Source organism: Cyprinodon tularosa, unplaced genomic scaffold (assembly GCF_016077235.1).
Source record: "Cyprinodon tularosa strain WSP-4 unplaced genomic scaffold, ASM1607723v1 ctg360, whole genome shotgun sequence".
Taxonomy (NCBI): Eukaryota; Metazoa; Chordata; class Actinopteri; order Cyprinodontiformes; family Cyprinodontidae; genus Cyprinodon; species Cyprinodon tularosa.
Genome location: NW_024039075.1, coordinates 287,721 through 359,809, shown reverse-complemented (window position 1 = coordinate 359,809; position 72,089 = coordinate 287,721). Strand labels below are relative to the sequence as shown.

The 72,089-nt window shown below is 38.3% G+C and overlaps 2 protein-coding genes across 2 annotated transcripts; one reads left to right on the top strand and one right to left on the bottom strand.

Annotated features, from left to right (window-relative positions):
* Positions 1–12,017: 12,017 nt before the first annotated feature.
* znf281a (zinc finger protein 281a) lies at positions 12,018–29,989 on the bottom strand. The gene is made up of 7 exons (XM_038295837.1): positions 29,855–29,989; positions 25,027–25,462; positions 21,007–21,108; positions 19,642–19,765; positions 17,664–17,747; positions 17,460–17,578; positions 12,018–17,377 (listed from the first exon to the last, which is right to left on the bottom strand). Exons 2-7 carry the CDS (start codon positions 25,411–25,413, stop codon positions 15,821–15,823), a joined length of 2,373 nt encoding a protein of 790 aa, XP_038151765.1. The 5' UTR covers positions 25,414–25,462; positions 29,855–29,989; the 3' UTR covers positions 12,018–15,820.
* Positions 29,990–38,925: 8,936 nt separating this feature from the next.
* On the top strand, positions 38,926–64,087 carry kcnj19a (potassium inwardly rectifying channel subfamily J member 19a). Its single transcript, XM_038295848.1, has 3 exons — positions 38,926–39,969; positions 55,177–55,393; positions 63,072–64,087. Exons 1-3 carry the CDS (start codon positions 39,304–39,306, stop codon positions 63,734–63,736), a joined length of 1,548 nt encoding a protein of 515 aa, XP_038151776.1. The 5' UTR covers positions 38,926–39,303; the 3' UTR covers positions 63,737–64,087.
* The last annotated feature ends 8,002 nt before the right edge of the window (positions 64,088–72,089 follow it).

The window sequence follows — 72,089 nt, the reverse complement described above, 5'->3', positions numbered from 1 at the left end:
TTTTATTTGTTGGGTAAATCCCTTCATCTTTTTCCTTGAGGTGCAGGATCAACCCGATTTTTCTGTTTTCTGGATTTCAGGTTCAGTGAAGTAGGTTTCTATTAGTTTTCCCCACTACAGCTTGATCAGGCAGTGAAACAAGACAGCAGCTTAGCTTTAAATTAATAAAAGTTCTTGGCCTTCAAACAAGTATGTCTAAATAATTCTGGGGAATGCAATGTAAACGTGAGGCTTTTTTAGTATGAAACCTAACTGTCTAAGAAAGCACAGACTCATTTATATATAAAAAAGGGAAAAAAAAGCTGCTGTTCCTGTGCACCATTAAATAGATGTAGCCATTCATGACAATCAGTTTTGGCAGGATGAGTTCAGAGACCCTTATCCAGCATCCTATTAAATTGGTCACATTGTTATGTAACCTATAGCATCAACGTATGTACATAGTTTTGTTTGCTGCTTGACTCATACTCAGGTTATTTAAAAGTTTTATTCCAAACATGCAAAACTTTTATTCCTGCTTATCATTTTTTTTCTTGCTTTTAATCGTTTTTTTATACTTTACATCCTTGTTGAAAACGTCTTATTTGTAACAAGCGGAACAGTTTAGAGAGAAGGCATCTTCTGGAAACGCATAAAGGTCTACGAATGGAGAGTAAAAATAAAAAGGCATGCCTAAAAACTTTAGTAATGGAAAGGTCCAAGGTTTAGTAAATGCAGATTGGCATGGGAACCAATAAAATACACTTTAATGTCATTGTCTGTTTGATGAAAAGGCAATATTTATTTGCTTCTGGAGAAGCAAGTGGATTTCCACACTAAACCCTCTCCTTGTGGGCAGTTTTTCTGTTTAGATGCAGATAAAAATGGAAAAGCTCATACATTTGTTTACTGTGAGTAAAAATAAACACTGATAAAGACAAACTTGTGTGACTTCATGGGAAAACTGTCTAATTTAAAAAAGGACTTGTTGACCTTCATAAGTAATCTTGATCCAGATGAATGAAGGTGAAACAGTTATACACAAGTATACAGGCCATGGGGAGATTTCAAATCATTCTACAGACTTTGGTATTGTGTTGCAGAATAAGTTTAAAACCAAGGATTTAAGCAAAATTCTGCTTATATAGGCTGAGGCTGGTAAAAGGCTAACGCTATCCACAGTAAAAAAAAAAGTCCTTTAATGACATGGGCTGGAAGGCAAGGATGAAGCCATGACACCAAAAACAATGTAACAATGATAATATTAAAATTCAGAAAGAAAAAAAACATTTTTATAGATTCCATATTGGCATTGATGTATTTTGGGGGGGGAGTTATCAAGCCCAGGAACAAGGTTCCAACTAAGAAGCACGGAGGTGACAGCATTATGCTGTGGGTATGTAGAAAATGTGAGGAAAATCTGAAGCAATATATCAGAAAGTCGACCAAGAAGTTAAAGTTTGTTCACACCAGTTTTCTAAATGGGCAACATCCCTAAGCATGAAGCATGAATGTACCATACGGAGGTAAAAGTAAATGTTTTGGAGAAGCCATTACGAACCCCTGACCAAATCAAAAAGCTGAACCTAAGTCATATATTAGACCCCTTTACTAAAAAAGAAGGAAATATCTGTAATTTCTAACTGATTAGTATTCTGTTTATTAAATAAAATGATTTTTGCAAGAACATTTTGTTTCTTAGACCAAGTCTTATGTTTAGGCTAAAAAGCTTGCTTCATTTTAGTTTTCCAGTTCTATTTTCATTCTCTAGATGGTGACTAAAAAAACCCACAGTGACTCAATGAAAAAAATAATAATTTTCTTAGAACACTCATTCTATTACCCAAACTCATGTTATTTTTAAGAGACTCACAACTTTTGCTGCTCACACCAAAATAGACACCCATGGTGAAACCGAGTCCACCAGCACTAATGTTTCACCTGTAATATAATTAAAATTATCAAAATTCTTTTCACTAGTAACGAAATAAGCTTTTTTTCATATTTCTAAAAATAGAAACATATTTGATCATCAGTAACAGGAAGGTAATAGTCAAACATCCCTCCCTATCAGTCATTATCAGAACCTCATCACAAGCACTCATTAACTTTCAGCTTGGAAATAAAAAAAACAGCGTTCAAACAAATGCACAGTGTTAATCCTTAAAAAGAGAAGTGTTCCAGTATTTAAAGGTTGGAAATGGTTTATTGTTTGATGATTGGGTTCATTGTTCTCTGTTTGTCGCATGCGAGTTAAAACTGGGAAATGACTATCCTTAAAGGTGTGGCATTTGATTTACATTACATTATCATGACAAAACTGACTCAGTTTATAATGTTTGATTTTTGTGGAGAACAGGTCATGCTGATCATATAGCTTCTGATAATCCATGATTTACTTTGGTTGTACAAGAATGATAAATATGTTTTCCCTTTGTAGTTGTGTAAATGAACTATGCTATTCAGAGGTAGTTGAAATGTACAGCTTAAACCAGATATTTTTATACCTTATTTGAAGTGACCCATTGTTCCTCACTGTCTGACATTTAACTTAACCAGAAGTTTTCTGTTTCAAGTAAGTTGGGAGTTTAACTGATTAAAGAAAATGATTTACTCTCTTTTAATCCAGATGTTTCCATGTATTTTTCCGCAAGAATAGGATTTATCAATCTATGACTGAGGTGAAACACATTTTAGTTCTTCTACATTTCCTTAGATCTTAAAATCGGTTGGAGATCAGGGATATGTGATGGCATAATGTTGACTCTGCTGTTTTAAAGCCAATCCCTAAAGGATTCTGTGTATTACAATATCATCAGCAGCTGTAAAGGTTTAAAACTATATATCAAACATAGGCCTTTGTAATAATATAACATAGCAAAATAAAAGTCAGGAGTTTTGTGATAAACAAGATTATGCATTCACTGCCAGTGGGTCAAATGCACCCAACTGACGCATAGCTCTGCCACAGGAGAGAAGCTAAAATTCCAAATATTGGTGTCATGGATGTTTGTTTTTTTTTTAAGTTCCAGAAACACAAAGCTAAACTGATAATTGCAACGACTCAACCGTATTCTTTAGTTTGAAACTTTTTTTTCTTAATGTAACAATGTTCACTTCATTTTACTGTGGTCAGTTTCATCTTTACAAAAATATATCCGAAAAATAAGATAATTGTCTTGAGTGCATCCACGAACTGTAATCTGCCTTTTTAGTTTGCAATTAAAGTAATGACTTCTTCCTTACTGAGCGGCCTTTCAGTCTGTGTTTGTTTGGGACGTCTTATTGCAAATAATGACAACCCCTGACCACCTTTAGTAATCACCTTGCCACAAGATCTCTTGCTTTTGTTATGTTCCTCGGTTTAACTTGAACACTGTGGATAGAAGCTTGTACAGCCATGATATCTCCAAATGGGCATGTTCTGTAAGGCTGTAATATTGATACTAATGAAAACAAAACAATAATACTAATATTGGGATATGTAAAATTCTAACTTTTAAGATGGAGTTTTAAAATATCTTTCAGAAATAATGTAATTATACCATTCTGGTAAATAGAAAATAGTAATGATTTTAATCCTAATAGATCAAAAACAGTGTTTGGTCTGAAAGATCATGTGACCTTTTCCAGTAAATAAAGGAATTCATCTCTGTTTACTGAAAAGGTGCAGTACTCTGCACAAGTGAAAATAACTCAGAATGTAAACACATTTCTGAGAACCTCATTAGTTCTGTTTAAAATAGTTTGCAATTGTTTAACTAAGTCAACAGTACAACGGCTGTGTCTTTCACCGCAGCCTTTCATACCATTTCAGTCATCCCTTAGAAGTACTCCCCTGGCAAATTTTCAGTCCCTTGGGTCTGTCTAGGACACTTCTTCATCAAAGACACAAAAAAATATGCAGCAACATAGATACAATAAAGTTCTACTGACCTCTTTCATATCTCATGCAAATAGTTGCACATGTTGCAACATCTTTCAATACCCGGTGCTGCTTTTTATCCTGCCAAACACCAAGACCTTTCTCTGTCGATACAATTGTGTCGTATTACATGGCTGGAATCCGGGACAGAAGTTTGCCTTACATGAAAAGAATGTGCAAGGATGTTTCCCAATAAACCTTCATTTTACATAACTGAATGTTTTCCCAGCTCTTCTTCCAGAATTTCAAACAATTTGATGGTCAGAAACACAAATCCACAGGGTAAGTGTTCATCTGCATGCATAAATAAGGTTATTTGCTGATGTTTTATACCTTTTAAGTCATAAAAAAGAAACAGCCATTGAAATTGTTGTTACCTACAATTAAAGATGTTTAAGAATGATAAACTGACCTTTGACATTGTTTAAGGAGATATAAGGTCAAACACATTAAAATTAACCTCTTTTCATATTAACTTATTTGATCATGTATGTTGTAGACCTGAAGCTCTGCAATAAGTGTTCAGGACTGGAATGGAGTTCCTTAAAAATGTTGCAAACTGCTGAACTCCCTCATCAGGAGTGTTGGTTTTTGTTCCATCTACCAAACCATAAACTGTCATATTAAACATTGTATTTGCTTTTTTGTTTAAATGTGGGAAACACTGAAATTCAGTGGCTGTTAAGGTGTCCAAATGCCGACTTTAAATCCAAGCGTAGATTCAGCATTAATGCAGATGTTCAAGTATTATACTTTACCTTTTTAAAACCATACGTTAGTTAGCTTCAATAGTATAGCCTCTGTTAAGATCATACAATAGTAGGAACTTATTGTGATGCAGGTAGAAACATAACATGTAGATGATTTCATTGGAAATGTTGAATGACGATTACTGTAAACCTGATATGGCAAAAGAAAAGAGACACATCAGACCATGTTAGGTTAAAACAAAAAAACCTGCATAGGTTGAATGGACACCATCTCTGTTGACTTAGTTCTGGACTTTGAATAGGTCATATAAATGCATGGAGATTATTTTATTGAAAACATTTTACATTATGACCACAAAAAAAAAAATCGCTGGTGAAGCTTCTCAGTCAAACACGTCATAGTCGTTACAAAAAAAGAAAATTAAAAACAATCTACTGGACTTTGTTTCCAGGTTTGAAGATGTTTCGTTTAAAGGCTTTTTCAATTCAAAATGTCAGGAATAGTGTTCAGTTCGAGGTTTTATACAAGGCTTTGTTGGGCTTTGGCTTTGTTATAAAACCCCAAACCCAACCCTATTCCTGACATTTTGAATTGAAAAAGATTCCTGGATGTGAAGCGAAACATGACATGACCCCCTTTACTCAATTGCCTGGAAAGTCTTGTTTTTCATCTTCACCAGTTGTGAGTGGATTGATCCAAAATATGGATAGTACCCAGTTGATATCGGATCTATACAATGGGGGTGAGATTGATGCTTTAGTTTTATGCACTGTTTCAGTTTTATCACAAAAGCTATAGATAGGTTGTTGCACCTTCAGTGTTAAGGAGACACAAACACCCCCAACCCTCCACCCCCCAAAGTGGTCCTTTTTATTTTTTATCTTTGTAAAGGAGGCTCTATAGTGTGGCTTCTGGGAATTAATCTTGGAAATTCTTTTAAAAAATATGTTAATAGTTTCATAATTTTGTTCACTTTTTCTACTTAGCAACACAGAAAAGATATATACTGGTATAATGAAACATTTTATTCTTCTATATTAGTTTCTCAGCTATCTAGCTGCAAAAAAATTTTTGGACTTTGTTTATTTAACATTTAAAATGCAGTCAAATTTGTTCTGTTATTCTTTTGTTCCTGTTTTTTGTACTGTTATCATTATCTAAATATTCACCTAGAAACATTATCCAAATGATGGACAAAGTTAAAGCAAACAAAACAAAAACTTCTAAAGCTCAGAAGTTTGATGATATACTTAGACTGGGTGTTATATACACAAAGTGTATAGAAAATGAAAATTTCGATGCATACAGCTTTTCAACAGTGAATGAGCAGCTTAGCAGTGAAATGAACATTTCCATTTATGAAGTGCAGCATTGATCAAAATGTAAACAGTGTAGGAGAGAAATGGTGCAAAAGGCATTGATATGGAAGGTTCAGAGCAGTGCAAAAATAAATAAATAAATATGATGCAAAATGCAGGAGAAACAATGAATTGATTTGAAAATTCAACATGTCGCACAAATATGATGTTTACATATTGATACAAAGTCTAGATTTGTGACTAGATTAGACTTTTCAGCAGTTCAACAGTCTTATGGCAGCGGGGGAAAAGCTTTTACAGAACCTGCTTTTCTTGCATCGAATGCTGCGAAGCCTCTTCTCAGAGGGCAGCAGGGATAAAATTCAACGGTGGGGCTGTGAGGGGTCATTGATGATGTTACAGGATCCGGACACGCAGCTCTGGGATGAAATCAATATACGTATAAAACCCAAGATATTAAAAAGTATCAGAATTAGTATCAATACCTGCAAAATTTGCCCTGCATTAACTTGTGTCGGGAAGCATCTCACACCTCTAACCTCCACTATGTGTTGGTCTATTCCATAAAATATCTAAAACATTACCGTTGGTGATTATAATGTGACAAAATAAAATAAAAAATGAAACATACAAAAAAATGTTGACTGAGCTACAAGGTCGTTTAAATAGAGGAACGGAAGGAGGGAGAATGGGGGCACTTAAAGTGAAAAAAGCGAGCTGTAAAAAAAACAAAACAGAAAATAAATGCCTTTGCTGAATTTAAATGTTCACATCCTCTAAAAATATAAAGGAATGTAGAAAACAAAGCCTGACTGTTTAGGTTAAATTCAAACGTATGCTATCTCTTTGTTACTTTTGTTTCTCTGCTGTCCTGCAAGTTATGTGTTCCTGTAGAACCACACCTGATTCAAATGAGGGTATTACCATCTCAGCACGCCATCCAGACCTATAGAAACTTTTTATTGACCCATTTATTTAAATTGTGTTTAGTGACAGTAAAACATCTAAAGGGCAATGCAGACCAAACATGTTGCCTCAATGTTTTCTATTAAACTACCCATATGTAGAGTCTGGTCGGTGTCTGATGCTCTAAAGAGGGGTCCAGCAATAACATAAAGTAGTGCGATGTGTCTGATAACAATAATGAAGTCTGAAGTCCAATAATCTGTCCTGTCTGAGCCTGAATTCTGTAACCTGCAGCTCCAAGGACAGATCAGACTCTTTAAGCCCTCCACACAGGCTCTAGGTCAGGAAATGTTTTTTTTTTTGTTCTTTTTGTAAACCGTTACTTATTTGCTCTAAAATGTTTGATCAGATATGAGCTTGTGATTCTGTAGTTGACAAGCAATACCTTTTTATAAAGTGTGTTAATGAATTATTTCAGCTTTCTTTTTTGAGTGTTGTAGCAATGGGATGTCTCTTTGAACTTGCCATGTGCGCTGATGCTCTACAATAAACAATGTATGAGTGTTTTTGCCCATGCAGCACTTCAGGCAACTATTTTTATTAAACCCACCACAGAAATAAACTTACATTTGACTTTATCAGATTGTGTACTGCAGCTCCTGGTGTGTGTTGCCCTTTAAACAACACCGGACAGAGGGATGAGGTCAGGGGGTCACTTGTTTACAATGCCGAGCTTTTATAGCAGCAAGAATTTTCAAAATGGCTATAAATCTAAAAATCTATTCAACAATTTATTCTCCTAAAGTTTTAACATACTGCCATAAATTAATAACAGTTGTGTTAATTTAAAAGCAACAAAACAACGTTTTTTTTGTTGCAGTAACATGATTTGAAAATGATCAATCAAAAAAGACTTTACTTTTAATAAAAAAAAAACAAAAAACACCTTAACCAGTCCTACGTATTACATTTAACAGAACATTTATTTTCCATTTACACTGCATGTTCTCAAGGTGGTCATAGTCATACATATGCTTCTCTTCAAACTGAAAAAAACAAAAGAGAATAGATTTATTCATCATCAGAAGTCAAGAAAAGCAGCACCTACCTACAGTTGGAGCAACACTTGAAAACAAAACACTGTAAAATCTGTGGGTCCTGTACAAACAGAGGATCATATATGCGAGGGCACCTCAGACTCACTATGAAGCACAGTAAAGAATATGTGATGCTGTGGGCCTACTATTTTTTCCAGCAGCCCTGAGAACTGACTGGACAGTTAGCCCCTATGTATGTTTTTATTGAGACCTTTTATTGAGACCTTACAAGGTAAAGAGGCTGAGGAAGGTAAAGAAATGATCCCAGAAGTCCAGTTGTGTGTGTGAGATGCTACTGCAATAAATGACTTCATTGTTTGGCTTTTTACACACATTAACCAGAGATGTTATTTAATTGGCAGGATGTGGTCTGACCTCTAAGATGAGTAATTCACCAGAGCTGCTTAAAGGTTGCCCAATACGTTATTCAAATTACCGTAATTTCCAGACTATAGTGCACACCTGATTTTAAGCCGCACCCACAAAGATGTTTTTTTTGTTGTTGTTTCTTTTTGTTACTGGAAACTTAAATATATAAGCCGCACCTGGATATACGCCGCTGATATATACTAAACTGTCTCCCACCAAACCTGTAGGGGGAGCTCTACATTTCACCCTTTGAGTACGAAGTACGCTAGCTTCTGTTAGCTTGTTGACTCGTGACAGTAAGAGCTTCTAAAGATGAGGCTTAGTCAGCTTTGCTTTAGCTGTGCAGAAGTTGTGCACAGTCTCTTCATTGGTTTTACAGCTTTAATGCACCAAAAAAATGTCAAAATATATGAATTCTGGACATTTGTTATCCGTTGGGCCTACTGCTAGCACGTGCTAAACGAAAATCTGCTCCTTCTTTGATTTCCAATTTTGACTTCCGCCCCCTGGTGGTTAGGAAAAATGTGCAGCTTCAAATATTCCAAGTTTCAAAGTGTAGGAAAAATTTGTGGCTTATAGTCTGGAAAAAAACTGTAACTCACTGTGCATGACAGCGAGACGACTCGGCCTGCGTATAAAAATCCAATTTTACATCTTTACCTAATTCATCCTTAGCTGTGGCTCATATTTCAACATCATCAAAGCTCACTCCTTCCTTTTATAGCTTTTTTTTCTCGCCTTTTCCTATCTCTCTGTGCACACAGCCCAATATGTGGCCATTTACCAAGCCTAAAGATAAGAACATCATCATTCACGTCATTCTGAGAGCAGCTAAAGCAAACAAAGGCGCAGACACCAAGGGCACAAAGCTCACACACTGGGTTAAACCCAGCATCTGTTTTGGTGGGCTGAAGTGGCTCTTTCACACCCACTTTAACTGCTTTGGTTCTCCACAAAAACAGCGTCACATTCCTCAGTGTTGCATCCTTCATTTTTATGGCGCTTTTTTCCCCACAACCTTCTATGGCCTATGAGGCATCTCTGATCAACAGCGACGTATAATGATTATCAGAAAATTTGAATCAAATCAACCAAGCGTACACGTTTGTCACATCATGGTGACATGGAAACAAAAGATATGGTTATTTATTAACAGGAAGAGGCTGAGTAGGTGCTGGGTGTGGACAAAAGTACACAACAAGGCTAAAACTCTCCATTTTGATGCAATGATTCCATCAAACAAAGATTTTAATGCAAACAGTTCTCTTTTTATTATAACAAGGAAGTGGTTTATTTCCTCAAACAGAACATGGCAATGTAAAAGATCCATCAAATCACTGGTGTGTGACATGGTTAAAGGTTGAACATGAAGTAAATAAGTCCCAGTTCTAGTAGGTATCAGTTTACGATGGCCATAAATAGAGTGAATTTCTAACTGAAATCCCCCAAAGTTTGAGTCAGTTCTCCCTCCATTAATGAGATTCCAGAAAAACAACACATATAGCTCCAGAAAAAGTAAGCTGCATGCAGTGTTTAGCGCCTGATTCTAAAGAGGATGTATATGCAATGTGTTTATCGCTTGCTTGATTCTAAAGAGGATGCATATGCAATAGGAACAGACCGATCTGCCTGCAGCCAGGATGCCCTCACTGTTCAAACAACTTCCCTTACTGAAGGAAATTAAAGTCAAATTGGGGTTTAAACTGTGGAATGTGACAATTTTGTGTTTGTTTTAACAAACCTGCCTTCAAATAAATAACTCATTCAACTCACTAGGAGAGGGCATGTGGAGATAAGCTTCTTGTCAGTGTTTGCACTCCTTCCAGAAACGTGGGCTGTTGGGTCACTTTTATGGGGTGTGATGGGATTTTAAAAGAGTCCCTGAACCGTGCAGTTCACCAGGTTACCCTTCAAAGAAAGAGAGAACACACAAGCTTTCCTATAATCTCTCAACTTCACAGCACTGAATACAATTCTTAGTAAAAGTGAACTTTTAGAGGCCTCACCTTTTGAGACTTTCCCTACGTAGGTCATGGATTTTCTCACGATGTTGGGTTATTTAAAGCGAACGTAAAATCTGTTTAAGTTACCCAAATATGCATTATGAAAAGATTTGGGATTCAGGCAATAAAATGATTCTAAACTTAAAAGGTTAATGTTTTGTCTGAAAATAATAGGCTATTAAGTCAAAGTCTAAGATTTCATGTAATTAATGAAACCTACAGTAGCATGGGGCTATTTTTTTCTATTTTGGGGATTTAACACATGCAAAGTAAACAGAACAAAAAGGCAAGTGAAGGGGGAATGTATCCCAAGCTCTGAACATCTTGGAGGAGCTATTCTTAATTGATGATCTGAAATTATAGAGTATTTCATATGGTTATCCACATGGCCAACCAGACAGATACATCAAGGAGACTGTGAATATGCTGGAGGAGCATATGGAAAATATTAGTTGTGTTCTTTGCATGCAGGTAGGAAAAAAAGCATGTGGAGGACAGTTTTCTGGAGACCAGAAATAAACCTTTTTGCCTAGACATATAAAAGGGTGAATTGGAGAAACCCAAACAGCGCACCTTACCCCAAACATGCCTAGCAAATGGTGAACATGGTGGTGGCAGTATTATGATGTGGAGACACTTATCAGCAGTGGCAATAGACTCAAGCTGTTTTCATAATGGATGAAGCAGAGTTTGATCAGAAAGGCCCAGTTCAGAACTGAAAAAAAAGTTCTTTAATTTTAAATTAAATTCTTCAAAATCAATGATTTGAGCTCAAGATCTGAAAAATAATACATGTAAACCTTCTGGACAAGAGAAACGCTTTTATTTACCATTAGATACTTATTGAAAAATGCACATTTTGTAATTTTCATATTAATCCTAAGCAACTTCAGGATGGTGAATCAAGCTAGATGTTGTGTCCCTGGTTTTGTTAGAAAAAATTACATTTATTATAGAAAACTCACCCCCCACCACCCCCCCCCCCATTTGAACTAAAATCGATTGATTTTAGCTTAAATCTATCGACTTAAGCTAATATTTACATTTTTCAAGCAGTTGGCTGCTGTTCTTCATGACATAAAAAAACATTAACGTTAGGTTTGAACTTAGACTGATTTGACTGTGTGCTAAACAAAAATGAAACGAGAAAATATTCTGCATTATAAGGAATATATTGACATTGACATGAGAGCATAGAAAAGTGGCCAAACCCAAAGAGCTCTACTTAAGTTTGTTTTAAAATGTTAAAACAATGTGCTTTTTAAAGCTAAACTTTAAAGACTTTTATAATAAATCAAGACCTTTGTCATACTTTTTTCTATTAAGTATATTATGTTTTTTTAATAGATATTTTTAGGCTTAAAAAGAGATATAATAGACTGAATGTCGGTCTGAGACTAAATGAGGACAATGGTAAAATATTTACAATTTTTGGGGAAATGCTGTAAAACAGGTTACTCTGGACTAAAAATTAAACAAAAAGTGACAGTAAAATTTTATACAAAAAATTCTTGTAAAAGTGGTTGAACTTTAACTTTGTGGTAAAAAGCAAGAAATTCTTTTGTCCAATTCTAAAGGAGAAACATCGCCATCTAGTGGCAGGTGGAAGAAAGGCTACAATATTGTGGCAGCTTGTTCTTTAAGCCCACAACTGTTCAGCAACAGTAATATCATCACTAACACTTCACATAAAAGAGAAACAAAGCCCTTTATGGTAACAGCAGTTTTTTATTGTTTTGTCTCCATTCAGTCACATTTTAAGTCATCACTTTGAAATGTTTAATTCGAAGAATGCTGGCTGAAAAGTTTGGCTTTGTAGGGATGAAATACTATAAAAAATAAAAAGTAACAAAACCAAGCTGGGTGTAGTGTTTTGTACAGTTCTTGTAAACAATAAGAAATGCTACACTGATTGCAACATGGAGCTGAGAGACGATTAAAGGACTGAACACTGGCTGTATCAGCTACACGTCATGACGGTTGACACAAGTGTCGCATACAAAAGATTCCCCCCAAAACACCCCTTTCAACAGTCACACTAAACAGGAACATTTTAAACACAGTTTCTGCTACACACAAACCTCCGACACCTTTGCCCCTGGTTTGCAGTGAGATGAGGTATATGTGAGGCTGATTATTGTTCATGACACTTTACTTTCATTGATACAACAGCTTTACAGTTTCTACTGTCATATTTAACCATTATTGGAAAGAAATAGCTCTCTTCACAAGTTTGAACACACAAACCATGGCCTTATAATTTATTTGGATAATTTTTTTTGTAAGGTGGAACATGGTATAAATGTAAAGATTAATTTATATATATTTTTTTGTTTAATCCAATATCTCTTGTGGTAAAAATTATACAAAAAAAGGCAAAAAAAAGATCTGAAATAAACCAAACTCCAGTTTTCTTCTGTTTTAAAGCAGGTTGCAACTTTTTATGGCACCGCTTGTTTAATCTGGAAGACTGATCACATAAACTGATTTTATTGGAAGTTTATTTATGTAACTAGACTGCATTTAGACTAAGTGATCCATGCATTTTAAATATAATCCATTATTTGGAGATGGAGTCAACATTTTTGCATTTTGATACTGACCTTATTCTAGTGTTCTGAGAAAACATTTGTAGGAATTTTGCAATATTTAAACTTTGTGGGTTGAGTTAATTGGTGTTTGGACTCTTTATTGGTATAACTGGTCTCTTCTGTGGCACAAATCCAGCTTTAAATTTCGTCCATACATATTAGTCAGGGTTGAGGGTCGGGACCTTTTCCGGCAGGTTTAAATTTGGACTGTTTTAACAGGGGCCAACTTACATTAAAATTCTTCCTTCCTTGAAGAAAAATTTTAATGAAATTCACGTATTCACTTGAGGAAAGAGCATATTGACAGACAAAAAGATTTTTTTTTAAATCTTAAATGCAAAACATTTATATATCTTTTTACAAATTTGCTCAAAGTGGGTTGCTCTGTCAGCTAAAGGCATGTTAGTCTCTATATTCCAGTCAATGATGAATCAATCACTAACTTAGTTGACGATGATTTAAATAATCGGTTAATCAAGATTAATAGTTTCAGTCCTATTTTTAACCACTCTAAACCCAGTTTAGTGATTTTCCCCCAGGTTATAACCTGGAGGGAAAGAACCACTGGAAATGTCCAAACAAGCAAATAATCAGCAATAAGATGATTTGAGATGCAGCTGAAGAATATGGATTTTGATCTGATTTGACTCGAGAAGATCTTAACCGCATCCATCTAAACCCGCTTTACATGGAGGCTTTAATTAACAGGATATTCATTTATCTCATTCTGCCACACAGCAAGAGCAACAGTGCTACTTTCCAAGGCTGTTCTCAGAACAACAAAGTATGATTCTGAGACCAAACAATGGGAAGAAGTACAACTTCTACGGTTGTTTTAAAGAAACGTGACATCTCTACTCAAGTCAAAGTGCTTCTATGCAAAATATAGACTGGCTGTAAACAGATATGATTAAATAATTTAATTTTGTGTCCATAAAATGATGATTTAAGTCCAAATACATTCAATAAAAAAGTTTGTGCATGTAAACAGCACAATGCTGGTGTTTTAGAAGTTTCTAGTTTATTACTTTGTGGTTCCTGAACATCCTAACCAATATCCTTTCATCAAACAGTGAAAGTCTGAGTAAGATGGTTGAAATTTGGATAAAATAAACTAAGATATAAGTTCTGGAATGGCCCTCTATCCCAACCCTGCTTAAATTGATCAGCATCTGCGGGGATTAAAAGTTTTTTTTGCACAGACATCACATTTCCTGTCAGATTAAAGCCAGAAGGTTGCTGGTAACTACGGAAACCATGGGGTTTCTCTGCATCTTGCTAAGAGGAATTACTTTCTTAACTGTATCATCAGCTAGTCTCAAAAATGGAATGTCCCATTATTTTGAAAGTCAAAAAAAAAAAAAAAAAAAAAAAAAAAAAAAAAAGAATCCAGCCAATAATTTGTGTATGTAAACTGTGGACCAGAACTGTAAAATAGGGGCACATATGGGCTCAAAGACTCATTCAGAGCAGCAGAAACGTTTCCAGCACTCAAAGCCCGCTACAGACCTTTCCATGGTTACTGTCCTGACAAACAAATTGGGCATTTTAAAAGTGTAAGCAAGACTCTACATATATTAACTGCCTGCTCTTTATGGGAATAGACACCCAGTCACTAAAGGGATGATTATAACATTTGCTCAAAGTATCTAAATAAAAAAGATCAGCACATGGCTGCAGAAACATTAGATCATAAACATATTTTATCCCCAAAGTTAATAAAATCTGCAAAAGTCGCTAAGGTTGGTATCCAGGCAACTAAAACTAGGGGTTGTAATTACACTTACAATATCCCGATTAAATATCACGTTACTTTAGAAAAGAAGCCCACCCATAAGCCTAAGCTAAACCCTCCCCGATAAGTAAGAAAAATCAGCTCTCCACATCCTTCACGTGAAACACAAGGCCTCCCCCCTGCATGCGTACGCCCCGACAGCAATGGCTGAAAGCCTGGGGGATTTCCTCAGGTCAGCACTTTAACCAATCGTGTACTTTAAACTATGTGAAAAAGCAGCTCGACGTGCGAAAAGCACATTTTTAGATAAATAGGAGGAAGACGAGTAAAGAGAGGAAGAGGCCAATCTACAGCTGTCCAACAGCGACATCTACTGGCTGAAGAAGACATCCCAAAATATAATACAGACTCTTCAGCCCGATCAACAGCGCTTATTCTTCCTTCTACTTCACGGCAGAACCCTACAACACTTACTGTACATATACATATATATTCTTATAAATATATATAGATATCCATGAGCACGGCCCTTATTGAAAAAGACAGGAGTTTCACATTGAGATAAAAGTACCATAATCTCTATACAGCCAAGTAGAAAGTGTTTTCAGTGTTCAAGTGAGCTGGCAGCAATCCATTTCATGTCAAACTCATTCAACATTTAAGAACACAAAAAATAATAAGAAAAATATAGATTTTTTTTAAAACCACAAACACTTCTGAAAAGTGAGCTCACTGTCCACCGTGAGCGGCTCGTTTTCCCATGTTTTCCTGAGTAATACCTTTTGACATTTTATTTTAGGATTTCCTTTTTTTTTTTTGCCACTTCAGTTCTGGGCTGTTTCCCTGCCATCATTTCTCATTTTAAACACTTGTAGAGTTAAATCAGCGCATTGGAAATGTGAAATTTACTGCTCCTGCTAAAAAATTACTAGAAAAGAAAATACGTTTGAATTCATAAATAAAGACCTGACCTACTGGCACAGCAATTCCTGGTATATCATACACTCAACAGATGCTTTCTAAAGTCTTGCATTCGAAAGACGCCTTGAAGGCTTATTGCATGGAGAGAAGTAGGAATAAAGACAGAGCATCGGTGTAAATAAAATATAGAATTCACAAAAAAAATAAGAATAATAAAATAGGAGCAGAGGACATTAAAATGAAACGATAATGTTCTCTCAGGTTTCATCGGTAGCTTTGGCTTGTTGGTGTTTTGGAACCTGTACTTACTGGCTCATTGACGTCAGATAGCAAACTATACCCTGAGAAATCCGACACCGGCGTCCTTATCCTGTGATCCACTTCCCCACCAGAGTCAGTGCTGTAAGACAGACCATGAACGTCGGATTTGAACTGGGAGCCGAAGGCCTGGACGAAATTTTCTATCTGGTAGGAAGGCTTAGAGGAGTCCAGGGAGGCCAGTTCGTGCGAGGAAACCAAAAGGTAGACCCCAGCAGAGTCATTCTTGACCGCTGACCGATCCTTCTGGGCGCTCAGGTCGGATGGGCTGATCTGGTAGGATGAGGGAGGAGTGGAGGAGTGCTGCTTCTCCATCTGCTCGGTGAGCTCCTGAGACGGGGTGAGCTGCTGGTGTGAGGAAGCCTCCAGGCTGCTCAGGTTGAAGCTGTGCTGCGGGGATGAGCAGTTTAGCATCGCAAAGTGAGACTTTGGCATGGAGGACAGGGAAGGGGAAGACACCGGCTGGCCAAAGCCACAATCCAGGTGGGATGCGCTGTAGATGTTCTTGTCAGCATAGAGGGGGTTTCCTGTGTGGGAATTGGTGAAGGATCCTGAGGAAGGGGGAAGCCCTGGGCCCAGGGGGAAACTGGCACTGTGGGTGGTACGCTCCAAAGCTTGAAGCAAGAAGCGGGAGTATTCATGCATCACTAAAGTCTTGTCTCCAGATGGGCTTGAGGTGTTGGTGTCAGAACCATTCACTGAGGCAGGGCTCAGCTCCACATGCTGGTCACCGATGTCAAAGTGAATGTCGGGTTTCTGGGTGTAGTGGTCGAGGAGGCTCTGCAGCACCTCATCTGTAATCCCCGACTTTTCCAGATTCAGAGGACCGTCGGCGTCCATTCCTCCTGAGATCCCACCCTGAAGAGAAGACGGCTGTGAGGACAGATGGACGCTGACGTCGTACTCGCTGCCGGGCCCTCCTGGCACCGCGGTCCCAGAGGGTGCTGCATTGTTTGCTGCTTGAAGGTAGCGTCGCTTCTTTACAAACTGCATGGCATCATCGTAGTTGCTGCTGGTGGATTCCACTTTAACTTCGCTGTTCTGCATCACGCCGACGCCTCCTTGCGCCAACAAGCCAGCTTTCCCATTCTCCACACCTGCTTTAGTCAGACTCTTCCTATTAGCTTTCTTGAAGGCCATCTTTGGACCTTGGCTCTGGTGTCCCTGCTGCATGCTAGGCCCTGGCTCGGTAGAGGAAGACACAGTGGGACTCTCCACAGAATATTCATAGATGCTGTAACCTCCGGACACAGCTCCCTGAATGTGCGACTCCCTCGCACCTCCTACGTCTCCCTTCTTCTTCTTGCGCTCCCCTCCCGCTGCAGAACCTTTTGACTTTCCCTTCTTCCTACCAGTGACCCCAACATTTCCCTGAGTAATTCCATAGCTGCCCTGTCCCATGTCCACAAAACCCAGATCCATCATCACAGGATTCAGTTCTTTTTTAATGGCTTCTCCACAGGTTCTCTTGTGCTTAAGAAGTCGATCTGTTCTAGAAAAATACTGAGGAGCACAAACACCACATAGTCTTTATTAGTTCTGGAAAAGAGTTTATCTTTAAAATGTGGTAAAGATCGGGATTTACCTGCTGGCAGGTCTCACATCTGTATGGTTTTTCTCCGCTGTGCGTTCTCTTGTGTCTCTCCATGTGGTATTTCTGGATGAATCGCATGTTGCACTGGTCACAGCTGAATGGCTTCTCTCCTGAAACAGGTGGAAAAGCAGGAGGGAAGGTTGACAATCTCCTCCTGCTCTGAGCAACACAACATCGCAGCTTTAATTTACTCACCACTGTGGATTTTCTCGTGCCGCTGGAGAAGATACTTCTGGATGAAACTCATGTTGCACTGGTTACATCTGAAGGGTCTTTCACCTTGGATAAAAATCACAGCATAACCATAAGGTTAGGAGAATTTATCTGCAAGATACTCAAAAAAAAAAAAAAAATGAACCATCATATGTCCCTTAATTAAATGATGCTTTGTTCTATGTAAAAAAAAAAGCACTCTTGCACAGGGGGAATATAAGAGATTATAGAAGTACTTATTTATTATTTTAGTTTAGTCATGGCTGAAACTTTTTTTCTCCAAATCAGTTTTAATTTGTTTTTTAGAATAATTTTCCTATTTCTTCTTTGTTACTAATATTTTAATAATGTCTAGTTTTTACTACTTTTAGGTTTTTAATTTCTCTGGTGAACTTTTTGGCTCAAAATCTTACAAGGTCATAGTACTGTATGAATACATGAAACAACAACTCAAAACTAGATGATTTTAAAACCTGGTTCAATTACAGCTGAATCAGGGTTTATACAGGAATGATTAACTCTAATTTAATGATTTTTAATGCTCTTAGAAATAATTACCCATGACTCTCATATATACACGGCAAATTCCTTCATCTTTTCCGTTGACAGGCTGCAATTCCTCTATTTCCAGCCACTTTTGTTGAAATTAGCATTTTCCCCATTCTCCAGCCTTTTCTCCGCAGCGAGCTTCCTTTCAGAACATACGGCTTTACGATCAACCAGAAGCAGTTCCGCACAAATATATTGCGATATATTTGCAAATATATATATTGTTTAATAAATTGCTTTTATAAACTTTTCTTTCTAAATAAAGCATTTTAAATGCCAAGATTATCGCATTTGATAAATTTTAATGCCAAATCAGGCCTTAATTAAAAAATTTATTTAATGACTTTTAATTATTTTTAATGACCCGCGGAAACCCTGTGAATTGGAAATACAAAAACAATTTTTTTTTTGTTTGCAAGATTGATAAAAAAAAAAGATAAACATAAAACGAAGGGCATATAACTATATTAGTATATTTTATTTTTATAAACACAAACACAGGTAGTTATATAAATTAGTTTTTCCATTTCAACTACATGTTTTAAATATTTCAATAAAAAAAAAATTTCTCTTTTGGAGTTTTTTTTTTATAGTTTTAACTATCTACCATAAGCCTGAGATCTAAAACATTTAGCCTTCTATATCAGTCGATAGAGAATTACTGATTAGTGTTTTGTTTACCTATTTGAAATAAAGACCAGAGGATAAATACCCCGGACATGAAGTAAAACTACAGCCAAGCATGGTGGTTTATTATCAAGAAAAATATCAAAAGTTGGAGCCCAGACAGGTAACTGGGTGTAAAGAAACGGTCATTTAAAAACAGATTCATAAAGCACTAGAACAGCTTTTACAAAGAAAAAAAAACGTGCCATGAATTTTCTGCCGCTAATTAAAGCTGAACTCTTTCACTGTTTGTAATGTTTGTATATCCCATGATACAACCCAGGCACACAGAGATTCACTTTATCCAGGATTATTGAAGCTTTCTAACAACATATGGCGTCTAAACAATAAAAACAATCTGCTCTTTAAAAACTACCGAAAACACATCAGTCTTTGTCTAAAACCTACTTCAGCCGGAAATATATATATATATATATATATATATATATATATATATATATATATATATATATATATATATAAAAAATGAATTATTCATTTGGGATTTGGAGTTTTCAATTCTTTTCTCAAAAAAAATAAAATAAAAAAAGCTTGGAAATTTAAGAAGGAAATATAAAATAAAATAAAAAAACTAGTTGTAGAACATTTCTCCCAAGATAATGGCTAAAAAGGTAGGAATTTCTCAATAAGCAGATGGTTGGAATCATTTGAGTAGAAAATAGCTCAAATCATCCCATAAATAATTTAATGAAAACTAATCTTGAATGATGAAGAAAGTGTTAACCTGTATGAATGAGGACATGTCTGCGCAGGTGATAGGAGCTTCTGAAGGATGCATTGCAGTGTTCACAGATGTGAGGCTTTGTTCCTGGAGACAAGCCGCCACCGTCTGCAGCCATCATAGAATGCTGTTTGAATAATACAGAGAAAAGCAGATCTAGTCAGAGGGGATGGCTAAATCCCAGGTTAGCTTGTTGCGATTGATACTTACAGATAGAGCTGCACCTTTCAGAACAAGCATTGTGTTTTAATGTTCAGGTAGTTTAGAAAAGCCTGAGCTGACATTAAAGGAATAGTGCACCCAAAACATGATTAGCCTTCATTTTCTACTCACCTCCATGCTGAACAACACTCTGGAGTACTTTTTTGATATCTCAAATGCATCTGGAGATCTGGGAGACTTCTTGCTGTCTGCTGACATTCAAATAATGGAGGTCTATGGCGCCCGAGACAGAAAGGTCCACAAAAGTCCACAAAAACTTGTCAATATTCCTCCATACTGCTCGTCCAATGTAATCCAAGTGTCCTGAGTGGGTAGCATCCAGAATTTACTCGAAACGAAGTCATTTAGAACGTTTTAGAGCCTAAACAGTAGTGTATAGGATTTCCTAATAGCGCCCCCATGCGCGCTCACGATTCTACGGAAGCCGGCAGACCAAACCAGCGCATTCAGCTCGGCAAAGAACTCATGCTCTTCCTCAACACTGAAGTCCTCAGACATTTTTCTTTCGTTGTTTCTTTCTTTGCACAGGTAAACAGCACATTTCTTCTTCTACGCTTGCATTATCGGCAGACCAGACGCTGAATGCGCACTTCCTTCCGGTTTGGTCTGCCGGCTTCCGTAGAATCGTGAGCGCGCATGGGGGCGCTATTAGGAAATCCTATACACTACTGTTTATGCTCTAAAAACATTCTAAATGACTTCGTTTCGAGTAAATTCTGGATGCTACCCACTCAGGACACTTGGATTACATTGGACGAGCAGTATGGAGGAATATTGACACGTTTTTGTGGACTTTTATGGACCTTTCTGTCTCGGGCGCCATGGACCTCCATTATTTGAATGTCAGCAGACAGCAAGAAGCCTCCCAGATCTCCAGATGCATTTGAGATATCAAAAAAGTACTCCAGAGTGTTGTTCAGCATGGAGGTGAGTAGAAAATGAAGGCTAATCATGTTTTGGGTGTACTATTCCTTTAAGCTATAGTGGAAAGACAATCAAAATAATAACAAAGGAGTCCAAAGTTGTGTCTAAATAATCTGAATATTTTACAAATTCACTAAATAAAGATTTTATAGACTAGCAATTAAAAACAAAGAGGACTGAACAGGACCCACAACACTAAGAAATAGATAAAGAGTAGCAAACCTTTGCCTCACTTTTCTTCTTTTTAGGTTTACCCTCATGCCCATCACTGTTTGACCTCCGACCTTTCCTCCAACTGGCCTCTTTTTCCAACTGATTTGACAGCTGCGAGGACGACAAAGGAAGAGGGAGAGGGCCGTGAGAGCAAGCCGCAACAAGGAAATCACATGAAAGAAGGTTAAGGTTCTCCAGTCAGAAGCTGTTAAGGAAACAAGTCTATATTTGTAGCTCGTGCAAAGAAACGCAACACTCCGACAATCTTCCAGACTCATTGAGGAAATGTGACCTGAGTGGGTGGTGTAACAATCTCAACTGATTGAGGCATTTAAAATGATAACTAGGCGGCTGGATAGCAACTTCAATCCAGAGGACGATAATTCGCTCTTTCTTCCAGACGTTATCCAGTCTGAACATATGGAGACTGAAGGAACAAATGCTGGCACACCTGCTCATCCTAAAAGCAGCCAAATGTTTGGAGTGAAAACAGGTCCGACTCATAAATATTAGGTCAAAAATGCTCTTTAATCTGCTTAAAAATAAAAATTAGGACATACATGAGAGAAATATGACTGAACTTAACTATTAAACAACAGTTAAATAGTAACCTGGAATCTTTGATTTAGGTTGTAAAAAATGAAAATTGCTTTAAAACACTTAACTGGTCAAAGTTGAAAAAATTAAGTCTGAAAGCAACAATCTATTGTGTTTAAACCCAGCATAATTTCTTAAAAAAAAAAAAAAAAAACTTGCTTAAAAAAAGACAATCATTAAATCTGTTAAATATTCAGACCTCATGACCTCTGATGGCTTACTATTGTTAGCAGAGTGTGGATGTGTATATTTCTGTTTGAATGAGCACAAAAGACATCTGAAATGAAGTGCAAACTCAAACAAGACAGCTGCGTCCTTGCAAAGACGTTCTCATTCACGCTGCGGCCAGATGACATCACCCTTCTGCTCAGAGAGAGAAACTACTTTGCATCTGAAGCCGGCAGGAGATTTATGTCTCCATACGTTAGATTCTCACAGGCTTCTGGACGGCAACACAATCATCATGCATCGCCGGCTCGGGGATAAAGGTGGAATCGCCAGACTAATAATATTCTATTCTCACTTTTTTCTTTAATGAATGTTGAAGAGTGCAGCTGGAAAAAAAATCTAAATTTTCAGAGAAAACGGTGAAGAGCTCCATGAAAAAGTATTTTTTTTGGTTGAAAGACAATTCAATGAACTGCTTTATTTCAAGTTTATGAAAACATTTTTGGCATAAACCTGGTTTTAGTGATGGAGACATCTCAGATTTAAGCTTGTGTTAAACCTCTTTAAGATTTTGTTGATTCATAATTTCCCTATAGAAAAAAACTCCTATTTCGAAGAATAATTTGCCAAAATGTCCTCTCCAATTCAGATGGGATCAGTTTATAAATGAGCAAAGTGAGGAAAACCCTGAGTAATAAAATAATAAGGTTTTTCTATTATCTGTTCTGGTTGTTTCAGCTGAGTTAATTTTGACTAAGAGAGTTTTGTTAGTTTTTCTCAAATTAATTTAAGATTAAGTAATTTTTTCTGGTGGTTAAAAATGTTGATGCCAGAGTGTTTCTTAACTGGATCCAATGAACAACCTAGGAACTAACTCAGAGCTGAAGCATTAAAAAGCTTTTAGCTAGCCCGTTTTGGATACTCTCTCTGTTTTATCCTGAATGTTGGTGGAGAACTGAAGTGCATGGAGACATTTTATCAACCCAAATTATTTTAATCATCTCAGTTTTGGGGATTTACTTTAATCCCTGTTTCCTAACGAACCCAGAGTTAGCTTTTTCTTGTTTTAACTCTAATTAGCAAATAATATTCTTTCACTGAGCAGTTTTTCCTCCTCCTTCTGACTCTTAATTCTGTGCATTTTTTGGGCCAAAGCATCAGACATCAAATAAAGGCTACAGATATGATCTAAACACACTTTGGAGGACACTCTCTTATTTTAGCTTACAAAACACTTCAGGACTTTTATACAAAAGCAACAAACATACTTTTTAAGTCTCATCTTGTCATACTTCTTGATCCTTTCAAATAGTTTTAAACATTAATTAGGGATGTCTTGATTCTGTATCGAAACGAGACAGAATATATTGAATCAGATCTCCAATGTAAGCATGCAAATAGAAACAATCTGCTTCTCGTTTCTGGTTAAACTTTGTTACCTATCAGCTAACAATAAATCACTCAGCTTTTTAAGTAATATGATTTGATGAAGTTTTCTCTAATGTTAAGCAAAACAAAATAAGCATTTAAAGAATGCACGATTTATGCTAATATTGTATCAGGTCAATGTCGTTATTGGTCAAATCTCAAAGCTTCAATATCTGCATCGTACTGGAAATTAAAAAGATTGTGTGGAAACACCTCTAACATCCATTCTATGCATTTAGAAGCTCATATTTACCTGGCAAACAACATGGTTTGTAAAAAGGGTTGCGAATTCACAAAATCCTGGAAAAACATCTTTCTAGGAGTAAACAGGTGCATCAGCTTGATGCAGAAATGTTTCGTACCCATGAAATGCAGGGACATGTGTGACATCAACTTGCTAACTAGAGGCAGAAGGCTATAGCAAAACAAACATGGCTGCACTGGTTCGCGCTGGAATACCCTCCATTTCTTTTTGAAAAATGAGTAAAAGGAGGGGGTTCTTAAATTTGTGGACTAACTCCGTCAGTTGTGAAACAAATAATGTGATATGTCACAGCTGCTACTGCGACTGGCTAAAAACTTGACATGGGAGACAGGTACCCAATCAGCTTGAAGAGTTGTACGGAATACCCCTCACTTTTGTGGCTGATCGATGCTGCAGTGGGTAGCACTGCTGCCTTGCAGCGAGAAGCTTCTGGATTTAATTCCTGGCCCACGGTATTGTCTACATGGAGTTTGCACGTTCTCCCTGAGCATGCGTAGGTTCTCTTCGGGTACTCCAGCTTCCTCCAACAGTCTAAAACCATGACTGTTAGGTTAATTGGCTTTTTTGTAAATTCTCCTTAGGTGTGAGTATGTGTGTGCATGGTTGTATGTCTGTGTTTCTCTGTGTTTGCCTGCGACAGACTGGCGACCTGCCCACCCTGACAAGAACTAAAGCAGGAGAGGATGCATAGATGGCCCCTCAGTTTTGTAAACTCTTTTTACATTAGGCCTCCCAGATGGAAACTAGTAAAATTCCACATGAACAACACATATTAATCTGGCTTATGCCAGATGGATGGATGGATGGATGGATGGATGGATGGATGGATGGATGGATGGATGGATGAGGGGCTACAAAGCAGTTTTAAACTAGATCACTGGCACCAAGTTTGCCTAAATCCAACATTGTTCCCAACTATTTAGCGAGCTATCAGACCCCTCTTGAGGCTTTTACCAGCCCTGGATTACAAAGGAGGCCATAAGCATAGCTTAAATGTAATGTCTGAGTTGCATTTGAATTGATTCTCCCTGTAATGTTTCACCCACAGCCATTGTCGTTTATTCATCGTCTCCACTGTGGGCTCCTCTGCAACATTTTTGTTAAAACTGATAATTTAAAACAATTTTTATATTAACTTTAGGTTCAGGTAAAATATTGATTAATACTTGAAATTAACTTATAGAGGGTTTTTTTATGACGCTCTTTCTCCCTCGCAAATTTTGAAATTCCTCTCTCCTACAGTGATAAAACACACTTTTTATTTAGGACATAGGTTTTTTTTGTTTTTTGTTCATATATGAAGTTAATTTACTGTTTTTATTACTTTAAATATATGACAAAAAAAATGTGAGCATCTTCCACAGATTCCAGATGCAAGGTTGGGGATTAGGGGATTATACATTTTAAGAATTATTAATGAACATGCACTCCATTGTCTCACTACAAAAATCTCATCATTGTAATTATTTTCTCAGATGCTTTACCTTTTATCAACAGAATCGATTTAACTTTCAAAGCAAAGTATTTAGTTTTAAACCACATCTTTCCACTGGTCTGTCATTGGTACCTACATTTCCGATGTTAAGGTCGCACACCAGCAGCTTCTGGTCGTTACCAACAGTCACCAGCTCCCCGCTCTTCCCCAGCCCTCCAGGGTAGAGCGGCAGGCGGTAATCGTGCTCTGACTGCTTCTCCTGTTTGATGCCCATGGCATGAACAAAGTCTCCCCCTTGGAGGCAGCCCTGGGAGCCCATGCTGCAGTCAGGAGACTCCCGCTCCTTCTTCAGGATCAGATCTTGAGGTGGAAGTTCCTGCATGACGGAGTGGGCCGACAGTCGGGTGAAGCTGGTTACCGGAGGAAGATGGCTGAACATTATCATGCCGGCTCCAAAGTTGGAGTCCATGCTCCCGTTGGAGCGCAGGAACTCATTCCCTAATTTATCTTGAATGATGTTCATACTGATGGCTGGTGGGCAGGAAGGCTAAGGGGCAGAAATCAAGTTTATCCTAAGAGAAAAAAAGAAAAAAAAAGAGGAGCTGATGTTTATGGCAACAATAACATATTTTGGATAAGCTGTGTAAAATCAACCCGTCCGCAAACAATAGTTTAGGAGCCAGTTAAGCTTGGTCTTCAGGAATCAAAGCCGTGGCCTCTGATCTAACAACGATGTGCTTAGTCGGATTAAACCGTCAGTTTGTGGGTCAACAAAGAGCTGGTGTCTGGGACATGCGAAAACAAGGTGAAGGAGCAAAGGAACCAAATTCTGTCTGGTTGAGTAAGGTGTCTGTTTCTGGACAAAAATAAAGACACCATGACTACACTATATTGCCAAAAGTATTTGCTCACCTGCCTTGACTCACATATGAGCTTAAGTGACATCCCGTTCCTAATCCATAGGGTTCAATATGACGTCGGTCCACCCTTTGCAGCTAGAACAGCTTCAACTCTTCTGGGAAGGCTGTCCACAAGGTTTAGGAGTGTGTTTATGGGAATTTTTGACCATTCTTCCAGAAGCGCATTTGTGAGGTCGCACACTGATGTTGGACGAGAAGGCCTGGCTCTCAGTCTCCGCTCTAATTCATCCCAAAGGTGTTCTATCGGGTTGAGGTCAGGACTCTGTGCAGGCCAGTCAAGTTCATCCACACCAGACTCTGTCATCCATGTCTTTATGGACCTTGCTTTGTGCACTGGTGCACAGTCATGTTGGAAGAGGAAGGGGCCAGCTCCAAACTGTTCCCACAAAGTTGGGAGCATGGAATTGTCCAAAATGTCTTGGTATGCTGAAGCATTCAGAGTTCCTTTCACTGGAACTAAGGGGCCAAGCCCAGCTCCTGAAAAACAACCTCACACCATAATCCCCCCTCCACCAAACTTTACACTTGGCACAATGCAGTCAGACAAGTACCGTTCTCCTGGCAACCGCCAAACCCAGACCCGTCCATCAGATTGCCAGATGGAGAAGCGCGATTCGTCACTCCAGAGAAGGCGTCTCCACTGCTCTAGAGTCCAGTGGCGGCGTGCTTTACACCACCGCATCCGACGCTTTGCATTGCACTTGGTGATGTATGGCTTGGATGCAGCTGCTCGACCATGGAAACCCATTCCATGAAGCTCTCTGCGCACTGTTCTTGAGCTAATCTGAAGGCCACATGAAGTTTGGAGGTCTGTAGTGATTGACTCTGCAGAAAGTTGGCGACCTCTTCGCACTATGCGCGTCAGCATCCGCTGACCCCGCTCCGTCAGTTTACGTGGCCTACCACTTCGTGGCTGAGTTGCTGTCGTTCCCAAACACTTCCATTTTCTTATAATACAGCTGGCAGTTGACTGTGGAATATTTAGGAGCGAGGAAATTTCACGACTGGATTTGTTGCACAGGTGGCATCCTATCACAGTTCCACGCTGGAATTCACTGAGCTCCTGAGAGCGACCCATTCTTTCACAAATGTTTGTAAAAACAGTCTGCATGCCTAGGTGCTTGAATTTATACACCTGTGGCCATGGAAGTGATTGGAACACCTGATTCCAATAATTTGGATGGGTGAGCAAATACTTTTGGCAATATAGTGTATGTTCTAAACAACGTATGAGGAACGACGGGACTGGGGCTGCCTTAATCTGCATGATAGAACGTCTGACCCAGTCATCCTATTTGTACCAGCTTATCTGTGAATGAGAGTGCATACAGACTGCATTAAAACCACTGTTTATCAGATAAAGCAGCGACAGCATAAACAAATTGTCTAACAAGAGGAACAACAAACATCTGCAGATGTTTTTGCAACATATGGCATTAAACGTTTTACTTTTGGGTTATTTTTATGCTTAAATAAAAGAAAAGAGTTGTCTGTAAAACTACCAAAGGTCTTTGGGGTTATTAAAAGTAATGCAGCTACAGTCGCAGCTTAAACAATAGTAAACGAGGCCTGACTGGGCTCTGCTTGCTGCTGGTTTAATACTGCGCCATTGACAACCTCTATTTTCATGAGAATTGAGTTCTGATTGTCTAAAGGTGATGTAACACTAGCCAAGACTCCAAAGTGTCACACTCTTTAGCCTTTCCCTGATGTTTAATTCTCTGTACACAGTCATCTACAAAGAATGCTTGGATAGCAGTTAGGCTTTTATTAACTGTTATTAATGTGAATCCAAGCCAAAAAAAAAAAAACCTCAACTTTTAGAAATGCGTTTCTAGAATGATTTTTTTTACCCACAGAGCTCAGATTTTCTACAGTTAAAAATAATATTCATTAGAAAAAAAAAATAGGACTGATATGATATGTAGTCTATAACGTTTTGTAATCACATATCATTACATGACCATGTGCTGCAAGCAAGGTACTGTCTTTGAAACTTGTAAAAACAGAAATCCCAAGTCTCCCGGAAGTTCCGGGAGTCTCCCTGATATAGATGTTCACGGATGCCCGCAAATCGGATAAATTATCCCGGATTTTAGATTATGTGAGGTGGAGTTTTTTTAATGTGAGTGAGAGCGATCAGGCAGTATAATAATTTTTGCACCATGTGTTGATTAGAACTACTTTGATTGCACAGACAAGATAGAGCAGGGTGTGGGGAGGAGGTTGCCTATGAAACCTGTGCAGCGTATCTGTTCAAAGCGATGCTGTTCCATCAGCGCTCCAGGTGACTGGTTGTCAGAGAGCGCTCATTGGATTGGATCAGCCTGATAATTTTGGCGTTACTCTCTGGCAGTCACCTAGTTAGCACTCAAAGCTGTGCATCCTGTGAAACAGCAGAGGTTCAACCTTCGAGTAAAAAACAAAAATATAGTATATCCACGTCTAGAGAAGGTGAGGAACAGTGGCGGATCTAGACCAAATGTACCAGGGGCCAGGAGGGGGGCAGCATGCTTTCATGGGGGCACAGAAAAGCATGAAATAAAAACAGGGCAAGAGATTCAATGAAGTGAAATTTCTTCTCAATGAGGTTCAATAAAAATGCAATTTTTTATGAGGTCAATATACATTTATAATTTAGGAATTTTACATATTTTTTTTGACTTAATTTAAGTTAAAAAAATACTGTTTTCTATAAATTTGAATTCAAGAAAAACTTAAATTCATCTGTAAAAATTAGAGCATTTTTTTATTTGCTGTGGGAAATTTAACATTTAACAGATGAAAACTGGGATCCTATCTCAATCCCACTGAAGTTATCACCTTATTGCTTTTAAATAATTAGTAAAACAGAATTTATAATAAAAAGAATGGAATAGATCCAAAGGACTTATCAGTTACTATGTCTGTTCCAGCGCATATCGTCATAAGAATTTCTCCCTGAAATGAGTTTTTGGAACTTGGTATGTCTGTAAAAGCATCTTTAATGCACCAAGACATTTTAGAAATTACATTTTTGAAATGTCTTATTGAAAAAGACAAAGATATAAAGAATTGAAGTGTAACATATAATAAATCTAATTTATAAGGCAGGAAATCAATCTTATAAATCAACGGTTTTTGAACAATATAAGCAGCACATAGCTCTAAATAAAAAAGGTTAAATTTTAAGAGAATAGATTAATTATGCGCAATCTGTTAAATATAATATCAGAAATCAAAAGAAGAAGAAAACTTTAAACAAATTCGCCAAGTCTAAATTGAAAATTTTGCGAAATTGTTAAAAAAAAATGAATAGAGAATAAAAATATATATATTTTTAGGAAGGCTGGATTCAAATGCTCCCATCTCCAATGCAGCATTAGCAGCAACACAGCCTGATCCACAACAGCTTAGTGGAAAACAAGAGCAAACAACACAGGATTTACTTTAACTTCTTTTTCTCTTAGGTGTATTTTAGTGGGTGAGCAGAGAGCTGGTAACACAGCAGATCATTCACAGGCTGGTTGGATGTAAATTAGCTCCTCTGCTAATCGTTTGGGCTCAGCAGTTTTCAGGGGCCCTTCTTTGTGATGCCAATAATTAATATGGCCACAAAAACAGCAGCTCATTTGCTTTCAAAGACGCCCCGACACATTCACAACTTAACTTAAGATATTTTACCCAAACAAAAGCAGCTGAAGCTGCATATACGGTATTTTAGTTTTTACATATTTAATTAGAGTAAGTTATTTAAAAAAAATGGACGAAATAAATTTGGGGCTAAAAAAATAAATAAATAAAACACAAAAAACTGAATAATTAATGTATTTTATTATTTTTTAGCTAATGAGTTATTTAAGTATTTAGTTGTGTTTTCTGGGCAGGACTGACCCAAAACCAAACGGCCCAACTAAACTCAGCGAACAATGATGCTCGTCTCGACAGGAGGAGCGGCTAACTTAGCAGCAGCTAACCTCTCAGCGCTGCGCTGGTTTATTCCGCTCATAACGAGGCTATAAACCACAGCATCCTAAAAGATTAGCTTGTATACAATCATCTTACCGGTGCAGGACCATGATCCGCAGCGGCGGCTCGCTTATTTTACCCCCAGAGGCTCCGTTTTTAAAAATCTACAGCCCAAACATTGTTCTCCTGCTGCAGCTGGTTTCTTCCATCTTGACCCGCGCGGTGCATTCTGGGTATAGTAGGCAGGAGGCGTTCAGAGCAGAACCCCAAAATCACGTTTTGTCTTTTGTCGTTTTCTGGGGGGGTCTGAGCCGAAGATTCTGCAAAAATTGTAATAATCGCCACAGTCTCGATATATAGATACTTAAAAAAAAAAAAAAAAAAAAAAAAAGTATTTTGTTTTAGAATTCTGACTTTTTTTAAATCAGAATTCTGACTTTAATCTCAGAATTCTGACTTTAATTTCATAATTTTGACTTTAATCTTAGAATTCTGACTTTATTTCTCAGAATTATGACTTTAATCTCAGAATTATGACTTTAATTTCAGAATTATGACTTTAATCTCAGAATTATGACTTTAATTTCAGAATTATGACTTTAATCTCAGAATTATGATTTTTTTCTCTCAGAATTTTGACTTTAATCTCAGAATTCTGACTTTTTTTCTCAGAATTATGACTTTAATCTTAGAATTATGACTTTAATCTTAGAATTATGACTTTATTTCTCAGATGTATTACTTTAATCTCAGAATTATGATATTTTTTCTCAGAATTATGACTTTCATCTCAGAATTCTGACTTTTTCCCATATTAAACTGAAATAAGTTACCTTTTCATCCCAAATTTATCATGAGCTAATTTTCTATATTTATGCTGTTATAAGTTTAAGCTGCTGGTGGACATAGGGGACACATGTCATCATTCTGTTTTATTCCATCTCTATTCGTGCATTCTACAGTATTTGTTAGTTTTACCCATAACTTTATGTATTTTATTTTCTTGTCATAGTAGCTTCATCTGGTTTCCTCCTATTGAATATGACTCCATCCTGGAATTAAATACCACCTGGGATCCTGCCATTGATGGATAATTGACAGCGCTAAGATGGTCCTCCTGATTCTGATTGGTTGTTTTTGGTCAGTAGTGCTGTATTGTTGTCGAAAACAATAGTAGCTCAGATTATCTTTCTCTTATATTATGCTGTCACAATAAAATTAGATAGTCTTGGCAAATATCTAAAAACATGTTTCTTTCATAAAAGTTTTTATAAAGGTTTGTCTTTTGCCTGAAAAATACATAACCTTGCCCCTTTAACAGTTTATACAGCTAGCAAAAATATCGGAAACTAGCTCTTATTGGTATGTTTCATTTTATTTAGACTATTGACACTTTTTTGAAAAGTAGAATGACAAAGTCTCTACATATTTTTTAATAGTAAAGGTTATTCCACATCAAGTTTGTCATTGGGTAGTTTTGAAATAATAAGGCAGTTTAATGTTGTGTTTTTGCAACAGAAAAAAAAACAAGTAGCAACTTGGAATTTTTTAGCAGGACGTTAGTTCGACATTAGAAGCAGGAATAATGAGAAAATTTGTGACAAAGCGGAAAGCAAAGGAGTAAGTCACCATTGCAATAAAGTAAGAGAAGAAGGATCTTGTCATTGTAAGTTTATTTAAAGGCAAAAAGCATTTCAGGCACACTTCAGAGTTAGCCACTGTGCAACAAGTCTTTCATCATATGGCAAAACACTAAAGAAAAGCAGATGTGTGGAGGTAAAAAGAAAACAACCCTGAGAGAGGCTTCTCCTTCCAGGATCCAGGCAGGAGAAAGATAACATTTTGTGAGTTCCAGAGGAATTATACTGCTTCATTCAAAATGCAAGGTCACTGAATTAAAGCATACATGTTCCTCTGCTATGTAAAATAATATATGGTCATACACAAAATTTTGGAAATGACCATATATGTCTCTGATGCCTGGTCTGATCACTTATTTCACACACCTGCTTAGGATCGCCCAGTGTGTACTGCACCTGGAACTGTGACCCGACTCCATCTTGGATTCTCCTTTGGCATCTCACCAGATCTCTGACCTCCTGGCATGTCACCGATACCGGCTTTGGCTTCTCCCTCTGTCTACATTTGTCTGCTTCACTGGAACCATCCTCTATCTCTGGATTCGGACTGAACTATTAGACCTGGTTAGTCGCTTGCACGTTTGTGATCATTCAGTTCTAGAAAGAAGTGGTCACTAACCTGCTGTCTCCAACCGCAGAGGTTCCTGCCTTTACACCAACACCGCTTACTCCAATTCTGTTGTCAATAAATGTTCTGAGAAATCTGTTTGTCCACCTTAAAGGGATAGTTCGGTATTTTTGACATGAATCTGTATGGCATCCCCATCACCAGTGTCATGCAATCACACTGACTTACCCCTGGCAGCGTCCTGTGAGCAGAGTTCTCGTCCAGTTTTGGTCAAGCCGAAAGTAGTCCGGCAGGTTTGCTAGAGCCAGTGAAATAAAACGTTTCTCTTCCCAAAACATTATGTGTTCAAAAGAATGATATTTTTGCATCCCAAAAACGTTGTAGTGGAAAAAGTCACACGTCGTTATCACTTGGTCCTATTTTCTCTCTGTTCGTATCAGGGCCCTAGCTGTCTGAATGACGGCGCGCACTGATACGAACAGAGAGAAAATAGGACCAAGTGATAACGACGTGTGACTTTTTCCACTACAACGTTTTTGGGATGCAAAAATATCACTCTTTTGAACACATAATGTTTTGGGAAGAGAAACGTTTTATTTCGCTGGGTCTAGCAAACCTGCCGGACTACTTTCGGCTTGACCAAAACTGGACGAGAACTCTGCTCACAGGACGCTGCCAGGGGTAAGTCAGTGTGATTGCATGACACTGGTGATGGGGATGCCATACAGATTCATGTCAAAAATACCGAACTATCCCTTTAAATACTGGGTCCTTCTGTTCTGAGCTGGACACAAACACACACACACCAACACGCTTATTCAATTAAAGGTCGATGAAATGAGCCAAAATGTGAAAAAGTTCAAGGGTTAACCTCTGCAAGACACCAGAATCACCTTCATGTCTAAGGAGAAATTATTTTGAATTTATAGGCCTAAATTATGTATTTATTAAAAGTGAATCAACTAAATAGCAGTTTTAATAAGACATTGCCCAAATATCTGTAAAGACAAAAATGTAACGATGACACTTTTACCTAAGAAGTAAGTATTAACTGTGTAAAAAAAATTTAAACTGTCCTGATTGTTTGATAGGAACTAATGAGAATATGACGCCTAAATGATAAGTTTCTGTTTCAAAAACTCTAAGTATGTATGAGTAAAATATATAAGTAAAAGCAAATACAGCATTCACCACAACTCTTTCTTCATATAAGAGTCATCAACTTGGCATTTAAACAAAACAATCTTATAAAAGTCCACCTTTTGGTCTCAGTACAAATTAAGTGAGTGAACAAAAACCACTGTCTCTTTGGAATTAGATCAGTCAACCATCGTCTTTATTCTCTCAGTGATTGGGGGTATATTTAAGAATTCATTAACCTAACTTGTACAAACTGCACTGCAGGCATCATTGCACAGATCTTTAGGTGTGGTGTAATTAAAAGGAGGGAAAATCAAGACAGGAGGAGGGTGACTCATCTCTTTATCCATTGTCCTGGAGGAATAGCTAAATAAGAAAAAAGAGCAGAGGACAGTCAAGTAACTGATTTAATGACAGGGAGAAAATTGGAAAAGGCTTTTTAAGGGCGGATTGGATATGCCATAAATTTAGAGTCTGTGTCCAAAAGATTGATTTTAAGTAAACACCCTTTTGTAAACTGAGTCCTGTAGGCTTTACTTTACTTTTTCACTATCTAAAAATCCTCTTGTAGATTAAAGTTTAAGATGACATCTTAATTACAGTGACTTTACAAGGTATCCATACCCAATGCTTATTTTAACATTTGATCAAATAACCACAAATCTAATCCATGAGGTTATGTTTAAGATCACACAAACAAGAACCTTTATTGTGTAGTATAAATAAAAAATAAAAAATAAAAAGCCGGAAAGTGCTCATATGAATTCGGTCCCTGTGCGTCAGTGTTTTAAAATGATAACCTTAGCTACAACCTAAACTAAATTTAGCCAGAGTCCTGTGGAAAAACTTGTAGGAGGCCACTAATAATTATTCCTCTGCATAAACTATAAGAAACAGACTCCATGAGGGTTGTATGAGGGCCTGACGTCCCAAGTGGGTCCTGCCCTTACAGCAGAACCATTAGCAATAGGCCCCGGTTTTGTTCTGATGCATGAAGACTGAATGCTTCCTATCAAAGTTCATTAGCACAGGGACATCTCAACATTCTGATCCGGTGTTTAGGATCCATAAGCAATCCTTTGTATGGCACCATGTACAACATACAATAGGCACAGATCACCTCACAGAAATAATCAAAAATACATTATATTTTTTTGTGTGACACATGTTAATGGACACACCTTCATATGTTTATGCTACATTGTTTTTTGTAATGGAGCTTAAGCTGTTCACTACAGTTCTATAATTTGCGTCTTTGTATGTTTTTCTCAGAGTGCTGTAGTTCTAGGAGGCAAGCATCATCCACACACCATAAAGTAAATGCAGCTCCAATGCAAATGAATTCCTTCAATTGGTAACAGGTAATTGAATCGAATTAATACAACTTAATTTATTACATTTATAAGTTGCAACCAGGCAAAATTAGTTCAATTACTTGTTGCAAATTGAAGCAATTAATTTAAGTTGGAGCTACATTTTCTTTTTAGAGGGAATGAACATTTTCGTCACATAATTACATTCAAACATCTAAAGCGTCTGAATCCTGCACAGCAGTCTGAAGTTCCTTTTTTACATCCGCTACCACCAACCAATTTAAGGTTTATGCAGGGCTAACAGCAAACAGATTCAGAGCACAGTAGCCAACCAACAGAAAATTATAGTATGTAATTCCTGACTCTGTTATTCCATTTAAATGTCTTCTCCTTGAGGTTAGCGGATTTCATCTTTCGTAGTGGTGCTGAAGCAGTCTTTCATGGCTTCCTCAGCCTCCCCAGACCATTTCCTTCCTGTACGTGGTAAAACTGGTTCTGTGTGTAAAAGTGGTTTATACACAGGCTGGAGTTGAACTGGGTTTATGATCCTAACTACACAGGGGGTGAAGAGGTGATGATCTATCCCTCTGTAAAATTTACATTCAGTAATTCTAGTGTTTTGTTATCCTTGGTGTTGCAGTTAAGATACTGATTAGGGACAGGGAACATGGAGTACAGGGAGCAAGGTTAAAGGTCAAATATAATGCCAGATTCCCTTTATAAACATTTTGTAACAGTCATCATTCCTGAAGCATGTGATTCACAAATCCAAAAACTCTTTCCCCACTCTCATTGCATTTCTCCACCTCTTAACTAATGTGTTCTCAAAATGCTCTGTTTTCAAAAATCAGGCACTTTATGATGTCATCTGGGGAAATAAGCTGTCCAGAGCGGTCCATAGCAGCCTATTGTTGAAGCTTTGGCCTTCATCTTATGCATTATTCTGTTCTCCCAGGCTATCGTTCGAATTCTGACTGGTTGTCATGGTTGCGGGTAGTGGGGACGCGGCCTTCGGGAGGACGGGGGCGTGGAAAGCCAAAACATTTTGTCCAGAGGAGATCTGACTAAGGAGATTTTTGGTAAAGCTGTCCTGCACAAATGGCAAAAACATGCTCTGAGGGTCTCATTGTAAACATTTTTTTATTTTCAAATGTAGAATAATATGGGCCCTTTAAGCCGGGTGCATAGGCTTTCAGAGGTTTGACCAGCCACTCGTCTCTCCCCAGCCCAGTCCAAATAGCTGCAAACCTGCTCATCTTGGACGACTGCTTTTTATTGTGCCCACAACTGAATATCTCTCAGTTCCCCAGATGACTCCATGAATCAGCCCCCTCCCTTTGTGTCTTCTTCCACACTCCATGAGGAACACACCACGAAGGATTGAAGTAAAAATGGTTGCAGGTCCTGATGGCCTCATCTCCAGGCTCCTGAAATGTTGCGCAGATCAGCTTTGGGGCATCATGCAACACATCTTCAACACTAGTCTGAATCTGAGGAGAGGACCATAGCTTTAAAGACTGCACACCTAGATGACTTCAGCAGCTACAGGCCAGTAACTCTATGGTGTCTCCGCAATGTTTGATCTCATCATAATTGAAGAACATTCTGACGACATCAATAATCTTCTATGGCAAGATATGTTGGAGTAGCAGCTTGTAGCTGAGAGGAAGAAGATGAATAGGCTTATAAAAAGGATGTGCCCTGCCCAGGGATTCCCAGAAGTGGCACAAAAAACATCACTGTTAGGCAGTTTTCCAAGAATTATTTCGAGGAATATTTCAAATCCAGACATCTATTCCATCAGTTAGATTTACTTCCAAAACGTTTATACTATTTTGTTCTCAATTCAATATCCAGTGAAATATTAAATAAAAAAATTATTTTAAGCTGGAATATTTCATTCATTGGGATCAAGGATTTGTGATTTAACTTTTTGCATTATTTTGTAGAGTAGTGTATAATATAGTACACTACAGTGTATACAGTGTAGGGTTGTCAAAAGTATCGATACTCAAAAAAGTATTGATACTGAAACATTGTATCAGGATACAATACTCGTTTTTAAAAGTATCGATACAGTGCTACCATCACTGGCACCTAAGCAGTCATTCATCTAAAGTGCAGAATAGAGGACAATGCACTTTCAGAACACTGTGTGATTGAATAGTTCTGTGCACTTTTCAGTTTCAGACTTTTTTTTGTAACAGGTGCAGCTGCTGAGAATTATTTTTGTTTCTTAACTGGCTAGTGTCATTGTTATGTGTGCAAAGCATAGCCAAGGAAGGAACACTTAATTTAAATTTTATAAGTTTTTTATCAAGCTTGTTTAATATTGTGCACAGCATACAACCTCATAACTTTGTTCTTAGTGTTTATTGTTATGGGGCGACAGTGGCGTTGGATGTAGGAGTTTGCCCTGAAATCGAAGGGTTGACGGTTCAAGCCCCGACTCCAACTTTCGGTGTCGTTGCATTGTCTACTGATGGTGGTCAGAGGGCCCGGTGGCGCCAGTGTATGGCAGCCCCGCTTCTGTCAGTGAGCTCCAGGGCAGCTGTGGCTACAATGTAGCTTGCCACCATCAGGGTGTGCGTGAATGGGTGAATGAATGTAGTGTAAAGCGCTTTGGTCAAGTCTCCTAACTTGAATAAAGGCGCTATATAAGTACATGCCATTTACCATTGTATTTATTTATTGCATTTTATTTATTAGTGAATATATTTCTGTTGAATTTTGGAGTCTTTGTTTTTATCCTTGTGGTATCGAAAATGGTATCGAGTATCGAATATTTGCCTTAGTATCGGTATCGAGTTGAAAAGTTTAGTATTGTGACAACCCTAATACAGTGTAGTATATACAGTATATTATTTTTCTTTTTTTTTTTATTTAACCTTTATTTTACCAGGAAGTCCCTTGAGATAAAACCTCTTTTTCGAGGGAGACCCGGCCAAGAGGCCAGTGGCTGGCTAGCTCAAGTCCTCCTGCAAACAGAAGGACAGGGTGGGGAATAAGCTGCCAGGGGGGTCCTTAGGCAAGACCTTTGGGGAGTCTGCTTGGAATCCTGAGGTTCTTAGTTCAAGCCCCACTCCCACGGACTCCCACTCCCTGAGCAAAGGCAGTCACAATTGCAGCCCACTGCTCCCCAAGGGGATGGGTTAGATGCAGAGAGTAAATTTTGTTGCTCTGTACTTGTGACAGTACTGAATGTAATGACAATAAAACACTGGAATGGAGATGGAGAATTGACAGCCACAGTAAACTAAGCATTTAAATATGTTAGTTTTGTGTTTAGTTTATTTTTTTTTTATTTACAGCAATTGATTTTCTTCTTTATTTAACTACTAAAAAAGCTGGTTAATCTAGTAATTTGGGCGGAATGAAAACTTTCTTGCAAACCAAGGTAGGAAAGTTGAGATTTGGGAACCACTAGTTTAGTGTGTGTGTTTACAATCCTAATGAAATATCCCCACAGGGCATCCCTGTCTGGAACTGCCATCTAACTCCAAATGTTTTCTGTTGGATTTAGATAAGTGGAACATGCAGGATGGTTCATAACTGTGATGCTATTTCTATTTCTCTGGAAGAAGTCATTTCTAAGGCAGGAGAGATCAGTCAGTCAACTCTGTGAACTACAGGGTTGCCCTGTTGAAAAATCCAGTCATTACCAATGGCCCTCAGTTTTCTCCAAATAACAATAAATAGTCAGCTGCCATTTCCACAACCCGAAGCTCTATTGTCGTATTGAAGGAAAGAGTCCCACTCCCAGATCATGATGGTGCCCTCTCCACTGTGCCATGCAGAAAAGACCTCTGATGGGATCACTTTAGCTATCAGGACTGTCAGGGTTAGATTTTTTTTTCTCATCAGACAATAAAATTTTCTCCCACCTTTCACTGGTATTAAAATAAAAATAAAAAATCACTTCAAGGAGAAAGCCTCTGAAAATGTTTTTGTTCTGAAAAAAAAAAGGTTTGGTTATTTACAGACTGTAATTTACACTTTTTTCTTTCAAGAAGTTTTGACCAACTGGTTCCAACCTCAGCAGCAAAAGCATGTTCTGAGATTGTTTTTTTCTTAACGATGCAGCTAAACAATACGACCAAATTCAAAAAGGACAACAGGATACCTGACAGAACATTAAAGGGATTCCATTGATTTGGGCTGTGTTTTGCAGTAAAATCCGATCTCGGTTGGTTTAGATTTTAAATGGATCCACCAGATGGCACAGTTTGACTTGGTACCATGATCCTGCGATAACACAAATCTAAATATTTCCATGCATCTTTTCTCAGTGCTTTTTAATCACAAAGAAGGTTTGACTTAAACATCACTTCCTGTACAATTATCAAAAATAAGACAAATACAACTGTTTTATTTATCATAATGAACCTACAATCAATTTACTGACCAGCTGAACAGGAGTCAAACTGCCCACTTCTCCTCTTGTGTAACTCTCTCCTCCTTTTTCCCTTCCCCTTCCTCTCAGTCCATCCCCAATACTCCCTCTTCTCTCTTTAAGTATTACATCCCACCAGAAACAGTATATAGTGAACGGCTCCTGTGCTGCTGAGTGACGCACCAGTCAGAGCGAACAGAGGATGAGCAGAGCGCATGGATAAAAGTCGGAGACCCGCCGGCGCCACGAGAAAGAATCCAAACGACATTGGAGATTTTTAATCAGGTGGACATAAACGGTGCTGTAAAAGCAAAGAGATAGAAGGAATTTGTTTTGCGTAATTTCCGTCATTCCAAAGACGCGCTGTGCGCACTGAAGTGGCCATGGCGCATTTTACGCACTGCAGGTAACCAGCCTGTTGGAGACTAAAACTCTAAACACACAATGGATTAAACTGTAAATATTACTGTAGTTACACCGGCCTGACTGACATGGCGGCACTTCGGAGGAAATTTGGGGAAGATTATCAGGTGGTGAACACCAACCGGGCAACTACTTTTTCTGCCCCGGTCAAGAAAAAACGCCAACGCTTCGTGGACAAGAACGGCCGCTGCAACGTGCAGCACGGAAACCTCGGCGGGGAGACCAGCAGGTACCTCTCCGACCTGTTCACCACTCTTGTAGACCTTAAGTGGCGCTGGAACCTGCTCATCTTCATCCTCACTTACACCATCGCTTGGCTCGTCATGGCATCAATGTGGTGGATCATTGCCTACATCAGGGGGGATCTAAATCACGGCCACGATTCCTCCTACACCCCCTGCGTGGCGAACGTATACAACTTCCCATCAGCGTTCCTCTTTTTCATTGAGACCGAGGCCACCATCGGTTACGGCTACCGCTACATCACCGAGAAGTGTCCTGAGGGGATCATCCTCTTCCTGTTCCAGTCGCTGCTGGGCTCCATAGTGGATGCCTTCCTCATCGGCTGCATGTTCATCAAAATGTCTCAGCCCAAGAAACGCGCGGAAACGCTCATGTTTAGTCAGGACGCTGTGATTTCCCAAAGAGACGGCAAACTGTGCCTCATGTTCCGAGTGGGCAATCTGCGCAACAGCCACATGGTGTCCGCGCAGATCAGGTGCAAGCTTATAAAGGTAAAAACATCCAAACTAAGTGAAACATTCTGTTCTTTTTTTAAAGCAATGCAGATGTAACTGTGTGTTTCTACAGTTCACTATTGGAAAGTAGAAGTATACTGCAAACCAATGGCCCAACGCACCAAACACTGCTCTTTATTTTTTACATAATAATATTATGGCAGTTTCTATTTAAACGGGGAAGTCCTGACTTAAGTTGCACATAAAAAATGAATAAAAACTGTTTGATCCTTATATATACACAGAAAACATGTCCTTCAGCACATGTACACTTAGTTTAACAAAACAGGCTCAAGGTGGAATGACAATAATCTCCATGCAGCTCTGAGATGGCTTAGGTTGGATGATCTCTAAGTGGTTGAACCTCATACCACCAGGGTATGAGAGACTGGATTTACATCAATGTCCTCTAACAATGAGGAATCTGTAAGGTAATATGATTAGAAGGCAGAGCAGTATTTTTGTAAACAATGAGATCTCTAACACTGGAGTTAAAATTATAATTCTCTCTTTGAAAACAGTTTAAAATATCTGAAATGGAAGCAAAATAACAACCCTTCGCTATCAATGAAAAACTCTAGATTTTTTTTGTTTTGTTAACACAGCTAATGAACTTCACACTCTGGAAATGAGCAGCAATGCAGAAAATTACAACACAAACAGCAGCAAAGGTTCACTGGCTCCTCTTTTAATTATAGCCACAGAGCTCCTTTCAGCCCTATCCATGTTCAGTGAGCAAAATGGGCCATAAAGAAGACAAACTGCATTAGCGAGGTGCTTGGAGCTTGTTTATATCTGTGTTCTCCTGCACACAGCGCTGGTCAGCTTAATGATGCATGCAGTCTTGTAAGCAGAGAGCAAGAGGCAGAGAGGACAGTGCTGCTCCAACTGAGAAGCACAGAAGAGGCTGACCGACCCACGAGCAGGAAGTGCAATCACAAAAGTGAGCCACAGAAAAGTCCATTTAAAATCTTTAAATTGTGTAATAAAAAGTGAGATGGTTTAGTGAAAAAGACAAAACTAAATCATAGGCCCTTATGTTAAAGAGTTCCATAATCCAGTCCTCTAATCTAGAAAAAAAAGAAATAATCAATCAGCACAATCAGCATTTGTTTTTAAATCTTGCAGAAAACTGAACAATATTTGAAGAGTTGTTCTTTCTGTGGGAAACAATAAGCACAGCAACCACTGTGCATTTAGATTTTGCTGCTGGGCTTTGTGATCTAACCTTGTTCTTTCGCTTCAAAGACTCTCTTACCCAGACTGCAGCCCTGCCAGTGCAAAAATCAGTAATAAAACAACATTAAAAAAATAGTAAGAATTCAACCAGATCAGGTGAGTCACTACAAAAAACACAAAAAAACAAAACAAAACAACAACATAAAAAAAACAACCTCAAAACAAAATCCATTCTTTATCTCACAAATACCTTTAAAGATTAGATGCCAGAGAATTGCCTTGGACAATTGAAATCTGATTTTAAACTGAATACTGGAAGTGGACTCCCTGCTTGGAGATGATGGTGGTGCTGTTGAGCTAAAACTCTGTCTCATTCAGAGCTCCATGAAAAACAATCCAAGTCAGAAGATAGAGGAGATATTTGAAATCACATTTTTGACTTGTCCCTAAAGCTGTGAGTAAATGAACAGTTCAGAAACTCCTATATTATTTCAAATAATTACAAATATATGGGAGAGTTTTTGTATTTTATTGGAATTTGGTGCCGCTTGAAGCTCAGTTCGCTCTTCAAACTGTAGCTCTAACTGAATGAGCAGCACTGTGCAGAAGTGTAAACCAAAGCCAACATCATTATGCTCTGCCTCCAAGGAAACAGTCTTTTAAAATGGCCTTAAACACAATCTCTCCTGCTTTTTCAAATTTTACTTCAACTTTGGTTACTTGTTGCTCAATTTTAGTCTGGTATATTTTCAGTACAGGAGTTTTAACAGCATGTGGTGCAGTTTGTGGTCAAGCAGGTTTGCATATTTTTAGAAATATGTGCAACATTGACTCTTTTCTTTTTCTACAAATAAAAACATTTCTCAACTGCTTATTAGATTCAGCCCCAAAAGACGGGTCAAGTTTGTGCATTAAGGACAATTAGACACTATCCAGACACTTTGGATATAAGAACCTACAAAATATTTGATCCAAACAGTCTATTGCAATAGCAGCATTCGACACACTGATATTGTGACGATGTCTGTGAAAAAATATATAATAAAGCTTAAAAAAGAATCAAGAGAGTGGACATATCTGTGATTAACAAAACAGGAATTTTCAAATCATCTCTAAAAAAGAGTTAAGTAAAAATCAGGCAAGTACCAAACATACAATATATAAACACATATTATTGTATAACGGTTTTTCCACTAAAGCATTGCAGAAATCACTGTGTTGGTGAAAAACATATATAACATTTCTGTCAGGAAAACTGCAGTGACATTTTCCTAATTCCATTTCAGCTTTATAGATGTCATCTTTTGGATGACTGGCAGGTAATAAGGTACAGTTCCAATTGAATATGTTCTATGCGAACATATGTGTTACATGTGTGAATGATAGAGATTTACTGATTCAATATTCATATCGGATATGAATATCCAATCTTAGCCATAAAAATAATATTGGATTTTATTGGCCAGATTCTAAAATCTCAGATATTTTCATGGAGAAAGAATCTGTTTCTCCTAAAGATTTCTGTAACTCATTGGTTAATTTTTCATGGGTTAGTTGTTTTTATACCTTTTTTTCTTGAATTGTGTTCCCCTTTTTCAGTGATATTACTTCATCAAGCATATTCTGACTTTCTACAGTATAAAATACGTTAAAAAAAGTTGGTATGATTCATACTAATATATCAGGTCAATATCGGTATTGGCCAGTTCTCAAAACTACAATATCGTTATCATATTGGATAGTTTTATTAGCACCAGGTTTTTAGGCAGTAATGCATACAGGCGTTGTACGCCCTTTACTAAAAATGCTAGAAATTGTCCTGTTTTTTGGATGTTTGGCTTTGGTACGCCCTAATTTTCCCCCTGAAACTTTGCTCGAATGTTAAAAATGTTCCAAGCAGCAGATAATTGAGTTGGAAAAATAGAAATATTGCTGCTGAACTTGCCACATCAACAAATCAGAGAAGCTAATCTCCGAGCTCCCTGGGAGACAGACACAGCGCTGCTGATGTTGATCGTTATGACCACTCCAGTTAATAATGCCTAAATTAACTTAAAATTTTTAAACCTGCCTCAAAAATATGTTTGCTTTTATTACTCTGGTGCCTGCAGTTTGTACCATATACCTGAAAAATGCTAACATTGACTTCCATCCACCATGAACAGTAGGAGAAAAACCCCAAGAGACGACTGGCCCTGAGGCAGCTGCTGCTGGGGATTCTCAGTGACAGGGAACCGCCAGTATGTGGCAGTTTGAGCGCCTCCGACAGCAAAATAATATTTCAAGGCAGGATGATAATCTTGATGACCTGACTGCACAGACGATGTTTTGAGGTGGACTTTCTCGCATAAAAATATATTTAAACTACTTTTTACCAGCTTATCACAGCAAATATAGCAAAGCCACTTTCTGTCATTAAACACAGGAGAAGCAGAAGCATCAGACGCATCTGGACACAATTTACTGGGCGTGCTTCAGGAGCATCAAAGATGCTCTTAAGGTGCATCTGACCTTTATGTGTACAAGCATAATAAATTAAGCACTTTAAAGCGTTTGAGGTGTGAACGTAGAATTACACTTTCTGACTGTTTGTATTAACCTTTGAAACATAATATTGTACCTAAAAATTATGTCAAGTATTCCTTATGAAATTTCCACCTCTAGTCAAGCACACATACTTCCCACAATCAGGACAAAAGTAGTGTTGTAACAAAGGCAAAAAGTTAACTGCATTCCACGTCAAAATGCAGAAATGGCGTTTCAGAGTCTAAATTACAACATTTTCCAGGGGAGGACACCCCTCCGACCCCCCTATGCCACACAATGCCCAAAGCTGTGATACTTCAAGGTGTACACCCTATAAGATATTCCTACCCAAATGCCTGATCGGGACTCCCCTAATGAGTGACAATGGTTCATCCCTTAAATTTAAGATATGTCTAAATGATCCATATGTCCCTGTTAAAATCTCTTAAACAACATCAACAAAGAAACGTGTGTCTGAAAAAACCTCTTTGTTCAAAATGAGTGCAAAAACACCAGTCTTAGAAACACTTTTCTAAAGCCTGAAGAAATAACTCTAATATTAATTTAAAAGGCGGTCTTCTTGGAAAAAAAATATAACAAAATTCAAAAGGACTCACGATTTAAATAGCTATTCAGCTTCAATTTCTCAACCCCTCTTTTGCTATTTATACTCAGGTACTTATTCAGAAAATACAGACTTTCACAATTACATTTCATTCACTATTTGTCTTTATTAATTTTAAGTTTAACCTAGAAAAAACAGTGAACTATTAAAATGGCACCTTGAATTGCTTTAAAAACTGATCTTAGAACGGTTATTTACTGAATCACCAGAAAATTTTGAATGATTTCACTTCTTGTTTGACAATGAATGTCAGGCTCTCTCATAAAAATATTACACATCAAATAATTCTGCAGCTTTATCTCACTCAAATGGTGCAACGTTGTTAATAATTTGTCTTTCTGTACATGCTACGATCTGACTAAGACAGCATTTACTTAAGTTTCTTCCTGAAACCAAGCAAATCTCTTTTTTTTCTCTCTGAGGAAATATGAAATATCAGAAAAACAAAACAATTGATTTCTGCTCCTCATAACTAAGATACTCCAGTGAAAAAGAAATTATTCAAATCAAAACAAATAACCTGAGCTATTTGTCATTTTTAGCTTTTATGTTTCTCACAGTAAATTGTTTGAAGGGTGATTCTTCAGATTTTAAATCTAACTCATTAATCTGGTTCTTTGCTTGTTAATCAGCTCAGAAATCATTTTGATTGTCTAATCTAAATTGTCACCTAAGTATCTGTGTTGATCTTTGCAAGAATCTAGGCCTTTTAATGACCAAAATAGATAAATTATGTTGTAGCCTACAATTATTAATCAGTGAGTATTAAATAATTATTTCCTTTCATCTTTCCCCAATATTCATTATGTAATGGTGTTTATTCCTCATCTGCAAGACATTTAGATAAAACTTTGATTAATTAGACATCTAGCAGGCCCTGTACAAGCCGGGAAATGTTGCCAGAGGTTATTAAACAGGAGAAAAACTTTTATTTTTTCTTGTAGTAAACGGTAGTAAAACATTCTTGTCTTATTTTCTTACAGATCATTGACAAAACTCTTTAATCAATTTGACTTAATGAAGAGAAAATATGCCCTTTACAAAGCATGCCATTACTCTATATGTCAGCAGAAATAACCACCACCTTCAGCTGTGATATGAGGATATGGCCGACAAAAGTGCTACTCTGTGTAGGATAAAAGCAGCAGTCTTTCACCACTCTGACTGCAATCCACAGACCCACTGACCTTTTTTTTTGTTTTGAAGTGGGCTCATGGCCATCTGCCTACACCTGCATGCTGCATGTTGATTCTCCACTTTCTCTTTGGTGATGCCCAGGAAGAGTTTTTTTGGTTTAAACCACTTAATTGGTCCGCAGTATAGACCTGGTAAAGAAGACATCTTACCAAAATCTTAATTGGGTCAAATTCAACTTATAAAACATTATATATAGATAAATCAATCAATGCATCTATCTATATATCTATAAGGAGCAATAAGAAGGACAAGTGATTCTGAGGGGTGATTGCTGGATGTAAGAAGGCAGAAAATAGGGTGACACAGACCAGTGACCTGCTAACACACACCCACTACAGTAAGGATATGGGGCACTGTTGGACATATTTTGCCCTTTTTCCACTGACTCTCCTCGGGTCGAGTCCACTTCACAGGTCTGCCTTGTCAGTATCTCCATTAGTGATTTTATTTCTAGAAGGGTACCTGCTTATTTTGGTAACTGCTCGGAGGCAGGACTAAACAGGGACCACATGGGACATGAACTGTTCCGTAGTGGCCATGGTCCGCTGTATATCGATGGCAGCTCAATGTAGAGAAATAAGAAGGCTGGGATATTGACAAGCAAAAGATTTTACTCTAATTATAGGAAAAGTAAAAAAAAAACAACTAAAAAAACAACCTCCTTACCAACTCCACAGCCCGCAAAGTAGGTCAAACTAAAAGCTGTAATCCATGGTAAATTTTTATCTACATATTTGCATATTTGTACCTGAAATATATATTTATACCAAAACCTTAAATCAGTTGTAACAACTGTCACCGTAATATAACTAGCACAGCTAGATCATTTAATGCTTCAGAAGATTTAAGAATATAATTCTCTTTTTCTTTAAACTGTTTAGACAGCCAGGAAACAAGGGAAGTTTTCTGAATTATTCTGTTTTTAATAACAGCCTAAAATCAGCTGAACCCACACAAATTCTCCTAAGTTCCCGACTAAAAACTACACAAAACCACTATGAAACACCTAATGCTATGTTCCGTATAGAATACAAGAGGTGCTCCTGTTACGTCCACCAAGGGCACAACATATTTGAGGACAGGAGACAAAAAGATGAGGGTTCAAAAAAATATTTTATTTGTAAATTCTCTCCTCTTTAATTTTCTTGGCTCGGCTTCTTCTGATTTACTGCGAAGAAAATAAAGTTAGAGGCCCTCAGATCCCGTGCCCCAAAGGAATCAAAAAATGAAACCCAAAAGTAACAACAGAAAGTTGGACCTGGCAGGCCGATCAAACAGAACAAAACGGTACAGCAGGGGGCCAACCCTATACAGGGCCGTCGAAGCCCCTACTGGTACCGGACTAAAGCCCAAAAATAACCTAAGCAAAAGAAAAATCGAAAATAAGACAACCGGTCCCGCCAGGCCAAAACCACAAGAAAAAAAGTAAGCAACGGCTAACCAAAATACCGCATGGCAGGCTGGAACGTCCGCTGCGGGCCGCAGCGACAAGACAAGTGCGCACCGCGCACGGTGGAACAAGTGGAAGCAGGTGGAAAAGTGGCGTCCAGGCGAAGATGGAAAGGAACGCGCCAACATGCTGAAAGCCAGCCTATTTATAGGCGGACAACAGCACCACAAATTAACGTAATTAACTGGCCAAACGAATTATTCAACTCCCAAAATATATTAACAAAAGATCCTTCAACGAAAGTCTGTAAGAAAACAAAGAAAAGAGATAGACAAAAATCATAATGTGCCCGAAGCACATAACAGCTTCTTTTAAAAATCCCTTTTTCCTGGTAAATTTCACTATGGAAGATCCCACAAAAACAATGTGACAAAAATGTCCTCCTTAAGGCATTTATTTTTTCAGGCAGACTTTGGAGTTTCACCAGACCATACCCGACAGCGACATCCCTCTTCACCACTTCTCTTAGAAAAGAATAGAATAAAAAATCCCTTTATTGTGCCACAATGGGGAGTGTGGTGTTTACAGCAGCAAAGGTTATAGTAGAAGTGGTCACAGAATGTGCACTTAGTTATAAAAAAATAACAGATAGGAAAATAAAACAATAGAGTATTGTACTGTACAATGTTTTATGATATAATACTCTATCTGGAAAATAGAAAAAATCTATGACAGCTGTAGACATTTTTACAGTAATGAATGTATGAAAAATAGCAGCAACACCAAATATGTCCAGAAAAATTACAGCAGCATGTTATTTGACTGAATAAGACAGAAATGTCCAAAAATCAGCATCAGTGTAACAATTTATTGAGGTAGTTGGGAACAGTGATGGTTATAAAGTCTTACAGCTGCTGGGAGGAAGGATCAGTGATAACGCTCCCTGGTGCATTTGGGGTGCAGCAGTCTGTCACAGAAGGTGCTTTCCAGTTCAGCAACAGCTTCATGCATGGGTTGGTAGACATTATTCAACAGAGATGTTAATTTAGATAGGATCCTTTTGTTTCCCACCTCCTGCACAGTCTAGAGGACATCCAATCACAGAACTGGCCACAACCTCTGACAACAAAACCACATTTTTTAAGTCTGGGCTGCTCTGTGCATATGTTTAGCATTATTTACCCAAGAAGGTAAGTTTGAGCTACATTACTGAGCTGAGGAGGGCTGGAGAGAGGTCCTGAGGCTCTGCAGACAACGGATAGTCAGCCTCAAACTCCAGAAATAATTTCAGATCAGTGTTGCTACAACTCTCTTGTGTAATGAACACAGGTTGTTTTCCTACACGAGTTCACCAAATCTATCCATAATTACATAGTTATCCTGCTAATACCCATTTATTGCATCTAATTCATGCTTAGCTATCTGCATCAAACCATTTTCTAAAATGCTGGGGTTTTTTTTGTAAAACATGTAAAGCCCACTTTTTGTCCAGTAAGCAATAAGTATTGTAGGCGACTATCATCCAAAAAATAGTCACTGAGAGGAAAGCAGGGATCTGTTCGACGCGCTGAATCCAAGGAGGAAACATAAAGCTTTTCTGCAGTTAGGGATGTTTATTGCACTCTTTTTCTGTGAGGTATTGTACAACAGGTCGATTTGCAGACTTATTTGCTTACAACTTGCGGTCAACAGAAATATTGGCACCCTGTCTTAGCCTCTCTCTGAATCAAACAAACAAAACAGCCTCAGAGCAGATCCAGGTGATATTAATTAGACAATCACTCAGACACATGCCAACACCCACTTATAGCTCCACCCACACATGCCCATACATACCTTTAACACATGCAGCCTACCCTTAGAGACATTACCAAAATGAATCCTTGCCTCTACAAGTATAAAGAAGCTCAGTTCCCTCTAGTCTGTGGAGATTGCCCACCTACATATCTGTTCAAGAATACTGAAGGTGTGCATGAACTTTTATAACCCAAGATTTAAACTGAAAGATTAAATCCCTCTTTTTTTTAGAAGTCTGTGCACTATAATGTTCCATGACATCTTGACCCATCTGTCTGCTGCCAAGTACCACACTAAGAATTAAAACAGTTGTGTATAGGGAAAGGAACAAAAGAGAAAAAAGCACAAGAAATAAGAGTTTTGGAATTTGTATTTGAAGTACCACTCATTAGTGTCTAATCTAAATGTAGGAGGAACACAGGCTTCCAGTGGCAAGAATTTTTTATTATAGATGCAATATCTAACATAAAGTTAGATGTTAGAAAATTAGTCTTTGTAAGAAATGCAGCAGTCTAATCATAACTTTATGTCTAACCAAGACACTGACTTTAAATATTTAACTGTTTTACTACTTTAGCAAGAAGAAATAACCTACATTTGTACATGTATTCATCTTGTGCTTTATCTGGGACTGGGTTGCAGGAGACTTCAAGACTTCCCTTTTCTCAGAAACATTCTCCAGCTCTTCTGGGGAAAGCCTTTGAGGCGCTTCCAGGCCAGCTTAGAGAGATAAACTCTCCAGTGTGTCCTGGATCTTCCCCTGGGTTTCCTCTTGGTGGGACTTGCCTGGAACATCTCCCAAGGGAGGCGTCGAAGGGGCATCCAAAAAAGATACCTGAGCCAATTCAGCTGACCCCTCTTAATGTGGGGGAGGAGTGGTTCTACTCCAAGCCTCTCCTGGATAAACAAGCACTTCACCTTTTCTCTAAGGGAATGCCAAGCCACCCTGCAGTGAAAGCTAATTTCAACCATATATAGGAATGTATACCGCCAAATTGAAACAGTAGTCATGCAGGTCAGGTGCCGCAGTCATGTCTCTTTATCTTTTGCTCCCTTCTTTCCCTCACCGGTGAACAGGATCCCAAGATACTTGAACTCCTTCACTTGAGCCAGGGACTCTCCTCCAACCAGGAGAGGACAAGCCACCTTTTTCCAGTCATGAACCATAGTCTCTGACTTGGTGGAGCTGATTCATTTTACAGCCAATTCCCATTCAGCTGTAACTGCCCTGATGCATGTGGTAGGTCTTGGCATGAGGTAGCCAGCAGAACTAGTCATTTGCAAAAAGCAGAGACTAAATCGGCTACCAAACCACACCCCCTCTGGTCCTTGGCTGTGCCCAGAAATCCTGTCTATAAAGATTGTGAACTGGATTGGTAACATAGTCTGGCCCTGTCAGAGTCCAACATGCACTGGGAACACGTCTGTCTTAATGCTGGCAATGCGGACCAAATTCTTGCTCTGCTTAAAGAAAGACCTGATTTCCCCCATCGAAGGGCCCCCAACTCTGTACTCCTGAAGTGTCCTCCATAGGGCACCATGAGGGAAATGGTCAAATACCTTCTCCAGGCCAAGAAAACACATGTGGACCTATTAGTCAAACTCCCATCTTCGAGTATCCAGCAGAGGGCATAGAGCTGGTTATACTCCCTGCAGCAATGTGTCGCAGTGAGCTTGATACAGACATTTTTGATTTATGCTCAGGAGAATCAAGAACTAGCTGCTGGTCCAGATACGGCTGAGGCAGTGAGGAAGTAGGGGCGAGTTTGTCTGACAACGGAGGGACATGAGGGCAAAAAAGAAAGAGGATCCAGGTGGAAAAAGGGTCCCAGCATTCTCGGACACCTCGCTCTTTTAGCTGGTCCATCTTCAAGAGATGTTTTCCGCAATTGCGGTCATACAAACAAAACAAGCATGCCTCCTGTCTGTGGCACTGTCTGCAGTCACCTACAATTTAGGAGAGGTGCAGAGTGTCTGCGGAGGGGGCGGGGACGTCTTTTTGTGCACTGCGACACCTACGCAGACGACCTAGTTTCAAAGTGTAAGTCAGCCTTTACTGATCCTCAGGTTCTAATGGTCATTTTCAAAGTGGATCCAAACCTCCGGTTTGTTTCCTCAGCTCAGTTTGAAGCTCAGTTGATCCTTCCAGGGAGAGAAGGTCAGAAAATTCCAGTTTGCAGGATGACTTCCCAAAACTGGCAAACACTCTGGCGTCGAGGTAGTGGCAGTCAGCAGCTTAAGAACACTCCGTTAACGAGGTAACACCTTGCAGGTGTGTGAGGAGGAGAACCAGAACCATCAAGAGTTCTAAAGGCCAACCATGCTCAACAGGACTCCTTCTTCAGCTTGACAACATTCCTTATTGCTGGTATCCTCAACCAGGTTCGGGGGTTGCTGCCATGAGAGAAAGAGCAATCCTATGGCCACAGATACGGGCATCTGCATCGACAATCGAGGCAGGGAACATGGTCCAGTCTGACTCCATGTCCCAGCTTCATCCTGAAAATCCCAGCTTCCTTATGAATCTGGGAGAAGCTTTTAGTTAATGGTCAATACACAAACAATTAAATTGTCACATTATTTAGAAAGTTCCAATCAAGAGTATCGCTGCTACCACACTTAGGTTAAAGGAGAATTCCGGTTTTTAACACTTTTAGCCCATTTTCTGTAGTGTCCAGGATGAAATCGAATGATCGACACCAAAATTTTGACAATTGGTCCCGTCTCTGCTTTTTGGCTCATTTAGAATCCACCCCTGGCTGCTTCAGAACGGCTTCCATAGTGCATGTCCGATAATGTCCTTAAAACAACCTTAAACGTTCTTTTTTTTAAATATGCTACTCACCGGGTCGTCAGCGCTGTTCAATGACGTTCCAAAAAAAGTTTCGTAAAGAAAAAACGTTCCTGTAGTGTTTTATTTAGCATTTTGTAAATCCCATTGAGTTCTGTTGGAATAGTCAATATTCCCCTGCCACAGGAAACGGAAATGGGGCCTGTTTACACAGTTGTAGTCTTTTCGCTTCACTCTGTGTACTCCGACGTCGAGAATCAAGAATCCACCTTTCGTATTCCATTTTCAGAGTTTTTTAAAGTGTTTAACAGAGACGTTAGCACCTCGACGTCGGAGTACACAGAGTGAAGCGAAAAGACTACAACTGTGTAAACAGGCCCCATTTCCGTTTCCGGTGGCAGGGGAATATTGACTATTCCAACAGAACTCAATGGGATTTACAAAATGCTAAATAAAACACTACAGGAACGTTTTTTCTTTACGAAACTTTTTTTGGAACGTCATTGAACAGCGCTGACGACCCGGTGAGTAGCATATTTTAAAAAAAGAACGTTTAAGGTTGTTTTAAGGACATTATCGGACATGCACTATGGAAGCCGTTCTGAAGCAGCTAGGGGTGGATTCTAAATGAGCCTAAAAGCAGAGACAGGACCAATTGTCAAAATTTTGGTGTCGATCATTCGATTTCATCCTGGACACTACAGAAAATGGGCTAAAAGTGTTAAAAACCGGAATTCTCCTTTAAGAGGAGAGTTGCTTGTTATGGAGGTGGTGAATTATGTCATTATTGGAACTCATTATCCACAGGGGTGGCCAAGAGTGCCTTTACCCTTGAGTTGCTCGGCTCATTACCTCCCTATTTACTCATTCAACAGTATTGTACATTTAGTTATGTGATCTTGTTACAGTATTTAATTAGAATACAGGCTGACTAAGTTTCTGGCGTGGAACTTTGTATGATCATAGTAGGTGACTTAGGGACCCGAGTTCATTTAAGGGGCCTAAATCAAATCATCACCAGTCTTTTATGAGTTTAAAGAAGAACCTAATGCTGTATATTTCTATTTTCTGCTATACTGCTTTTTTGCCATTTGCCTAAAACATCAAATAAAAAGAATAAAAAGTGTGGTAAGGCCCTGTGACCTTTAGTATGGAAATCTATTAATATGCTAGAACACTACGTTAATTTTCAACAAAAAAAAAAAAAAGAACAAGAGTGGACAAACTCAACTATCTTTGTGAAAGGAAGAGTGTAGCAGATTGCCAAGGAGTCCCTGTGTTCGGGCATTCAACTGTCAGTCTTTGCCTACCGTCATCCATCTTCTAAATCTTAAGTGACAAACACAGAAAGTAAAATGCAGAACTTCCCAGAGCTATCCAGACCTTTCCATCAAGAAGGGAATGGTTCTAAACAGGATTCAGCAGCCTGGAAGGGCCAAACATTCGAGTACTCTCAGTGGGAGCATCAAAGGCCTTCTCTGATAAATACAGGGGTTTCTGAAAAGGGAAAAAAACTGGGTTTTCTGGCAATTCAAAGCCTGTTTACTCACATCTTTTCCACTATTTTGTCTCAGATGGACACAGTGCAGAGTGAAACCCCCTGGAGGTCAGAGTGATAGTGGGCTCTGAGTAATATGGCTGCAGGAAGCATTAAGCTGTGCAAGGAGAATGAGACCTGCACTAACACCAGCTATGAGTGCATTGATACCACTTTTTGTTTACCTGTATGAGCATAAATAAGTATATTTTCTCGATCAGGACTTTTTCTAAACAGTTTTTTTTATTACGACGTGCTCACAGTCTTCCAAGAGTCTTTGTCATCAGTAGCTCTCAATGAACTCTTGAGGTTTAGTGGAATAGGAGATTTATGTCATGGATTTAGAACCCAAAATATTAGTGTTTATTGGTGTTATAATTATGATGCCATTGTGTCTCTCTGGACCAAAATCTCTAAGGAATGTTAAAACACTTATGTGCATGAATAAAAACTTCCCCATAGTTTAGAAGGCAGCAGAGATGGGATGAATGTATAGTTATGTGGGAGAAAATAAAAAAGCTGTGAGCCATGCAGAGGTGGAGATTTGTGCGTAGGAGGATGGGTCCTGCGTGCATTCATGAACACTTTATGGTTAAAACAAAAAAAATTGGGTTTTTTTGTGTCCTGTTTTGCCAACCTAACTCTGGGAATAGATATTTCAGACATGATAGCCCAACAGCTTTGCTTTCACAAGCAGACCATTATAACGTTTCCGCTTGGTACTTGTATATGAAACTTGATTGAAAATTATTTAGGGAGTAAAATCATATAAAATAGACACAAAGACGAAATGGAGGTGAGAAAGTAAGAGGGGGTACAAACTAAAGGGAGAAAGAAAGAGATAGAGGAAGTTATCAGTGCATGAAAAAGAGAAAAATACAAAATAACACAGAAGATATACAGTAACTCCTAGAAGTCTGCTCCCATGCCTTTAGGGTCTGAAAAGAGAACATAGCAACAGCAAAAAGAAGACAAAAGACAACAAAAGTAAACATGAAAAAAAAGTTTAATGAGCAGCAGGTGTCACTTAAATATCCATGTGTGTGGATGCAAACCCTATGGTTATTACACAATATTAATCAGGGTGGTATATATCTATAGCTGCAGCTTAGTATTTAGTATAAGTGTGTATCAATGAACACCTGGAACCAAATGCATGGGCATGCACACAGGCAGATACTAAACATATTCTTTCACTCTTCATGCATAGACTATCCTCCTGGGTCCAGGGGACAATCCCTCTAGGGTTAAGAGGCACACAGCCCCAAACAGCACCCCAGACCCACCCCCAGGAGAGTCACCCCCTTCTTCAACGGCGCAGACCACAGCCCCGTTTATGTATTGATCTTTAGTTTATTAATGAAAGTTTGTTGTTGTGGTCATCTTTGGCTCTACTATGTAATTACAGATAAAAGAAAAAACTGCTCAACCCATTTAATGTTTATATTATTGAGCCCACAAGTTCATTTATATAGCACAGATGTATAAATATGACCTGTTCTTTATCTGTATCTGTTCTTTAGCTATACTCAAGAAAATCTGGTCTCTCTTCAGTGGTTAATTAGAAAATATAGATGTGCACATTCATTTTCAAGTTGGTTTATTGTGTTAAGCACAGATTGACCATAAAATGTTTTGGTGCCTATTAGTTTTTGCCACCCATCATTTCACTTTGGTTCCTGCCTGACCAACCCTATGAAAATATTCTAGAACCGCCACTGCTAGTAAGGCATATTGATAAGGGAAGGAGAGTAAAAGTGTTATCAGGCACATGCTGAAGCATCAGATAATTCAGGAAGGAATTTTTTTCTTTTTGTTGCCATTGTTGGACATTCCTGCTACATTCTAATAATCCTGACTCTCAGCTATCAAAATCAATGATACATTTATCATTGTTGTGCATGTGTTCAAATTTAAAATGTTGAACACTCTTCATAGAGTTCTTTTCTGACTATAGACTTAAATCATTTCTAATACAAATGGCGTGTTTAAACATTCAAATGTAATCTATAAAAATAGTTCCTTTGTGTTTTTCTTAAAATCCGAACATCCCTACTTATGACTCACTAGGTGAAAAAATGTGCCTAATAATCATGCTTCTTAATTTCTCCATTAAGCCTTTTATTTTCTTCTTCTACTTGTTCCTTATTCTTTTCCTCCAGTCTCGTCAGACACCCGAAGGAGAATTCCTGCCACTGGACCAGTGTGAGCTGGATGTTGGGTTTGGGACGGGTGCAGACCAGCTTTTCCTGGTGTCCCCTCTCACAATCTGCCATGAAATCAATCCCAAGAGCCCGTTTTTTGACTTATCACAGCGCTCTCTCATGAACGAACAATTTGAGATTGTCGTTATCCTTGAGGGCATCGTGGAGACCACTGGTGAGAAAGCTATTCCCATTTCTTCCTATCTTCACTTTTTCTACAAAGAGTTCAAATGTAAAAATTAACATCTTTTTTTGTTTTGCATATTAAAAAAAGATTTGTGTAGAGAGAGAAAGAATAACACGTGGATGAGTGCCTGATTGAATTAAGCAGAATATTTTCTAACTCCATAATCAGTTTAAGCCCCCTCTATGCATAATAAATGCCTGTGGTCACAGAAGTGTGTGTCACTCTGATGAATGTGTTGAGTTTTGTGGTTCTGCTGCATTTCTCTGATGAGAGTTTATAAGCAGGAGTTGGTGTACAGCCTGCTAAATGCAGAGAAAATCCTCAGAAGCAACGCTGATCTACATGTTGAATATTTAACAGAGTGAATCTTCCCTACAGTCCAATGCAAATACATTTATCTGCTTTTTTTCCTCTTCAGCTCTGTCTATCTGTCCCTCATATGTTTCACTCTGTCCCTGTTGTAGAATAGACTGAACAAGCTTAGAAGGAAAGAGGAGGAAAGGATCTGCAGAAAAGCAGCTGCCCAGTCACTGCTCTTCTTATAACACCATTAATCTGGGTACAGCCAGATGATTAGCTTTGTGGTTCATGTAAGGAATTAAAAGAAAAAAACTGCTCCAACTTCAACACCTACACAAGAATTTGTGCACAGCTGCTACTCACACATCTTCATGTTCTTCTAAACCTAGAAAAAACACTTTTGGGGAAAGTTTTTTTTTTCTTTGAGACTACACTCGAGCATTAATTCCACAAATAATGAAAAGATAGAACACAAGATCATTATCCTCAAATACACAGAATGAGAAAAAAAAATCAACCCAGTGAGAACTACTAATGCACATACATTTCAAAATGATAAATATTCAAGGCAGTTTACATTTTAAATAACCTTAACATTGTAGCAACCAGTCTCCTCTAACTGAAAGTAAAAGTACTTTGGAGTGGTCCAGTAAGTTTAATTTTCCTTTGGAACCAGTTAAAGGTATAGTATATGTTCGTGTTCCGGGTGGATCATCAAAATAATTGTCAGTTATTCTGGTAATAAGCTGGTGATAAAGCCGTCCTATGTGCTCCACTCCATTTTCACTTACAGGTGGTGAGTCTGACATAGTGGAAACATTGTAAATTTTCTTTTGAAAAGTAAGCTTGTATGAGCAATGCAAACAGCAACTTTTAAACAGAGCATGCACGAGGAGAAATGGGTTCCTGCATGCTCTCGCATAAGTTTTATAGGCGTTCCCTCTCAGGAGCGGCTACAGGGTTCTGAATGTGTTTATTTTTTTAACGTGGAGAGAGCAGGTCTTTTCAAAAATTCACAAAAATCCACCATTATACCTTTAAGTATTTTTCTAAAATAAATTGCAGTATTATTTCTATTTTTTCTCTCTTTTCAGTTTGATTAAGAATCTTTGAACAGCACAAAATATTAGAGTGATGACAGGGAAGCCTACCAACCATAAAGCCTTGGTTAATCAACAAAAAAATTGTGAAATATACCGCAGGCAACATGCAAAATACTGCTCAGAAATTATTTATAGTTTATTGAGAAAGTTATACATAATTTTTACTACTATTAATATTATTATTTTGTAAATGGAACAGATACTGTTTTGAAATATATCTTGTTATATTTTAAGAGGTACCTGTATCTTTACTTACCAGAAAAAGATGGTAAACAAAGAACTTGTGTTAGAACCGTGAGACAATAGATTTAACTAGAAAATTTCTAAAGAAATTTTGAGGGGGGCCACCCACTGCCCGTCTGGGTAACTGGGCCAATACGGCCCTGGCAAGTGACATTGGGGCTCCCCAGACCAACTGCTTGCGCCTTTGAGGGCTGCTGAGGGAAGGAAAGATGGCTAGGTCATGGGCAAAGAGAGCTGTGTGCCACTTGTGCTGAAATCTGGGAAATAGACGTGCACAGCATATGATGCACAAGGGTAATATGGATTGTCCATATTGAACCGCAGTGGGTAAAGCGCAGTTGGCGGGCTCCGCCCGCCTGCTAGGAGCCCTTGCAGCGATGAAATCACCAATGGCGGGCTCCGCCCGCCTGCTAAGAGCCATTGCAGTGATGAAATCACCATTGGCGGGCTTCGCCCGCCTTCTAAGAGCCATTGCAGTGATGAAATCACCATTGGCGGGCTCCGCCCGCCTTCTAAAAGCCATTGCAGTGATGAAATCACCATTGGCGGGCTCCGCCCGCCTGCTAAGAGCCATTGCAGTGATGAAATTACAAATGGCTATGAGCAATATGCCAGAATGTATGAGTGTGTATAAGGAAGAGGCTTTTATTCTGTAGAGTCCCTGTAGTGTTATTTTGAAAGTCTATCATGGATGTGCATCAAAAGATGGGTCATACCCAGCAGTGATATAGAATCCATTTCCAAATGTTAAATCACTGGTTTTCCATGTTATTAGGTGAATAGCTGCTGTATTACAGAGTAAATGGGAGACTTTTATTGTGAAATTTGCTGTGGGGTGTGTTTTGAAAAGGTCACTAGAGTCTAATAAAAACAACCTGGATGAGTTTGGGTCATAATGTTGAGCCATTTGCATCAATTATTGCATTAGTATAATCTAGAGGCTTTTATTTTGTATGGTTCCTGGAGTCTTATTTTGAAAGTCCAACACAGTTGTGTTTAGAGAAAATGTTAAGACCCAGCAATGATAGTTGATGACTTTCCAGTCGTTAAATCACTCTTTTTCTATGTTATTAGGGCAGTAGATGAAGAGGAAATGGGAGGCTTTTATTTTGAAATTTGCCATAGGGTGTGTTTTAAACAGTCTCCTAGAGTCTATTCTCTAAAATGGGGTTGAGTTTGGGTCATAATGTTGAGCCATATAGGGCAATAAATATATGTAAAAAATATAGAGGCTTTTATTTTGTAGGGTCCCTGGAGTCTTATTTTGAAAGTCTATCAGTGTTGAGTGGCAAGGGAAGTGTCATGGACAGCAGTCATATAGTATCCATTTCCCAATGTTAAATCAGTGCTTTCACCCTCCATTAGATTAATATGTGCTGTTTAAAACAGCAGAGGTAAAATCTCTTTGAAGCCTGGTTACCTTGACAACGCTTAACGAGCCTGTCAGTGACAGAGAGAAAAGCGCAGCACTATCGTTCCTTCGCTCTCAGGCTTTTTTGAATGGCAGGAACAGCTCCGAACAAACGACTGCTGAGCAAAAACCGTATGAGTTATTCAAAAAATTTCTTCACCGTGAGCATCAGCAATCCTTCGACTCCAACTATGCCAACTTTGGTGTATGTGTGTCATTCAGAAAAATATTTATGACGAGTTGAAAACACAGAGTTGTTCGTTTTTCTCCCCTCTTCTGCTCCAAAACCAATGGAAAAATGCTCTGATTGTCATCGACTTTAGGTCGGTCTGGAGCGTTTTTAAGGAAAAGTATTAATCCTACTGTAATTCCGAAGACATTGTGTGAGTCCAGAGGTTTCAGCCTACAAACTGACCAAAAATGGTGACTGTAGCTCCAAATATGTGGCCGTGAGGCAAGAACAAAATGTTTTATCTTAAAAAAACGACAGCCTGCTTCACTGCAGCAGGCTGCTGCAGAAGCTAACTGTCAGCTAGCTTCCAGGTGCTTAGCCTCCGAACAAACGACTGCTGAGCAAAAACCGTAAAAGGTATTTGAAAAATTCTTTCAGTGAAAGAAACATCTATCCTTTGTCTCAGACTGGGGTAACTTTCATGTCTGTAGGTCTTTCACAACCCAAAACGAAGCACAAACAAAATGGCTGACCCCACCTGCTCCTCCCTTTGTTTTAACTGCAGCACGACAGTCTCACTCACCTTTAAGCTGCTAAAGCACCCCTCCGAACAAACGACTGCTGAGTAAAAACCGTAAAAGGTATCTGAAAAATTATTTTTATCTAAGCGACAGCTATATCTTGTCTTCAATTGGAGTAACTTTCATGGCTGTAGGTCATCTACAACCTGAATGGGAAGAGAAAGAATAAGAAAAAACGGGTCCTCAGTCCTTAGCTTCTAACTGAGCTAGCTACAGCAGCTCACTGTCCCCTAGCTTTAAGGTGCTTAAAATGTCCTCCGAACAAACGACTGCTGAGCAAAAACCGTATGAGTTATTCAAAAAATTCTTTCACCGTGAGCGTCAGCCATCCTTCGACTCCAACTATGCCAACTTTGGTGTATGTGTGTCTTTCAGAAAAATATTTATGACGAGTTGAAAACATATAATGTCATTCGTTTTTCTCCCCACTGCTGCTCCAAAACCAATGAAAAACGGCTCTGATTTTCATCGACTTTAGGTCGGTCTGGAGCGTTTTTAAGGAAAAGTATTAATCCTACCGTAATTCTGAAGACATTGTGTGAGTCCAGAGGTTTCAGCCTACAAACTGACCAAAAATGGTGACTCTAGCTATAAATATGTGGCCGTGAGGGCGATTTTAAAATGTTTTTTGGTCTTAAAAAAACGGCTGCCTCACACTCTAGCTTTTCAGTCTCTCCACTCTAGAAGGGTGGATTTTGCTAAAACTTTGTGGCGCTTGAGGTCTGATTATACAAAAACCGTAGCAGTTATCAACATACCGTCTTCAGTTTTAAATAGACGAAGGATTTATCTACAAACTGAGCTTTAAACTGTTTTTCTACATGAATGTATGCCGACACAGTGAGGTGCTGTTTTTTATGCTTTTTTTCCCTCTCCCCATTCATTTCCTATGGGATTTTTTTTGCGACGTTTTCGCTAATAATTCGCAAACCTTCGGACTAATGAGAAAGTTTTATACAAGCACGCATCGCACCATTGGTCCCTACGCGTGTGCCAACTTTGGGCCCGATCCGACGAATGGTGCATGACTAGTTACACGCCGAAGTTTTTAGGGGACGAGGAGAACTATAAGCTATAATAATAATACGCGGAATAAATATGTGCAATAGTAATAGGTGGGCCATGCCTTCGGCATGTGGCCCCCCTAATTAAAACAATTACCAAAAAAAAAAAAAAATTAATGAATGTAACATGTACAGCAGAATTAAATAAAACTAAAATTAGCAACTAAAGTCTCAGCATAAATTGCCAGTTGAACAGCTTGAAAACTAGAGCCTGTCAGAGGCTCATAGGAAACTTGGTTCATGCCTCCCATTGCTAAGATTCTATGAAAGCTTCTGCCAGAAATGTTCATGAAAAAAAACTCCTTCTGGGATGTCCTGCTTGCTGTCTGCCAAGTGTTTGTTTTGCTAGGGGCTTTTCTTTTTATGCAAGATGCAGCAAACAGCATCCAGGTGGGTGGATGCCCATAGATGCCCGTCAGGCACAAAACCCATGTACTCTGGTATTGCTTTTTTGTGAGTATTGACAAAATAAAATAAAAATAAAAATAAAACTCCCCCCCCCCCAAAAAAGCCCTCATTTAATAGAAGGAAAATGCTTGACAATTAACACCGAATCCATCATTTTAATGAGAACTAAGGATCTAGGCTAAAGTACTTTTAAAAAAAAGTGACCTCTGAGGTGATGTTGGTCTGCTAAATGGTTTTGGTAGATGAAGAAGTGTGGCGAGCCGGGAATAGCATGAGGCCATGACATAACACTGCTCCCTTTATCCCTCAACGAAATAGTACTCCTACTCTTCATCCAGCAGTAGTGTTTAAGACAAGCTCAGACTGTGCCACACAAATTACAGCTTTGTACATATTGATCACAGAGACCTTCAAAAAATTGTACTTGTAAATAAAACAGAACTTCCAGCTCTTGTACATGAGCCCTCCCATCCATCAAGGAGAAAACTTGATATTCACTAGATGTTCTTTGCCTTCATGTGTAATTCTCAGCACCTGTTAACCTGCTGTAAAATCTTATCTCGTCCACTTAACTTATTTTTAAGAACAATTTGTACAGTATACTGGCATTGTTTTTATTACAGAGTAATAAAAACAATTTTCTAAAATAATACGTCGTAACTACAAAACCGGTGAAGATTAAAAGAAGTTTAGGTTTATTTATTATAAAACATAAATTAATCAAAGTGGTTTAATACTTTCCTGGACTTGAAAAACAAACAAACGTTCCTGGACTTTATGTAACCGAGCAGATGAGGAGTGACCTGCTAAAGAGTTGATGACCGTTTAGCTTTTACAGATTTTTCACATAAAAAGCACTAACTGAATTTACTTATTTTTAATTAGTGAAGTGATAGAGCATAAAAAGTACGTCATGATCATGATCTGAAAGAAAAATTATTAATAGATTTCTAAAATTTTGAACGAAATGAAAATCTGAAAAGCTTTGCCTGCCTATGTGAGTGAATGCTGGAATTAAAGGTAGAAGACTTTTTAGTATAACTATAGTATTTCTCCAACAGCTTTATGGAGATGCACGGATGAACATTTCTGTTATTAGGTCTGAGTTTTTAATGAGCCACATTAACACACTATTATAGTATGATATAAATCATTGTATGACTGAATGTTAAAGGTCAGTGTCCTGCTGGATGGTGAAACTCTGCCCCTGCGTCTAACATGTTTTCTTCTATGGCTGCCTCCATCTTCCTATCAATTCCTGTCAGCCTCGGGTCCCTAACGAAGAAACTGTCACCACAGCATGATGCTGCTACAACCGTGTTTTAGAATGGGGATGTTTGGTTAAGCAGGGTGTTATAATGTCAGATTTCTACCTTCCTTCGCCATTTGCGTGCATTCTAGAAAGATCAGTGTTAGTCTACTCTGACCAGAGCAACTTTAGCCCTCCTTAGCTTTGGGTAAACTGAAGGCAGAACTTTTTTGGTTAACTCTTAAAGATTGGATTTTTTTTTTTTGCCAAATCGGTCCATAAAGGTCTGATTTGTTTTGTGTATAATAGTTGAGGTGTTACTAAATTATTCCATCTTCAAATCTCAGCAGAACCTGAAACAGATTAAATGTCTCCTCCTGGTCAAGAAGTTTATCTGTGACTTGAGGGTGCATTATATCTACAAGCAGATGTTTAGGCTTTATCAGAAATTACGTCTGGTTAGTAAAACTCACCTCTGCATTTCTCAGGATAAACTAAAAACTTTATTGGAAACCTTTTTTAGTTTACTCAGTAGGGAGTTAAATAAAACTTTAATCTTTTAGCTCCGTTATCTTTTTCACCACAAATGATAGACAAAGCCTTGCTAAGAACAAAACTATAGAAGAAGACATATTTTCAAAACCCCTGATGAGCAAAAGCGACTGATTTCTGATTAAAGTTATTCAGGTTTTTATCGGCTGTCATCACAACTCATATTTTTATCACAACTCTAAGGTACACTGGCAGCAGACGAATTGGTAATCTCACAATGCTTCCGCACAGAGATTTTACTTAAATAACTGTATAGACAAAGCCTTGGTTTCTTACAAAATCCTCTTTGTTTTTTTCAATACATTAGGCATGTTTTATGACTAATTAGGCATTGTTAAAGTACATGAATAAAGCTTTTCATTTAAAAAGGGCTTGTTTTAATGTTTTCATGGGCTTAATTTGAATTGTGGCTGGAGAATTGGTCCTGATTTATTTATTTATTTTTATAAAAACTGGTTGAGGAAGAAAATAATGACATAATTCTGTTCTTTTGCATTCCTCAATACAAGCTGCTGACTGTTTCATTTGGACCTTATTTATTGGATGTCATTATAAAAAGCACTTCTCCACCCGTGTTTTGTAGGTATGACATGCCAAGCCCGGACATCATACACTGAAGATGAAGTATTATGGGGCCATCGCTTCCTGCCTGTGATGTCTCTGGAGGAAGGCTTTTTCAGAGTGGACTACTCTCAGTTTCACAGCACATTTGAGGTACCAACACCACCGTACAGTGTCAAAGAGCAGGAGGAGAAAAACTCATTGCCTTCACCTCTGTCTACTCCCACCCCTGCTCTGACTGAGAGCCATGGTGTCAGACATGACCGAGTGTTTTCTGTGGATTGCATCAATACTTCAGAGGAGAGGGGCCGTCAGGGAGGAGCTGGCAGTCGATTGCCGAGCAAGCTGCAGAGAATGAGCTCCTCAGGTAAGGAGGACCTGCAGAGAAAGGTGCTTCTGCTCAGCTCCCAACATACAGAGAAGGCGTGCAGCACAGGTGACCTCCCTATGAAGCTGCAGAGGCTGAGTTCCTCACCCAGTCCCGGAGCACAAAATCGGCTGCAGCTCAAGTCACTCAAGGTGGGATTTGAACCCATGACACAATCAACAGGAGACCTGTACCAGCGCAGCCCACCGACTACACTGTCACCCAGTCCAATGCCCATGCACAGCCCTCTTCTCTCAGCTGGAGGGAGGCTAGAGGACAATCTGCCACCAAAGCTGCGGAAAATGAATGCTGACCGTTGAAAACTGGAAAAACACAATCGCAGCAAACATGAGAAGGTTTTTATGATGGAATCGCTTTAAAAAGCAGTTCAAATGGGAAAACTAAGGACTTGCTGGTAATCCATGGATTTCATCTTTCAAGAAAGAACATTAACTGGAATTGCTGTGAATTTTATGTTTCATAACAAAGGAGTAGATGCAGACTGTAGATGCATATTACTGGATCATTTTGAGAAAAGTTGTGCATGTCTACAATAAATCAGTTGTTTTATTTATGCACCACTATAATTAATAGTCAATCTTAGTTCTAATCAAATATGAATGATATTAAAATGAAAAAAATAAATGCAGTTTGATATTCTCTGCCTTGCATTTTGATTCCTGTCATTCTTACCAGGACATAATCTGTTGTTAGCTTGGAAAAAAAGGTTCAATTAAAGAGTCTTGAGAGGTTTCCTTAAGTGTTTCAGCGATACAATTATGTATCAGCTTATGATGAACTGGATACTTATTTAACTCAGTATCAGGTACAGTTTTGCTTGAAAGTTTAAAGACCCTCAAATTAAAGAAAACAATTGATTAACACTAGGGATTTAGATAACACAAAATTGAAAAGTAATAATAAATACAAATTTCCAAAATGATAATATTGATTTTATTTTTTTTTGTTTAAAAAATAACTTTTTAATTGAACCATCTATTATGGCCTGGCTCACATGCCCGCAACAAAAACAGGGAGGACACGGCAACCAGGAACATCTTTAGCCCTTCAGAGGCATTTGTTAAAGTCACGAATGAGCGATAGGAAGCCCAAGATGTTCTTCCAGCAACTGCTCCCTCCTCCTGGTCCTCTCTCAGCTTGATTCTTGCCGACTGCTTCTGGACCTCTGGATCCAACTAACCAGGGACTCTGTTGTGGTCCCCTGGATCAACCCTGGTCCTCTCTAGTCCTCCCTGAAGCCACTGGTGCGCTGAGCCTTGGACACTCCTGGCACATCAATGACGACTGGTACCACGGTGACAACGCCTCAAGAATGAACGACACTCCTTAACTACCATCTAGTTGGCCACGTAATCAGAAGAACCTCCCACAATCAAGGACCTGCATTGATAAACAATTACCATTGCCACCTTGCCTCACAGCAGGGCAGTCACTGTCCCAGACAAATTAACATACCTGTCAACAGGGGCAGAAGTCTGATTTAACATTACAGAAAAAATCTGACTGCACTGATAACCACAACGTGTTGCTCAACAAAATTTGAGTTCAGGAGTTTCATCAGGTTCGTTCGTTCGTTTTCTTTCTTTCTTTCTTTCTTTTCTGCAAAGGTCTGTTGAATTCAGACATTTTCATCTGAATTTTTTTGCCTTTTAAAATAGATTTTTGGGGGCCTTTATAGCTTAAAGATTCTGCATAATTTGACCAAAGTTATCAAAATCATTCTTTGAAATATTAATGATTGCTGGACTATGTGGGCGTGACAGTGGCAAATTTCCATATCTTTCCATTTCAACAGGTTTGACTGTTTAACACACAGGTTTAACACACATGCATAATCTGATTCGCTTCACTGGATAGTAGTGATTCAGTGCACTATGAAGTGCTCTATTAGACTGCAGTGAAGTTTGGCTCAACTGTGTTCCCATAGAAATATAAAAAGCCATATCCGTGTGCGTCTTCATCATTTCTGTTAATTTTATACGCCTACTCATGGACAGCAGTTCAATAAATTAGCATTGTCATTTGGTGAAATCATTTTAGCTCTGCCCACTAATAGCAGGAAGTAGACACACCTCCAGTCAAATCTAGGCATTAAAGTGACGATCCACAGCTTTCAAGATCGCCATAAGCCAGTAAATTGTAGTTACGACAATACAGAAAGTTTATTTTTGGCATACATGATTAATTGAAATCAAATTTCTCGATAAACTGAAATTTCCTATGACAAAACCTTCATCATGATAGTAATGATCAATTTTCTAAGTTTAATCCTAATCCTTGTTCTTAATACTGAAAAAAATACTTAAAGTTCAACCTCATTTAATCACCTCGCCTGACTCATTAAGACCCAAGACTTGTGATTGGTAACTAAGAGTTCCTCTCTCAGAGGGGGAAGCCAGTCCATCTGTTCTACAGGCAGCATGGCTACTCCAAGGCTTCACCCGGACGTGCCGTAAACTCATTGACACGGTGTCTTTATTCTGTTGCTCCAATCAGCCACTATATCAAAGCTTTTGCCGAGCCATTCCCTCAGCGGGTATTAACAGCTAGCAGTTTCCTACCCAGACTTTTCCTGCTACTCGCAACACATGTATCACAACCTAAAGAAACCCAGATACTGGGATGTTCTGGGCTATTGGATTCCTCTTCAGAGTTTGCCTCCTTCAGGAACATCTCTGGTGAATTAAATGCCCTTACATCTTTAAAGCAGCATTTTTTCTTATCAGAGGCCAGGTTGTATATTCCCCCCATGCCTCCTCTCTGTCTGCGCCTCCTCTGCTCAACTCATTAATTTTTTTTATTCATCTTTGCAAAAGCTTCACAAAATCCCAGTGCACATCCTTTGATTACTTCATTTCTTTATAGCCTTTCTCAAGGTGTACAAGTTTATACGACACCTCAGTCTTTTGGACCCCTTACGAGTCACAGTAATCTGCTCTGCTTATACAAATCAGCCTACTGTTTCAGGAGTTCCTCTTTTATTGTTTTTAAAAAGTCTAATATTTCTTGCTTTCCGCCCCATTCTCAAATATGTTTTCTCATTGCAATAATTCTTACAGCTTACATCAGTTTTTTTCTGCTAGTGCGCTCCTGTTTGCTGTGTCCTTTCCCTTAAATCAGGTTCATATAACATGATATAAGGTTTTCTTTAGAGCCATTCTTATAATCGGGACCTCTTGGAAGGGGAAGATTTGGTCAAAAGTCAGCATGATTATCATATGAAGAAGGCATCACTTGACTCTAGAATCCATTATTTTGATTGCTTTCTTCAATGTCCTACAATGCTTAGAGTTCACCCTATTTTAGTCCGGGCTTAACCATTCTATCTGTCTTTGCCTATCAGATATCTCAATTTTTTTATAAAACCAACTCATCTTCACACTCTAGATAAGAAAGGATGTAATAGCAAGATGAAACAAGGTTACTTTTATGCACATAAAATTGTTATTTTGGCACAGTAGATTAAATAATTTAAATCCTCACGTTTATATAAAGTTATTTTTATAAAGCTTATTTATATTTCCCCTAATACTTTTGATTATCTGTTGAATTGCACAACATATGTGTCACATTAGAGGTGGATTTACAATGTTTCTTACATCACCAAAACCCTTGCAATCTGCAGTATCTGTGGTTTGAAAAGAGTTTTCATTTGGGGGATGGTTCAGATCAAAGAGGGACAAACGTCACATTTATAAACTAAAAAAAGGAGAACACAGTCCAAGCTTTTACTTAAAGCCCTTCAGCAAAGTGTTAATGTAGCAGTTTAAAATGGGGATCACCGTGTATCTAATGATGTCTCGTGGATTTAACACTTCAGAATCCCCCAAGCTGCACATATGGAGTTAGAATATCTCAAGTACCATCGGGACCAACATTCATTTCACTAAAGTGGCAAAACAAAATAAAAATATGAGAGTTTCCCAGGCTTGATGGGTCATACATACACAGAGCAACCAACACCCCCACTGCTATTATCTATCCACAACTTCAAGCACCCACTCACTTTACACTGAGCCTAAACTGCTTCCTACAGTCGTCCTGTGATGTGGCTGCAATCGGAAGCTGGTAAGTTTGGTTGCTTGCATGGTTTATATAATTTCTTATGTTGTGCATAACTGTATCCAAATATCACAAAAGAATAGGAATATACTCATTACAATTACTCATTATGTTGAAGCAGACATATGGCACAGCTTGATGTAAATTAGTTGATGAGTGATAAATGATGAGTGGAGATTGAGTAGGAAGTCTGATATGCAGAAATAGCATATGAAAAGCCTTGTATTCTGTTTTTTTTTCTGAATAATGCATTTTCAAGGCTCTATCATAACTGTTAGGTGTCATGATCTCAGCACCGATGCTGGTCTGATTCCTCAACAGACATACCTGCTCAGTTCTGCCCCATTACTACTCATCTGATCCACCTGCACCTATCAGTATATAACCAGCCTTCAGACCAAACATCAGTGCCAGATTATTTGGAGTCATTGGTGAGATCTATATAGTATGATTATAATGTTAAAGAACTTTCCCTGCAACATGCGATGACTTTGAATCTCTTAATGAGGCAAGCAGGTGTACACTGTCAAAAGCTTTCACATTATCCTAAATCAGTTTGATTTCTTTTAAATGTGGGAAATTAAAAAAGAGAAGAGATTTAAGAAAACATATTTTTCTTTTCTGTAACTAAATCATAAATCACATATCAATGAGCCCATTAAGTAATTGAACCATGGTTCTTTATAAGAAAAGCAATCCATGTTAAATTTAGTTTTCAGGAATATATCAGAATGTCTCTAATTTGTGTGAATGTGGTGTGAAATAAGCGGTGATATGCAAATCAGGTATAAATCAATACTTTAAACCTTCTAAACGTGTCATACCCAACCCCCTTAGTGTGTTTTAACTATCAACAGGGCAGACTTTAGGGGGCACAGCTTATGTCATTTTTTTTTTTTTTTTTTTTTTTTTTTGAACACTAGGCCAAAGTCTGGCATGTTTTTTGGAGCCCTTCTAAAAGGAACCAACACTGATGCCTCTGTGGTTATAAATATCAGGATCATGAATACTTAATAACAAGACAGGACATGGAGAGGCTCATTACAGCCCCTTTTTGCTTATTTTCTTTGCACTGTCCCAACACTCAATTCACCTCTATTAAGTTAATGATTCTAACAGAAGTTATTGAATTGACTCCAAAGGATTATAAAAAATATATATTTTTTGACACAAGAATTATTCTGGGATGTTCTGATGTAAATCTGATTTTTAAAAAATATATATCACATAATTCTACTGAGATGCACCACCTATTAATGCATGCTAATTAGGCCACTAGTTGTGTCTAAAAGGGAACTGTGCTTCACTGAGCTACATTAGTAGAAACACAGACACCTGGGGGATGAACAAACACAAAGGCTGTTAATCAAACGCAATAAGCCACTTCTCTCCATCACAACCACCACAACAACATAGCATCTTATTTCCCCTGAAGCAGTCAGAGCTAAAGCTTACAGCCAGAATGTGCAAGGAGGTGTATATATGTGTAAGGGGATCATTGCATCCTTCAGTGCTCTCTGCCTACCTTCACTGAGGAAAGGTAAATAAACCATTTTAAATAGATAGTACCTATTTATGTTTGAGAAAAACTATATCCGGATGAAGTAATGATCTGTACTGGCACTCAAGCATCTTCTTCCCAAGCATTGATTTATTTGGCCTCGTCCATTAATAAGGGGGAATGGAGGGATCAGAAAAAGGTGAAACAATAAAAATCTTTATATGCTACATTTAATGATCATTTTTGTGCAGAAATATTTTGTAAAATATGTGGGGATAAGTTAAAAGCAAATCTTCAAAGTGATTATCACTGAGTGCTTGACCCATTAAGGAGAAGAAGTAAAAGCCTTTTGTAGACACCACTATCTTATTGCTCTCCTTAACCAGGCTAAATATCCCGGGACTGATCAATACTTCTCTCACTGTTGCAATCCAACCCATGACCTTCAGCACCACACATGGCTCAGAGCCTTGGATAATCACTTGACCCTGCAGGTGTCAGAAGAAAATGGAAGATTTGAAGAGAGAACTTTAGTGCAAGCCCTGCACAGTGTCCTCTTCTCACTGCAGAAAAGAAAAATTCGATAACTCGATAGGCTTTGAAATAGTTACACAAACAACACAAATACAGTGTTAAAGTATCCAAGGTTTTCTATACACAATGAATGTTTGATTCAACAGCATTCTGTTCCTTTATCTAACCTCTAAGAAATTAGTGGCATGCAACAATTTTACTAGATTTTTTTTATATTTGGCCGCCAGTGTTGTGACCAAGTGAACTAAAAAAAAAAATCAATATAAAAAACGTCAAAATGTCATAATATTGTCTTAAACTTGTTTTTCACAAGACAAGTCAGTCCATTGGATTATGGTTTAACTGTATATAATATAACACGCTGGGGAGTGATGGTGTAGCTAAAATCAATACCTTGCAATGGGTGTAATTCTGCAGCATTTCTGAGCTTCACAAAACAATCCCAAATATGTTTTCGCATGTTTTAATGCCACAATTTATAATTTAATTACCATTGTTTCATTTTGTGTCTTCTTACTTTATGGTTTCATCCACATCTAAGGATCCACTGACAATCTGGAATTACATTTTAAAGCTTTACAGGTTTTCTCAAGCGATCATTTAATTATTAACTGAATTAATTGGTAAGTTAAATTAATTTCTGTTTAGTTTATTTATATATTTATTCTTGCCTCTAACTTTCTCCTCAAAGTTATTCCAGTTACAGTCAGGTCCTGTTCCTCCAATTCAAATGTACCTTTTCATAAATGTTTTAAACGTTTACCTGTTGTGTCGTCAGGTCTCGAGAAAATGTCCCAGCCTTACAGTATCTAAAGGAAAATATACATTCTTACATGTAAATCATATAAAAACTTGGGATCATTTGAGGATGGAAACAAAGTTTAGGCATAATGACCTGCTATATTAATTTCTTGTATTATTTGTGACACTTTAAACGTTTGGGATTTGGAGTGCAATTCAAACGTTGAAGGGGAGCTGATTAATTACACTCAAGCCTCCAGCTTCACAAAGCTGTCATAAAAGCCCAATTAGGTGCACACTATAAACAAAACCATTGACATGTTTGTGTTTCACACACAGGCTCACAGGAGTAAGATAGAGAGGCTTGGAAACAACATGTGACTGTATTCTTTGTGCTTTCAGCCACTTCTTTAAACTCTGCATGTTTCAAAGCATTAAAATAGCACATGTTCCCTGTCAGTGGGGATTCTACATGCCACTACGCTATTGTTAAATTACTGTGAACTCATGAGTGAATCCCTAAGGGTATGAAACCTCTGAACGAGGCTATTTAATCTTTTTTTACCCCGTTCTCCGCTGTCATCGTCTTTTCGTTTCTTGCTGGTGTCATCAAGCAGGTTGTTGTTTTACTGCTGCGCTCTCCTGGCTACATTGTGCTTGTTAAGCAGTTTTTCTGCTTGGACCAATCACTTGTCTGACACTTACGTCTTCTGTGAAATTGTACTTGTCACACGCAGGCGTCTGGGTTGATGAAATACGATTGCAGAAAATCAAATACACACACATTCCAGCATCAGTGGTGTAGCCCCCCCCTCCTGCACTTGTTTTCCCACTTTTGAATTCCTCGCTGCTCGGCTTTTAGTGAAAAAGAGAATAACTTTTTCAGAGACGTTATTTGAAATCCATCTGCAAGCAGTGACTTTTTAATCACGCTCTTCTTATTTGGGGGACTCTCAATCATCTGGTTCCTGCAGTAAGTGTGGAGTAGGGAAGGGGGGAGAACAAGAAAAGTGTGACAGTGATGTGGGCAGTGAATGAAAGCTAAGGGAATAAAGAGAGACCCCATTATTGCATGCTGCCGATCTTCAGCTCCATTAGCAGGAACAAAATGACCCTCATCACCCCGTCCTCCCAGTAGACATAATTGGGTTTTTCAGAGGAAAATATCTTGGGACTTAAATTGCATTTGTTCCGTCTTTTCCCAACGCGACCGCCATCAGCCCACCCTGGCAGCCTGTAGTCCTTTAGGGCATGATGGGAAATAATCCATGTTGTCACACTCTAATGGTCATGCTGCATAGCTCCACGCCTGGATGAAGAGTAATAGCATTAATTCTGTGGCAATGCATGTCGCTAGGTTACAAATGAAGCTAATTTTTGGGGATGGAAGTTGAATGAGGTTGTGAAATTATAAAGGAAGTAATAAATGGAACAGTGGTCATTTGATTCGTTGGCCTGCTTTTGTCCCCAGGTAATACCTAGAACAGAGGTGTTATTAATAACATAAACTGCTGTTAGAGAAGGGTTTAATCATGCAGGGTAATTGCGAACATGGTCAACAAAAGGTGCTTTCAGCCTTGGATAAAATTGATTAAAATTGCTCAATTGATAAAAAGCAAATGTTTTTTTTATGTGATTATTTTTTTTTTTATGTTAAGTAAGAATGATTGTAGTGGTTCGTTTTGTTTTTTTTAGGGTGTTTCAGAACTAGTTAGCAAAATATTTTAGCCAAAATAATCAGAGCTTATTACACAGTTTCAATAATACATTTTTATCTTTTATAGAATATTAGTTTCTTTCACTTAAGGATCAAA

What these genes read in the sequence shown, in the direction of transcription:
- znf281a (XM_038295837.1), bottom strand. Translation starts at nt 25,413, where the DNA reads ATGAACATCATTCAAGATAAATTAGGGAATGAGTTCCTGCGCTCCAAC. An exon ending in AGAAGAAAAGTGAGGCAAAG is followed by an intron (nt 19,766 to 21,006) that starts GTTTGCTACTCT and finishes TTATTCAAACAG; the next exon opens with CATTCTATGATGGCTGCAGA. An exon ending in GCACGAGAAAATCCACAGTG is followed by an intron (nt 17,579 to 17,663) that starts GTGAGTAAATTA and finishes CACCTGTTTCAG; the next exon opens with GAGAGAAGCCATTCAGCTGT.
- kcnj19a (XM_038295848.1), top strand. Translation starts at nt 39,304, where the DNA reads ATGGCGGCACTTCGGAGGAAATTTGGGGAAGATTATCAGGTGGTGAAC. An exon ending in TCAGGTGCAAGCTTATAAAG is followed by an intron (nt 39,970 to 55,176) that starts GTAAAAACATCC and finishes CTTTTCCTCCAG; the next exon opens with TCTCGTCAGACACCCGAAGG. An exon ending in GGGCATCGTGGAGACCACTG is followed by an intron (nt 55,394 to 63,071) that starts GTGAGAAAGCTA and finishes CGTGTTTTGTAG; the next exon opens with GTATGACATGCCAAGCCCGG.